The 72,089-nt window shown below is 42.3% G+C and overlaps 1 protein-coding gene and 1 long non-coding RNA gene across 11 annotated transcripts; both read left to right on the forward strand.

The window, feature by feature from the left end:
- The first annotated feature begins 6,243 nt into the window (after nt 1–6,243).
- On the forward strand, nt 6,244–53,516 carry SNX19 (sorting nexin 19). Of its 10 annotated transcripts, XR_002073017.2 has the most exons (13): nt 6,329–8,448; nt 10,187–10,325; nt 11,574–11,674; nt 11,791–11,910; nt 13,821–13,951; nt 15,201–15,297; nt 16,026–16,206; nt 18,709–18,838; nt 41,607–41,791; nt 42,895–42,982; nt 43,897–44,035; nt 48,454–48,539; nt 53,371–53,516. XR_002073017.2 is itself a non-coding variant. In XM_019421430.2 (12 exons), exons 1-11 carry the CDS (start codon nt 6,751–6,753, stop codon nt 44,027–44,029), a joined length of 3,003 nt encoding a protein of 1,000 aa, XP_019276975.2. In that variant the 5' UTR covers nt 6,329–6,750; the 3' UTR covers nt 44,030–44,035; nt 53,371–53,516. The 10 variants fall into 10 exon arrangements, 8 of the variants coding, with proteins under 8 accessions (XP_019276979.1, XP_019276975.2, XP_019276976.2 ...); XM_019421430.2 differs by lacking the exon at nt 48,454–48,539; XM_019421431.2 differs by lacking the exon at nt 48,454–48,539 and having other exon boundaries at nt 53,376–53,516.
- Nucleotides 53,517–61,100: 7,584 nt separating this feature from the next.
- Nucleotides 61,101–66,251, forward strand: LOC109250391 (uncharacterized). The gene is made up of 2 exons (XR_002073016.2): nt 61,101–65,110; nt 65,412–66,251. It is a non-coding gene; the product is annotated as an uncharacterized LOC109250391 (long non-coding RNA).
- The last annotated feature ends 5,838 nt before the right edge of the window (nt 66,252–72,089 follow it).

The following is a 72,089-nucleotide window of genomic DNA, read 5'->3' on the forward strand; positions in this document are numbered from 1 at the left end:
TTCCTGGTACATACACATTTATTAATGGAAATTTCATTCATAAGTGTAAGTTTCCTTTATACAGGGGAAAAATTAAACTTTATTTGAAGCTTTTTTTTTTCCTTTAGCTCAAAATAATCCATATGCCAAAGTGACATATTTTGGGAACTTCTGAACTTCTGCAATAGATTTTTTCACTTATAAAAATTCCATTTGGCTATTTTTAAAAAATCTATATGGTCATATTGTATTATCTGTAATTGCTAGGTCATATTTATGTTTCATTCCTTTGGAGTTCATACACAGATAAGTATCAGTTAATTTCCATTTCTACAGCCCTGTTCGTCTAAATTTGATCTGTTTATTATTTCTTCTGATTGTCACTCAAGGTGGCTTGCCTTCTCATATACCTGATGACTTTGGATTTAGAATTCATATTCAGTCTATATTAAATGTGATTAATTTGGGGGGTTTAAAATGAGTATATTTTCTTCCAGAAAGGATTTTCATCTTTGTCCTCCAGAAGCTAGGGAGCACCACTGGCCTGGAATCTCTTCAAGTTCCCCTCAAGGATTGTGGGTAAGGCAGGAGTCAGGGGCTGAGTTTTACCTCCTTCTGCTGATACAAGGCTCAGAACCTGGATTACAGTCCTGCTGAGGACATCTGTCCTTACGGCCACCCCGCCCACTACTCCTAGTTCTGGCTTCATTTCAGAGTTCATTTTCTGTTCTTTTGTTTTGGGAGAGGGACAGGATAGCACAGCTTGAACTTATTACCTATTTGTTTCCTCTTATGGATCCATCAATTCACCAAAAAGTATTTGCATTTGGGATCTAGTTGTTCTGCAGTGGAAAAGCACTTAATATTATGTGCAGTCAGATGACATATTTAAGTCTGGGTCTCTTTGAATTGTAGTTCAATGTTATTTTCATTTTTGTATGCCTTGAAAGCAAATCCTGACAACTATTAAAACTATCATCCTTCTTTTCAGTATCCTGATCATCAAATTGTGACCATCCAGATAAGCCACAGACAAAAAGGAGCTCTTATGAGCTGAATTGTGTGTCTCCAGAATTCATATGTTGAAGTCTTAGCCCCCAATACACCTCATAATGTGACTGTATTTAGAAATAAAGCCTTGTGGTAGTTAGTTTTACATGTCACTTCGACTGACCATGGGATGCCACATTAAACATTATTTCTGCATGTGTCAGTGAGGGTGTTTCTGGAAAAGATTAACATATCAATCAGTGGACATAGTAGATTGCCTTTTCAAATAAGAGTGGTCATCAACCAATCCATTGAGGGTCTGAATAGTACCAGAGGTGGAGGAAGAAGACATTCACCATTTTTACTGCCTCACAGATAGAGTTAGGACATATCATCTCATCTTCTCCAGCCTTTAGACTGGGATTTACATCATCAACTCCCCTGGTTCTCAAGCCTTTAGACTTGTACTGAATAATACCTGGATATCCAGGTTGCCAATGGCAGATCATGGGACTTCTCAGCCTCACTGGCAGGAGCCAGGTCCTCGTAACGAATCTACGTGTGTGTGTGTACGTGTGTGTGTGTGTGTGTGTGTGTGTGTGTGTGTGTGTGTACACATATATACTTGTTCTGTTTCTCTGGAGATCCAGACTTAGACTAAGAACTTAGTCTAACTAAGACTAACTAACTTAAACTAACAGACTTAGACTAGCTAAGAACGGACTAAGTTCTCCTGACAAAGAGAACTTTAAAACAGTGAGTAAAATAAAATGAAATTATATAGGTGAGCCCTAATTCAAATGAGTGGTGTATTTATTTTTATTTATTTTTGAGAGACAGAGACAGAGCATGAGTAAGGGAGGGGCAGAGAGAGAGGGAGACATGAATCTGAAGCAGGCTCCAGACTTCAAGCTGTCAGCACAGAGCCAGACATGGGGCTCAAACCCATGAACAGTGAGATCATGACCTGGTCTGAAGTCAGACACTTAACCAACTGAGGCACCCAGGCTCCCCTGAGTGGTGTCTTTAAAAAGGAGAGAGAGAGGTACCAGCGAGGCACACACACACAAAGGAAAGACCATGTGTAGACACAGTAAGAAGGTAGACATCTGCAAGCCAATGAGAGAGGCTTCAGGAGAAACCAACCCCGCCAACATCTTAACCTTGGACTTTCAGCCTCCAGAACTGTGAGAAAATGAATTTCTATTATTTAACCCATCCAATTTGTGATATTTTATTATAACAGTTCTAGCAAATACAGGAGCTTACTCGGTGTTCCTCATGTTTTCCTTACTCCTGGAATGACTTGTTCTTCTTGTCTTCATGAGAAATTTAACCCATCTTTCAAGGCTAACACAAATGTCACTTCTTCTATGAAACTTTCCCTAATTCTCTGTGTTCCAGTATTTTGACATATTTCTTTGATAGCACTCTTAACATTGTGTCAATGCCTGTATCTTGTAAAAGATTGTGAATTATTTAAGAAGAGCAGCCACACAAAGTCCATCTTTGAATTCCCAATACCTAGCTTAATGCTAATGAATGGATACATGAAAGGAAGAATGAAGGAGTAAAGGAGATAGAATTTCCCGTTAAGATGCCATTCTCCCTTCTGCCCTCTGGTGGCTATTTATTCTCCAATGCTACATCTGAGACAGCTCTTTGTAACTTCTTCCAGATAACTTGTTTTCCACTTTATGAAAAACTCCCTCCTCCTATTTTGATATTACCATACACCACTCTTCTCATTACATCACCCATAATGGGATGACCAGAGGGTCATCCTCCTCATTTTTGTACCAAACCCCCAGTCCTCGCTACCCTAACATCAGTACCTTCCAATGCCATGTAGATCATCCTTCTCAAAAACAGTTTCAAAATTTCTTCCTCAGAAGAAAATTTCTTCTTTATCCTACTTCAGAATCTCATTAATTGGATACACCCAGACTTTATCATCACAAATATTTTCACCTCTGGATATTTTGGCTCTGTAAATTAAATAATGACCCCCCCCCAAAGATGTCCACATCCTAATCCCTAGAATCTGTGACTGTGTTACCTTTTATAGCAAAAGAGATTTGCAGATGTGATTAAGTTAAGAATCTTGAGATCAGAAGATAACGTTAGATTATCTGAGAGGGCTCAATACAATCACAAAGATCCTTATAAGAAACACTTAGAAGGGTTAGAGTGAGGGGAGAAGTGACAACAGAGGCAGAACTCAATGTAATGTGAGGTCATGAGCAACAGAAGGCAGGCAACCTCTAGAATCTGGAAAGGGCAAGAAAACAGATTCTCCCCTAGAGCCTCCATAAGGAACACAGCCCTGCCAGCTGAGTTTAGATTTTTGACTTTCAGAACTTTCAGAGAAAAACACTTACATTGCTGTAACCACTAAGTTTATGGAAACTTGATAGAGTAGCAATGGAAACTAACACAGGCTCCAACAAACCAATCTCTAACCACAAGCTTTGGTTCTTCTGGCTCACTCAGTCTCTTTCAATACAACTAACCCTATCTCATAATTGATGATCTCTCTCCTGGCTTCATTTCCTTCCTTAGACACATAGACATGATGATTTTAAGTTTTAACAACTCTCTTTTCAAGACCTCAAGGTCCTAACCCGAGTTAGGTCCTCAGTCCCTCTTTATTCTTTACATGAACTTCAATACCTCCTTCTGTTTCTCACAGCAATAATTCCAAACCAAATCACTTGCCCCATCACTACTTCTCTCTTTAGTAAGTTACCTTGACTTCCATTTTTCAGAGAAAATTGAGGTGTGGCATGAGCTGCTTTCAGCATGCCCCCTTGGTGCAGCCCCCCTTGTTCTCATTGTCAATGCCTATTTCTCTCTGCTGTCTCTGCCTAACAGAATTTCCCTCTCTCTTCCGCTTGCTCTCTCTATCCTACACTCACCTAAAATAATTTATTTACTTCTTTTTCTTTTTCCAACATTTTTCCAACTTTCTATGAAGACTTTATTGGCACCACCCAATTCCCCAGTTGACCACCCTTCCTTCGTGTTCCCATTTTATTGTACATACCTCTACTGCAACTATCATACCACACACGATAATATTTTGTTGCATTTATTTATGTGTCTTTCTTCTATAATTAGACTAAGAATCCCTTGAGGTGAATCACTATGTCTTATTTGTCTTGTTATCTCCAACAATCTAGCACTTTGCCTACAATGTTTTAAGAAATAGTAAGAAGGAAAGGAAGACCCTACTGAGATGGTGAGTGATGTGGCCAAACAGCCAGCCTCCTCCCACCACATATACACAGCATCACTACCACCAAACATCAGTTCTGCCTCTCACCTCCTCCCTGTGATTAATCTGTTTGGAGACTAAGGCTGGCCCCAGATCTCTAGGCAGAAACTCATTCCAGTCAAAATGACAAGTGGACTGGCACGTTCATCTGAGAGTCCTGTTTCATCAAATCCATTTCAGAATCAGGAAGGCACTCTTGGCTACCTCCATGCTCCAGACCATCTGGTCAGGTGGCACAGCGCCCACTTACAAGGTCAGTTTCTTACTACCCTGAACACTCCAGATTATGCTGCAGAGTAAACTTTCTCTCTGAACTGTCATTTAAAACTCTTCAAGATCACATTAGTTTCTTCCTCATCCACTTCTTTTAGTTCTTGGCTAAGTGGCAAGGATATTTCTCCAGAGCATCATTGTGATCTTTTAAGGACAATGAAGTGGTCTGGGTGGATAAAGGCAGCAGCACCCGCTTCTTATCTTCCTTTTCTGTGGGAAGAAGGGCAGCAGAGAAGTAGTCTGTGCCATGGAAATACTGAACCACATTCTAGGATCTCAGGGATGTGCTCAGTCTGCTTTGTGGACATTCTGATATTAAATCAAATATTTGCATTAGAATTGATAGGCATTAACTACGATGGTTCCTTTTGTTTTCAAAAGAAATCTTTGTCCGAACAATAGAAATGAGAGAAGCTACAATACATTTTCTTCTTGTTGGCACAAATTTTGGTTGGAGTTTGCCTGATGATTCCTCTAAGCATCTGGGAACTAATGCTATAATGATGAAGGCTGCTAACACCATTGAGAAACCTGAAGATGAACAATCATAAATAGCACTATACAAATGATATACATCCTGTGTAAAAATAAAAAGGATAGCCACATTGCAGGCAGAGCTCCTAGGGACCAAGACGGTGAAGAAAGCTAGCTTCTAATGACACTGGCACAAACATTCTTACACATGGTCAGTACTACTGTTAGGTATTCAATCTTGTAGGTAATTTGGTCTGTGTAGATAACTGAAGGCAAATTTACTAAAACAAAACAACCAAACATAGAGCACATTTCAAAACAAATATATTTGATGATTGTCTCTAACTTCATCTCTACTTCTGCCTTCTTTTCTCATATATTTGGGGAAGAAAGGGGAAGAAGACATGGAGTGGGTAGAAACAAACTCACCCGCTTGAAGATTCAACATAAAGGCTACTTTCTCTGTGAGCTTTCCCTTACACCACTGCAACCCACAGTGATCTGTCCTTCCCCTGAACACCGATAAGATTTTGCATTTTACTATACACTATACTGACTTGTGTTGTTATCCATCATGATCCAAGAACTTGTCGTCTCCCCCATTAGCCACAAGGTTCTTGAGGACAAGGACTGCTTCTATTCCTCCACAGTACCCATTCACAGTGATTAACTATAGCAGATGCTCAAAGTGTCTAATAGCTTGGGTAATGCCACCAGCAAATAACTCCCAAATCACAAATAGGATTTTGTAACACAGTATATGAAATTTAAGGAATAAATCCATCCCTTAATAATGTTTTATGCCTTGTGTTCTGCAATTGCTCAGAACAAGGTAGGTGAGCTGTGTATTGGGGATTCGAGGGGGGGCTCTGGGGGGAAGCAGGGTAAATGTTGAAATGTATCATGACAACGAAAACATTTCCATATGGGATTGAAACAAACTGGGTTACTGAGACTTTGCCTAAGCAGGAAGAGATGTCAGCGAACTTTATTTAATAATTAAACCTAGAAGTCTCAGTCCTTCGGCGGGGAAGGGGGGGGGGGGCGGTTCTGCCTGCAAGGCCGCTGTGCGTTCCACGAGTCTTTGGTCACACCCTTGAACACTGGCTCTGCAAGCAGTTTGGGAAACCGGTGTCCGCAGGTGCTGTCACGGCCGTTCCTCACCACCAGGGGGCGATGCGCAGCGCAGCGCCGCGCCTAGGGGTGCGCTAACGCTCTCCCAGCATGCCCTGTTCCGCCGACGTCGACCCGGAAGCTGTCGCCGGCGGCCGCCGGCCGGCAGCCGTGACAGAAGTCGCGCTGCGGAGCGCAGTCGTCCGGGACCCCAAACCGGCGGAGGGTCTCTCCGAGGGCGGCGGCGAAGACACCGTTGAGTCCCTCGAACATCGGGGCTCGGTCTGGGCGCGCCCTCCAGCGGTATATGACCCGGTGCCCGGCGTCTGTAAGTGTCAGGTGAGGGCCGCTGAAGGCCCTGCCCCGCCCTCCCCAGGCTGCGCGGAGGCTCCCCGACCCCGCATTATGAAGGCAGCCGAGTCTTTGAGAGCAGCTTCTCCGCTGGAAGGGGCTGGAGCGAGGGGGAGAAGCAGAGCCGCCTCTGTCGCTTTGCATTGCCTCTAGGACGTGGAGGGCCCAGAGCCCCGCCGGGTCCTGAATAGCACTCCACATAACCTCGTCTCCGTACACAATTAATGCCCCATTCCCTAACTCAGGTGAGATAAGAGAGCGGTTGTCTGGGTAGCCACCTGCCCCTTTCAGCCATGAAGGCAGAGACAGTGTCCTCGTTGCAAGAGACTCCAGCTGAGTCCAGCTGGAGCCTCAGTAACCTGCTGAGTAGCCGGAAGCTGATGACTGTGGGGATCGTGCTCGGCTGGCTCATGGTCATCCACTTTCTGGTCAATGTGTGGCTTCTCTGCCTTCTGTCTGCATTGCTAGCGGTGCTGGGAGGATGGCTGGGCTCAAACGCCATTGTGGGGGCTTCAGGTCGACTGCATCTGGAACGCTTCATCCCAGTGGCCACCTGTCCTCCCAACCCTGAGGCAGAGAGGCAATTGGAACAGGAGATCAACCGCACCATCCAGATGATTATTCGGGACTTTGTGTCTTCCTGGTATCGCTCAGTGAGCCAGGAGCCAGCCTTTGAGGAAGAAATGGAGGCCGCCATGAGAGGCTTGGTCCAGGAGCTCCGGAGGAGGATGGGCATGGTGGACAGTCATGCTCTTGTTCAGAGGGTTCTGACTCTGTGCGGTTGTCACCTGCAGAGCTATATTCAGGCAAAGGAGGCCACAGCTGAGAAGCAGAGTGGTACAGTCGAGCCCTCCCAGCTCTGGGAGGCTTACTGCCGAGCTACTGCCCCACATCCTGCTGTACAGAGCCCCAGCACTGAGGTCACCTATACACGTGGCATTGTAAATTTGTTACTGCAAGGACTCGTGCCAAAGCCCCACTTGGAGACCCGGACCGGGCGCCATGTTGTGGTGGAACTCATTACTTGCAATGTAATCTTACCACTAATCAGCAAGCTTTCAGATCCCGACTGGATCCACCTTGTACTTGTGGGCATCTTTTCCAAGGCCAGAAATAATCCTACAGGAGTGGTTAAACCAACCTCCGCAGCCAGTGCTCTGGAAAAGCCCTCAGTGCCCACATCTCTGCCTCTGATTGTTGAGGTACAGAGTCTGCCAGAAGTGAGAGCCCCGTCTCCAGCAGCAGCACCAGTGCTACTAAACTGTAGCGAGCCAGAGGGGCCTTCCCACCACTCGCCAGAAGTTGAAGAAGGCCATGAAGCAATAGAGGGAGAATTGGGTGGAATGCCAGAAGAAAGAAAAGTAGGAAACAACTCATCTCATTTCCTACAGCCAGATATTCGAGGCCCTTTGTTCTTATGTGAAGAGCTGGAGTCTCCATTGTCTGAACTGAGTAAAGAAACCATCATGCTCATGACCCCAGGCAACTTCCTCTCTGACAGGATCCAGGATGCCCTGTGTGCCCTAGAGGGTCGCCAGTCTCTGGAGTCTAAGAATGTTGAGGCATCTGAAGGAATCGAAGGAGCAGAGGCTGAGGAGGGTCCAGGAACAGAAACAGAGGCAGGCCTGCTGGTCTCCATGCTAACTTCCTGCCCAGAGATCCACATTGACACAGCAGACAAGGAAGTAGAGCAAGGAGATGTCACCTCTCTTACAGCTTTGCTGACAGATCCGGAGAGGACCTGCCCCCCACGACCCTCATGCTTAGAGAAGGATCTCACCAATGGCGTGAGCTCCTTAGATCCTAGTCTCCCACAGGTTCTGTTGTCCTCCTCTCCAACCGGTCCTGTCAGCTCAGCCACCTTCAGCTTTGAGCCCCTGAGCAGTCCAGACGGCCCAGTTGTTATCCAGAACCTTCGTATCACTGGTACCATTACTGCTCGAGAGCACAGTGGCACTGGATTCCACCCATACACACTCTACACGGTGAAGGTAACAGGATTAGAATTTGGTCACCCCCACTGGGCTGGGAATGGGTTTAGAAAGCAGAGTCAGCGAAGCTAGGAATCTAAGGGAGAGAGGGTACTCTTCACTTATGTTTAATTGAACAGGAATCTATATGTGAATGGTCTGAAGATCATTTGTAAAGCAGAGTTGGCCTCTGTTTTGTACCCATGCAGACAATCCTAGAATCTCAGGATTCTTAGGATACTGAGGGTCATATTTTTCAGTGGTTCCCAATGTATAGAGTTTTGTCTAGAAATTCTCTTTCTACTGTTCATTTCTTTCTTTCCTTTTTTAATTACTAGTATTTTTTGTACTTTGTTTAGGAAGGAAGTTTATTTACCTATATACATCTCAGAAGGTAGCAAGTTCCTCATTCCTAGAGATGTTTAAGCACAGAAGTAGGAACTACTTGGCAAAGATGATATGAAGGGGTTCATGTATCAGATGGGTTCAGTTATAGCAGAGTCTCCCTTTAACTGGCTGTAGGATAGGCTGCTTCCAGATTACCTGAAGAGGGTATTTTTGGAAATTCTCATTCCAAATCTATCAGAATCTGAATATTTAAAAAGCAGCCCAAGTGATTTTTGACGTGCAGCCAGGTTTGGGAATGTATGAGTATTGACTAGTGTCCCTCATGGAGAAAAATCCACAAAAAACATCCTAATTCGCAGGTGTTCCAAGTTTGAGAGCCCCACCCTGAATTCCATCTGTCTCATAGCTAGGCCTTCTCAGTGCTAGTGTGAGGGACTACTACTTTGCTCATGTCAGTTCATAATGAATAGTTCTCTCTGGCTCTAGAGAATTTTAAAATAGCTTTAAGTCCCACCAACAAAGAGATCGTTTCTTCCATCACTTGCCTCACACTATAATACCTCCTCCAAATAATAATGGTAACCTACTCCTAATGACAAGTGCATACATAGTTCTTCCACATAATTTCATTATATCTTAACTACTCTGTCAAAAAGTCTACCCTGTACTAAGTCACAGCTTCTATGCTGTTCAGGGTGTTCACTCTGGGGGAACATCCAGTACAAGTTGTCTTTTCCCACATACTGGCCCTCCACGCATATTAAGACAGCAAACCTTGACCCCTTACGACATCTCCAGTCTTCATGTGACTTCCAATCATACAGATGATATGTACTTAGGAAAACAAATTTCACTTGAGCTCCAAGAATAATAATTAATCTGCCCAAAGCAAAATAAAAACACATGGTTCTTTAATGCATTCCAGGCAAACAAATGATTTTATTCATCAGCTGTTCTGGATTATTTGTTCTTCTCCCAACTAACATAAATAATCACTGGTTGAGTATAATAGCAAATGGTTATCCTCTTATAACGTCCAAACCCATTATTTAGGAGTGAAAGAGGCAGTGTCACTTTTATTGCTGTTTTATCTTCTGTTTTATACTCTGAGATTTGAAAATTAATTAGCCAATTTTATAAGTCAAAGTGTTTGCAGGAGGGAGTTTTGAGATGGAAGAAGAGAATGGAGAACAGCAAAACTCTTCTTTTTCTGGGGCACATGTGTTAGGAAATGCATCTCATTCCTTAATTCAGCTGCCCTGGGAATTTGAGTTACTCATTACAACTCAGGGCAGCAATCAGCTCTAATAGGTTCAGAAACAATAGGAACATCTTTCTCCCTCTACCCCTACTCTGCTCTTACTCTGTGGCCAATGAGCTGCTGCACTAAACAAATTTGTTCATTCAACAGTATGAGACAGCTCTGGACGGTGAGAACAGCAGTGGCCTGCAGCAGCTGGCCTACCACACTGTGAATCGCCGCTACCGCGAGTTCCTCAATCTGCAGACACGTCTGGAGGAGAAATCAGATCTACGGAAGTTCATCAAAAGTCAGAGTTTCCCCAGGCTGGACTGCCTGCTTGCTTTACATATCTAGCCACCTGATCTGAGAGGCTAGAGGCCTACTAGTTTGTGAGGAGGGATGGTGGAGGAGAACACAGCATCAAGGAGCCTGTGCTTCCCCCATTTGTTTTCAGATGCTTTTTAGTGCAGGATGGCACTGATCACATTGTTTCTGAGGAATTTCTTTGCCACTGAATGCTCTGTTCTGGGGCCTATCTAGTTTAAGCTTAAGAAGCTTTCACATTTGCTCCTGTGTCTGTGAGGTAGCATGAGGCATTAAATTAACTTTTCCAGAGGCATCGATGGATTGCTCTTAAATATTAAAATAGTATCCAGAAATGTTTGCCATCCTTCAAAAATCAGGCTTTTGTGTCTGTGTTGTTTGACACCCATAAGGCGTAGGAACAGTACAAAAAGATAATAAAATTTAAATCTAAATAAAAGCTGGTAAGCAGCTACTTTGTTTAAAAAAAAAAAAATTACTGATGATCACCCAAATAAAGTTTAGGCATAAGTTATGGATTTCAGTTATGTATTTTCTTTCTTAATAACAATAGCTACTACTGAGTTAAACTTGAAAATATATTCCAGTTTCTCTTCTGAGTACTTTACATATATTAGCTCATTTAATTCTAACAGCTTATGGAACAGATATTATCATTATACAGAAAAAAAAAGTCAAAGGAAGATTAAACAACTTGCCTTAGGTCATTCTCACAGTAGGGACTGGAGCAAAACTTTAAACTTGCAGAAGAAAGGGACGTCTGGGTGGCTCAGTCGGTTAAGCATCCGACTTCAGCTCAGGTCATGATCTCGCAGTTTGAGTTCAAGACCTGCGTTGGGCTCTGTGCTGACAGCTCAGAGCCTGGAGCCTGCTTCAGATTCTGTGTCTCCTCTCTCTGCCCCTCCCCTGCTTGCACTCTGTCTCTCTCTCCTCTCTAAATAAACATTTAAAAAACTAAAATAAATAAACTTGAAAAAAATTTAACTTGGGCAACTGGAGTTCAGAGCCTTCATCTATAACCATTGTAGTGTATGGCCTCATATACCTTAGTACGAGAGTAGATTGTAAGTATTATTTCCTTAAGATATATTTGGAACTCCTGAAATTAAAAAAATCCTAGGAATGTATTCAGTAGTTCTGTTTTCCTTACATATATGATATGTTTTATATGGAATACCTCAGTAAGTGTTAAGTGAATGAGTTTGTGTTTTTGTTTTTTGTTTTTTTTAAGACGTAAAGGGTCCTAAAAAGCTCTTTCCAGATCTTCCATTTGGAAACATGGATAGTGACAGAGTAGAAGCCCGTAAGAGCCTCCTGGAATCCTTTCTAAAGGTCAGTATCCTTCTGTTTTGGTTGTGCTCTCATTCTGATTACCAGATACCCAAGCCAAGCTGGAGAGACCTGGGGACAGGAATTTCTCTTTGAAGTCTTTCTTGTGTCTTTTGCAGCAACTCTGTGCCATTCCAGAGATCGCTAACAGTGAGGAGATACAGGAGTTCCTTGCTCTGAACACAGATGCTCGTATTGCCTTTGTCAAGAAACCATTCATGGTGTCCAGAATAGACAAGGTACCTGCAGGGCCACTGTGCTCAGCTTTAGTGTCCCATCAGAGCATAGGCAGGGACCAAAAAATAAAGGAGATTGGGGATGGGGAGAGACAGCAGAAAGGAGTCAGTAGAACGTGGACTAGAATTTTCAAGACCTCTTGCAAATATTGCTTGGATCATCACCTTCCTGAATTACAGTAAGCAACTATGAGGATACACTCACCCTGACACTATACATGTACACATATCTCCTGGGGGATATTATGACATTGTTATTCTAGTGGAAGGAGGTAAGGATAGATCTGTACCTCCATAAATAGGTGAGGTCAGAAAAGTCTTTTCTGGAGGAGATCATTCTTGGTATTGGTCACTCAAGTAAAAGAGCCCCAAGACCACACACTCAGCTGGACTTAGACTGGTGTGGTGATTCTCTGCTAGGGAACAGAGAGTGGAGAGAATTGTACTTTCAAGAGGGGATCTCAGAGCCTTTGGAGATGGTAGGAGAAGGATATTTCTGTAGTACATTATATCCTATAAATAGTGGTTACCAGCTGATTTTAGAGTCCCCAGGGCACAAGTCTGAGACTTATGTTTATCAAAAGATGGGATATGTTTTAAAAGGTTAGAAAACACTGACTCATTAGCAGAAGGTGGGGCATCACTCTAGACTTAAGAGGATAAAATGTTAAAGTGGAATTTCATGTGGTAGAAATTAGGAGAAATTCACTGCTGTGAGGAAAAACCTGCAAACTGGAAAGGGATGAATGAGGTAGAATCCCCAAAGTTCCATGCAGATGTGTCCATCCACACAGATGTGTTCACTCACTGACTCACCATCCAGTTACTGCTTGCCTCCTCAAAGCCATGAATAGTATTAGCTGCTGGTGACACAACAATGACAAAGCAGATAAAGACCCTCCCCAGAGATCTACAATTTTGTGAGCCTTGAGAGCAAGGTGCCATTATCTATTCATACTGTCCTCTGTGTTCTTTCCTTGGTTTGTTATGCCCTATGCTTTACTGTAGTCTTAGCCACTCCAGCCTTGTCTCAGCTGTGCTAGCTGTGCTCCTTATAGAGGATGAACACAGGCATGAATTCAGGAAGGCATGACACTACTCTTAGCCAGCAGTGTTAATTAGCAAGGAGCACCAAAGGAAAAGTAAAGATTTCTTTTCATTTCTTGAGTATTGTAGGGTTTCATTTGTTTGTGCATTTTCCTTTTTAGCAAATATCTATATGCCATTTTCCCATTCTGAGAAATACAGACAACTCTTACTCTTCAGTGAGGATTGCTTTATTTGGTCTTTATGACCAAATATTTGGTGTTTATGAGTAGAAAAGTTGATATCAACTCAAGATTCCTTAATTTTGACATGAGTGATTTTTGTTATTCTTTCTGTAAAGAAGAGAAATTGTTTGAATTAACTGGAAAAACCAGTTCTTTACTCTGTGAATTACTCTGAGCATGTTAATATGTATGCTACCAGACTGCATTTCTTATTTGATAATCTTTACTCTTTCTTTTTTCCATATATCCCTGCCTATGTTACTTCCATTTATTTACATCTTGGTGAAAGTATTATTGATTTACAAACTAAAAATTATTCCTTTATATACAAGGAAAGAAATTGAGAAATGAAAAGTATTTCACCAGCCTGTAGAACTCTCAAGGTTTTTATTTATCTCATTGTTTGTTTTGACTTATTTTCCCATGGTATTGTTTGTCTTAACTCTGTGAGGAAGAAGATTTTTATGGCCATAGAGAAAAGGGAGAATAGTTGACAGTAAATCTGCCTGATACCTGACTGTGCTGATGAGTAAGACTCCACTAGCTAGCCTAGCTATCTGCGCATCCTAATTGCATAAAGCAGCGTGAGACAACTGCTCATTTGGTGGTTCCTGTCTGACCCTGCACCTCTGACCCCTGCAGATGGTGGTGAGTGCTATCGTGGACACCTTGAAGACAGCATTTCCTCGCTCTGAACCCCAGAGTCCCACAGAAGAGCTGAGTGAGGCCGAGACAGAAAGCAAGCCCCAGACAGAAGGCAAGAAGACTAGCAAGTGAGAAACCCTTCAGTTATCCAGGGACCCTTTCCAGTTCTCAAGTTGATTGCCGGTCTTCAGCCAAATCCCATCTCCACTTTCAATCCCTAGGAGAGAGGAGATGGGTAACACATACCAGTTATTATACAAAACCAGGCTCCACCAACCTAAAGGAGCCTAAGATCCAGCATAGGCATCCCTGATGAATGTTTGTCTCGCCATAGGATCCCAGGACTTAAACTGATCAGGAATTTTTAATTAGAAGGAAAACTCTAGAATAGAGATAGTGTCCTTTTCTATTTTCCTGTAAAATTGAGATGTTTCTTTTCTATGAAGAATTAAGGCTGATAACTGATCTCTGTTTGCCATCGTTTCTGCAACTCTTAGCTCCAAAGATGCATATACTAGCAATAAACAGGAAGGGGCCAGCTATTGTTTCCTGCACTAGGGTCCCAAATATACCCTTTCAAAGCCAACATGTGGAAGGGAATGGCACCACTCTTAACCTTTAGTGCAAATTTCATATCTGTATCTGGGCCATTATGAAGAGACAGAGAGAAAGACTGAGAGAGAGAGAGAGAGATAAGGTGTGTTTATGTGTGTGTTGGAGTGGGGAGAGGGAAGGATAGAGTTTGTATGTTTATGTCTGTACGTCTGACTGTCTTTGTGTATATGTGGGCATGTACCAGCAATAACACTCATAATTTTTAGCCTTTTTTTTTTTTTTTTTTTTTTTTACCGAGCCCGTATTTTGAAAGGTGACCATGATATCTGTGCTTATAAGATCCTTGAAACATTGAGGTTAGCACTTGTGGTCCCTCCCCTGGTTTTATTTGGAATACAAGGAGAATAAATGGATGTGCAAATAGGGCACCAACAGTAACAACTAAAGCCTTGGTTTATTCCACACGTCTCTTTAATCTTTGACAAATTTTTAATGAGAATATAGTATATGCTAGCCATTCTTCTAGCTTATGGGAATACAGCCATGATAGACTGGTCCCTGTTTTACATTAGCAAAAGCCCTTTCACAAATGCGTTGTGCACATAGCTTAGTGCAGTGGTTGCACTATGTATTGAGAATTGCCTGACTGTCTGTCACTTGGGGAATTTCAGGGCCAGGTCTCTCCTGGCAACTCTGACCACAGTAAGATCCCTAGAATAAGTATGAGTGTTCTTGTTTTAAGGTATTAATACTTGTCAGTCCTTCATATAGGAATCAAAATCATGCATTACATTCTGTTTCTGCTCGTTGTGTCAATACCAGGTCCAGGCTGAGGTTCTCATCCAGTAAGATTGCTCCAGCACTGAATATAACTGAAGCACCTGAGAAGATTCTCTATTGTTTCCAGGAAGGCAGTGTGGTAAGATAACCAGATGACTCCTGGAATTAATCACTGGGAGGTTGACCCTGCAGTTATAGACAATTGAGACATTCTCTAAAGTTAGGAGGGATGTAGGTGCCTTGCTGAAGGACCTAACCAGCATCTGTGTCTCTAACTTTTATTCTTTTTTTTTTTAAGTTTTTTTTTTTAATGTTTATTTCTTTTTGAGACAGAGAGAGACAGAGTGTGAGCTGGGGAAGGGGCAAAGAGAGAGGGAGACACAGAATCTGAAGCAGGCTCCAGGCTCTGAGCACAGAGCCTGATGCAGGGCTTGAACTCATGAACCGCGAGATCATGACCTGAGCTGAAGTCGGACGCTTAACCAACTGAGCCACCCGGGCACCCCTCTAACTTTTATTCTAAAAGTATTTTCTCTGGGTAGTTTGTAATTCCTACTGGCTCTGGGTCAGCAGTTTGACTTCTCAAGCACCATGGGTTTGGAATAAAAGGTGGCAGAATGAGAAGGAAAGCCAGTTCCTGGAAAAGAATAGATGACCCAAATGTGTTTGCAGCAAGTGCAAATACAAAGGCATTGTTTGACTTGCAGTTTTGGTAGAAGCTAAAGACTTTCCTGAGGTAGTCACAGAGTCATTTGGGTTCTGTACTCATGATACTTTTGCAGAGAAGGAACAGGGAAACTCAAGTGCCACAGTTGCTCTCGTATATTCCTCATACTTTATGTGATGTGCCACTGGCTCTTTCCTCAGGAGTCAGAGATCCTATCCATGTCTGGGATGGAGTCCTTTATTGAAAAACAGACAAAGTTACTAGAAATGCAGCCAGCAGAAGTCCCAGAAAAAGACCGTGAACAAATCCCCAAAGGTTGTGTGGATGGTTACTTGTCAGATCCAGCCGTGCCAGCCCAAGACCTCAGCACCAGTGATCCGGGTAAGCGACAGGGTCCCTGCTCCTACAGAGAAGGGAGCCATGGTATAATATACTTGGGACTTGTGACAGTTGGGATTTGTCCATTTAATTTCTCTTCTGTTTAGCTAAGCAAACCATGTGTTAAAAACCAGTGCTTGAGGTGCTCTGCCGAGCCTGGCATACAAAGAAGAATCCGACACAGTCCCCAGAGCTGAGTCAAACAGGGGAACAGGGCACAAAAACAGGGAGCTCTGATCCAGCAAGATGAGATCCATGCTTATCATATCATTATCTTATGTATGTTATTTATGGCATGCTTTGGCATCTTTGGACTACTCCCTTTATCTGCAAAACTTCCTTCCTTCATGTCTGTGGTCCCCCTCTCCTGGTTTTCTTTCTGCCTCTCATGTAGTTAGTCTCTTAGTGCCATTTGTTGGTTCTCTTACTAGCCTTCCAGAGCTTTATTTTTGGCTCTCTATTCTTACTCTGCATGGTCCCCCTGAGTGATCTCATTTGTACTATTGATTTCAAATCTAACACATGTGCTGATGATGCCTAAATGTTGGATGTTGTCTTTCCACTTGCCTACTAGAAATCTTCACTTAGATATAGCACAGGGCAGCTGAAGTGCAACCTGTGTGAAATGGAATTCTTCCTCTCCCTGGAGCTTTTCCTTCTGTTTTATTTACTGCCATGGCAAGTGATACCACCCAGTGCCCCACCATAGAGCAGGAAAGAAGAGGTGAGGATAGGGCAGGTTTGCTTCCTAGAAAAAGTGCAGATGTTTTCTACATGGGCAAAAATGGGAGCCCAGAATATTAGTATGTTTGCTGAGCTACAATTTATAAAAAAGGTTTTCAGTTCCACCAAGACAAAGTTTCCCACAAAGTCTCTTCAAGAAGAGATCACAAAATCTTTAGTTCAGAAGGAAAAAAAAAAACAAAAAAGCCTATTTCAACATTGTTTCTTGGATGCCCATGAATAGTCACTTGACCTCACTCTATGGGACCTCTGCTTAACCGTGAGGAAGAAAAAATGAAATTTACAACCCCACCTCTTCACACATGTCTCACTGGGTAAGTAAATAAAGTGTTATAATGGCAAAAGCATCAGAACTGTAAGAAAGATGAAATGGGTAAAACAGTATAAACAACCAAAATCAAGGCTGTAAATTTTCAGCATCATAACTCTAAAGATACAGTTTATGCCTGAGCTTTTCTTTTAGCCTTAAGAAACTCAAAATTCTCACATGAGAGGAAATTCACCATTTTGTTCCAGAGGACTTGGTGCCTTGTTTTCCTTTTTCTTATATTTTCTGCTATGACTAACTGTCACCACATGGTGGCAGCTCTAGGTAAACACTAAATCTGAGAAAATAGAATTGAGAAGGGTGACAGATGCTCAGAATGATGCTGTTTCCCAAGGACCTAAATATCCTGTCTTTGAGCAAATGACTGGAAAGTAAACATACAAGTTCTAATTTCCCCTTGAAATGCAGTGCAAGAAAAAATATATATATTGGGTGGGATTAAGAAAAAAGTAGAATTCAGTTCTAACAGATTCATCTAAATCTGAAGTCATTAATGTTCTAAAGAACCCTTTAGGGAGAAGAGCTTGGGCAAACTGGCCCAGACAATACCTATTTGTCCTAGACCAACAAAATTATTGTTGATGATTAATTGTAATATTAATCACAGCAATAGCATCAGATTGCTGAGATTCATTCATTCATTCATTCATTCATTCATATATTCCTAGGGATGTCTCTTGGGAGGCAAATCACAGATGACATGGGACCCCTGAACAGGGTTAGAGAACAGATGCTTCCATCCATGAAATACATCTGTTCAAGAGACTTCAGCTTAGCACGGATGTAAACTCATTTGTGGTCCGCTTTCCAGTCTTTGAAATAGGAAAGAAATCAATAATTGTCATGGCCTATTTTACCAAAGGTATAGTGCTCTTTCTAGAACTGCATGTTATCTCAGAACCAAACTGAAGCCTCCTGGATCCCAACCCAACAGCTCTGTGTAATGGAGACGCTTTCAAAGCAACTTGTTTACAGGAGAATGAATCCTAAATCTTTCCCCAGATCTGCTGCCCACAACATTTCCATGATGCTTTGTGGAGGCCAGTGGAATATAAGGATGGAAGAGACTGGGCCTTGCCAATTCCAGTTAGTCACTAGTTGGGAGCAATTACTTGGAACAGAATGTATTCAGCTCCCTGGAGAGAATACAGAAGAAACAGAAGCTAGGTGGGAAAAATATTTATATGCAAAATCTTTTAGAAAGGCAAACAATATTTACTGAGTGACTGAGGAACATAAACAAAAGAATTATAAAGAAATACAGAGCCTATCACTGAACTTCTTAGATATAAAGTAAACATCTCTTGATTTGAGTAAAGAAGACTTACAGAAATACAAGATGATTGATATAAAGGTGAAGATCCAGTTCATTGAAATATGTTCCACCTGAATGGGTCTCTTCTCAGTTACTTTTGATGCCTTTCATTCCCCAGGAACAGAGACAGAGCTAGCTGACACAGCCCTGGATCTGCTCCTCTTGCTGCTAATGGAACAGTGGAGATGGCTGTGTACAGAAAACATGCAAAAAGTTCTTCGTCTTGTCTTTGGGACCCTAATTCAGAGGTAAGACTGCAGAGTTCTCTATCGTATTAGAGTCTCAAGTTGGACAGGGCTTGGGTGTGAATTCTGAATTCTGCACTGGAGAGGGAAAGTGTCGAGTCCAGGAAACCTGTGGCCATAACGGAAGACAGAGACTCTGTTGCAGGGGTACAGGGATGAAGACTGCCTGAAGTGTACCAAAAGGCTTGTATTAATCACCTCATTGTCTAAAGAGTGAATGGGTCTGCTTCTATAGGACTTCTGGCATAATCCACCGAGTTACAGACATTGCCTGTGATCTTAAAATACTTCAGCTCTTACTACTGGGGGATCCATTCTCCACCCAGTTAAACCCCAAGCCCTACACTGTTCACCTTGTTACAGTGAACATTTCACTGACAGTATGTATTCACTGTGATGATAAATAATGAGAAAGACAAGGCGAAAACAGATCAGTGCTCTGAAAATAGAGATTGTTTTCTCCAAAAGGTGTGTAAATAGTCAACAACTGAGCAAGTACTTCCACAGGATGGTAAGGAATAGAAGTATACTTGGACTTAAAATGTGGATTGTGATCCCAACACCACTTATATCTCTTAAAAGATCTGTGAAAAGATGTATTCTGTGGAACTTTTTGTGGTATCCTCTCCCACCTTCCCCCAGAACTGAGGAGCCCTCTTGTCTACCCTTAGAGTTGTGATCATAATACTGATCACACAGCGTATTAGAGAAATAATGTTCTTTCCCTAAACTAGTGGTCCTCAAGTGAGGGCCAGTTTTCTCCCAGGGGTAGTTGGCAATATCAGGAGACATTTTGAGTTGTCACAACTGGGAAGGGAGATAGGAGACTATTTAATCTAGTGGGTAGAGGCCAGGGATGCTATTACACTACACAGGACAGCACTCTCCCCACTCCCAATGCCCCAAACAACACTGAATCATCCTACCCAAAATAACAGTAGTGCAGAGGTTAAGAAACCATGTTCTAGACTACCAGTTCTTTAGGGAGTACACCTGACTTTATATCCCCAGCAACTTACACAGGACCCAGGACATAGAAGATGCTCACTAAATGCCAAATCAAAGATAAACATTTCCTTTCTCATCACCTTCATACTTGAAAGCAGAGTCTGTCTGTGTTGTTTTCAGTCACTTGTGGATGTTGTTAATTGAGCCTTTGTTTCTCTTCTTCCTCTGTTAAGCTTTCCCTTGCTGATCTTCCAAAATCTTCCAAAATGCTGATCTTTCAAAAAATTGGAAGATCCTAAAACTAGCTAGTATGTGATAATTGATTACCCTCGTCCTTGAAAGCATTTACATGACAAATTGGTTTCAAAACACAAGAAAGTGTTCAAAGATAAGGATTCATATATGAAAAAGGTAGGAAGAAGTTTACCTGAAGTGTAAATAACTCAGAATATTAAAGGGCTTGAGCCAGTACCAGATAAGGAGAGAGAAATATATTTGGCGATTACAGGCTGATCACTGAAAAAGTAGTATTTTACATAGTCAGGGTTCTTAGAGATCTAAACCAGGGAGATTAAATACAAGGGAATTTCAAACTTGAGAATTCTAAGCCAGATTGCATTTACCTCAGTGGGCAATGATTATAAATTCTCTCAGGATAGGGAAGAGAGAAGAGTAAAGTGGAGTGGATGGGATGTGCAGAAGTAAATATATTGTGCCCTCTGATCTGAGCAGTTTCTGGGTTTGACTGGTAGACAGTTGTCCAAGCTGTTTGTAGCATTCATCCACTTCACCTTGAAATACTCTTACCTGTCTATCTAGCTGGGAAATTGTTTTGGTCTTACTCCTTAATTCACCAGGCTGATCAGTAGTGAACAAAACAGATAGTCTCTACTTTTCATATTTTGTACAGTTTAATGGGGGTTAGAACAGAGGGCCTTATCCACGATCACAAAGCTAATGCATGGTGGAGCCAGAAATCAAATCCAGAAATTCCAAAGCCCAAGTTCTTATCCACACAATATACTACTACCCTGCTATGATTAATTTCTCTGAGCTTTGGTTTCCTTATCTGGAAAATAGGAATAACAATAGTGTCAATCTCAGGTGCGTAGAAGGTATCCAGTAGATGTTAGGTCTTAATTATTTGCACTTCAGAAAAAGGAAAGGATAAAAAAAAATTCTTTCTCTTTCTAATTCCTCCAGCTGGTGACCCCAGATTTGTTCTACTTTTACGTCTTCAGGTTGCTCTACCCTATACCCATCTCCTGTAGCAACTGCTATCCCCACTGTGCCTGTGTCTCTGAGTTTTGCAGAATAGAGCTCCTAAACAATAAAGGCTTTGTAAGGGGTTTCTAGGTGACTTTGTGCCAATGGGTTCCTTTGTTAAAGTAACAACTAGAGTATTCCCATGTCTGACATCATGAAGCAGACCACCCAGGTATCTTTCCAGCACAGACAAGTGTAGGTTAAGTACAGAATTCAGTAGTATTTTCCAGGTGCTCCTGGTTACATGGGTGGGGAGAGCTGCTAGACTCAAGTAATGCCTTCATGAGAAGAACTTTGAATCAGGCTTGCTCACCTTTTCGTCCCCAGCCCTTGACACTTCTACTAGAACTACACCTCTAGTTAGCTGGATAGATAGCTATCTGGTGAATGAGTATGAGCAAAACCCACATGGAGCTCACACCATAAACAAAATCAGGGAGAGGGCTTACAACTAAATTTCCCTTGACATTCCTTTAACTTTTTCTGTTTTAATGGAGTGGCATCTCTGTTTGTTAAAGGAGGGAAATTCTGGATGTCTTTAGTGAATTTGAATGAAGCCAAGATGAATCTTGTGCAAGAACAGAATTTTGTGGCTAGTTACTTCTGGAAAACTCTTTGTAACTGTGGTCTGTTATCTTTGTTCATCAAAGATTTTTCCAGGCGATGATATTTTGTCCTTATTCACTTGTCTCATATCCCTTCCTATCAAAAAGTTCCCACTTCTATCAAATGTTATTGTTAGGTCCATTTTGTTTTGTGTTAGCTACAGTGGAAATGGGAACATAGCCAGTTGACACCCTTCACACCCTAAGTCTCCACAGACTAGAATTAAGAGTTTCATCCTTCCCTGTTCAAGGCCTTTCATCCTTCCCTAGAAATCATTCCCATCTTTTAAATGATGCACATGGCCCCCTTCTCAAATAGCTGGTGCTGGGTTCACAGTGTTCTTGAAGCGTTTTAAAGGGAGTCAAGGAGTACCTGGGGGGCTGTCAGTTAAGCGTCCGACTTTGGCTCAGGTCATGATCTCATGGTCATGGGTTCGAACCCTGCATCAGGCTCTGTGCTGACAGCTCAGAGCCTGGAGCCTGCTTTGGATTCTGTGTCTCCCCACTCTCTCTCACTCTCTGCCCCTCCCCCATTCATGCTCTGTCTCTCAAGAATGAATAAATGTTTAAATAAATACATACATACATACATACATACATACATAAATAAAATAAAAGATGGGAGTCAAGAGGCAACCATGGATATCTGGGGAAAGAATTACAATTCCCCTTCCAGAAGTTCAAAGTATCTGTGGTCTTACACCAGCAAGTTCCCCTGTGCATGGTAGACAGGGAATAGACAGGGCTTACTTCAGGACTCAAAGTGTAGATACTTTGTAGATAACAATGTAGATAACACAATGTAGATAACATTGTTACCTTCAGCGTATTTAGTGCCCAGCAAACCTTTGTTGAGAGTTTACTTTGTGCAGACACTATACTGAACACACAAGCGCATTATATCATTTAATCCCCTCAAAGCCCTGTAGAACAGCTATGATCCCCGTTTCAAAGATGAGGAAGCTAAGGCTTACAAAGAAGTGTGGTTACTTAATCCAGATCACAGAGCTAATAAGTATACCACAGGCAGAATCTGAACCCATGTTTGTCTAATTTTCAGCTTAATGACTTTATCTTTTCTGATCAGTTTTGTTCTGGGATTTGAAGGGATTAAAAACCAACAAAATTATTTTGCCTCAGAGTAGTCTACGTTCCCCAAGAGGAAATTTTCAGTCATTTTGTAAAATCCAAACCACATTTCCCTATATGCACATTCTCATGTAACACAAAGGGCCCTGCAGCATCCTAATCCTAAGGTCATCCCATGTTACATGTCCCCTGAACGGCTTACGCTTCTTTTTATTTTTAAGATGCGGTTTATACAGTGCTACATTCTTGGGCTTTATTTGCTTTGGTAAGCAAATAAGTTGGAATTTGATATCCCCCCCAAAGCTACAGCACCTCCCCCACCTCCCCACCACTCCACATACCTTTGTTACTATTACAAGAGGTACAGTGTGGTCCCTGCCTGCTTCAGTGTTGGCCTCTCTGAGACTGTCCCCAGGAAGCACCATGGCTGTTCAGTCTCTGAAACCATAAGTATCTGAGCTGTATCCTTTTGCAGCATACTTGGGCTGTCTTTAGTTCTGCACTTTAAAGGTAGTTGGTATTGATGGCACTGATAGCTATTGCCACTTCTCTAGTCATCGTGAACACACTGCAGTTCAGGCATCAGGGACAGAACTGCCATCTAGATTTACATTCATTACCTTAAAATGTCATAATTTTCCAGCCACCAGCATTATCATCTCTAAGAAAATAAGTTAGCTTCTGCTTTCAACTTTGTTTACTCCCCTTGCTCCCTTAAAAGATCTATATACGTAACTGCCTTGGATGCCAAGGACTCCTGCCAAATCATGAACAGTCACTCCCTCAGTCTCTCTCTAGCCTGCAAAAAAAAAAAAAAAGGAGAGTAAATTCAACCTCATGACCCCTCCTTCTAAGCCAGGGTTGGAAGAGTTCTGGTCTGAGCCAGGCTTCATAAATCTCCCTTGATTGTTGATGTTGTTGATGGTGTGGAGAGAGTGGGGGAAGGGAGCTAAAGAGAAGTTAGATGCCCAAAAAAGGCATTGTTAAGTCAAAGGGAAGTCTTGCACGCATGCGCGCCTGACCTCGTATGTCAGCTTCCGTGCTGGGAACATCCAATTATGTAAGAAGGAGCACTCCTTGTTTGGAATTAGAGACAAAGGGAGGGGAAGAGGAGTGGGGGTAGCAGTCTAAGCCAAGAAGTGAATCCAGCTTGTGCAGACTGCTCATGTCCGAAAACAGAAGAAACTTAACAGTATCCCTGCATGCATCAGAATCAGGGTTAAGAAATTGGACAAGTACTCAGATATGACTAGGCTGGAGGGAAAGAGGAGAGATGTACTGTGCTCCATTGATGGTAGAAGGTTTGGGGCAGGAAGACCCAGCCAAGGTAAGGGGTGAGATTATTATGGAGTCCTGATGTAGAGCAAAGGAATGAGAAGAAGCTGGACTGGTTCCCTGCTTGGATGCCCAGAGCAGTGATCTGATAAAAATATGAGGCAGGCTAGCAGTAGAGTACACGAATGCCACGTCTCGTGGCTCTGCCCTCCCCATGGCCCCGAAGATGGCATCAGACTCTGTGTCAAAAGGGCAGCAGACACATTCTTGGCATCTACATCAGGATTTCTTAAAGAGTGAGTGAGTGAATGTGTTTGTGTGTGTATGTTGAGGGGCACGTGGGAATGGAATAGTGTGGTAAAAAGAGTAGGGAAAAAGGAAGAAGGTTCTGTGATCTGTGGGCAAAGAGACTAGTTAAGCATGTTAAGTCAGGAATTATATGGAGATGAAGAAGAAAAGAAAGAATGTGTCAGGTTTAAGGAGTCCAACAAGCAGTGCACTTGAAAATTAAATGGATGAAAAAATTAAATGGCAGGCACTGGACTTTATGCCAGGCCATGGACTCATTTTCTTAGAAAAGCAATATCTATAGATTATCTCCAGGGAAAATCAGAAGGTGTATGGGGAGAGAGTAGGGGAGCATTGGAGAGGCTGTGCTGCCAGGCAAGAATGTGCATTTTCCAGAAAGAGAATTATGAATGGCTGACCGTGTACTCTTTTGCCTCCACTAATTCTCTTAGGTCACTCCAGAGTCTTAGGTGCTCTCTAAGAGGAATCTATTCAAGGGCCTCTTTCTCGGTGGGCATGTCTAGGTAGCAGATGGATAAAGGGTCTTTCTGACATTGGTTATGTCTTAAGGGGGGAACATCAGGCCTGCCACCAAAGGGTACAAGTAAGTACAACAGGAAAGGAGCTAACATTTGTTAAATACTAACTATACCAGGTAAGCAGCCATGTACTTCAGGTACTAATGTGCAGTGCAGTTCTGTGAAATAGACATATATTTACACATTTTACAAGTGAGGAAAATGATATTTGGGTTAAATAACCTTCCAGAATTATAGAGCTAGTAAGTATCACACCCAGGATTCCACTTCAGTCATCCTGGCCTCAAAGCCTATGAAATTGCTGCTGCTCCATACTGCCTCCCAACTCTGCAAGCTTCCTCACCAAGGCGTGACCACTAGAATTGACCTTGCAAGTTCCTATGCCTTATTTCCATCTAATCTCTCTTGCTTTCCATCTGACTAGACTGAGGGACACATGCACATGATGGTAGTATATAAATTCATTTCCATCTGCATATTTCTGATTTTATTTTTAAAACACTCCTGGATCAGAGATTGCATAGTTTCCCTTAGGGTCCCTGTTCTACATCCTATTCCCAGTCAGAAAAAGATTTTCAGAGTTAAGATTCAGAGTTTCTCAAGAAACGCAAATTACAGCTTTCTCCTTTGCTCCATAAACTTCTCTTTTGATTCAGCTTTGGTGCCTTGTGGTTTCTTACACTTGATCTCTTTCTACACACAATTTCTGTAGAAAATAGCATACTTTTGTAAGAGCCCCAGATATAAAATTATCTCAGACTAAGTCTTCAAATTTTCCTATCAGATTATTTTCTGGCCCTCTCATTATTGACTCAGGCAGTTTTTAGAGTTGCTGAAAATAATTTTTTGCACTGATGGCTTTGGATTAGGTTGTATTGTGCTTCCTTGGGGAAAAGGAACATCGTTTGTCTTACGCTTCTTCCACTAGACCTTGACAAAGGTCTCAACTTCTATAGATTGTGCCAGGATGGGCCACAGCAGTCTCTCCTATTATGAGTGGCCTCCCTGTCAGATTTCTTAGGTGCCACTTACCCTACACCCATCTTAGGATAAAGACTTCATGCCTTTTCTATTATATACCGACAGTTTCTACTTGAATACCCCTTTAAAGTTGTAACAGATAGGTGGTACCTGACTGGCTATGTGCCTATGCCTGTGGGTTTTTGCACTTCTGTATATAAATTCTCATACACTGAAACACAGAGGCAGAATTGATCATCGCATCAGTTATGAATAAAACAGTATCATGAGGTATTTCAACCTCAAAACCTTCTTTCAAGGCACATTACTTGTATCTCTTGTCCATCTATAACTACAAATTGGAACCCAGGGCACCTGGGTGGCTCAGTTGGTTAAGCGTCCAACTTCAGCTCAGGTCACGATCTCACGGTTTGTGAGTTCAAGCCCCACATCAGGCTCTGTGCTGATAGCTCAGATCCTGGAGCCTGCTCCAGATTCTGTGTCTCCCTCTCTCTCTGCCCCTCCCCCACTCCTGTTCATTGTCTCTCTCTCCCTGTCTCTCTCTCTCTCTCTCTCTCTCTCTCTCTCAAAAATAAATCAACATTTAAAAAAAATTAAAAAAACAAATACGAACCCAAGACAGTTTTGAAGGACAGTTTCAGACTGTCTGTATCCTGAGAGTGGGGACTCTGTCTTATTCATCATTCTGTCATAAGCACCTAGCTATATATGTGGAAAGCACTTAACAAATTTATGTCAAATGAACATCTTCTTACCACTAGTGAGAATTGCAGGGATTCCTCAGTAGTGCTAGGGGACAAGAAACACAAACGTGAACTGAGCCTCTGTTATATCCCTCCCCCACAGCTCTAAGTGAGCAACTTGAATTCCCATAGCCATGGTTGAGCCTGAAAAGAGGGTTTTCCTTTGGGCCTTTCAGGCCTTCTCCTATCCTAGTGGCACTCTCCTTTCCGAAAGAACATAGTGCCCTCTCTGTCCTGGGCCTCCCACTGTAAGACCCATACAGGCTTGACCTCTCTGGAAGCGTCTCCTGCTGTTGTACCTTCTCAGCCCCTTTCCTTCCACACAGGGAAGTAAGAATATGTGCTTTGAAGTCAGAAAGATCTGAATTCAAATCCTACTACTTTGTGTCTTACTGTCTGTGTGACTTAGACAAGTCACATAACCTCCCTCTGCCTCAGTTACTCTCCAAATGGAAATAAGAGTTCCTAACTCATGAAGTTAGTTGGAGAATAAGAGATGATAATGAAAGCCTCTTGATGTGAGCCTGGCACAGGGCAGCATCACCCATGACTTCTCACCCATCTTTATAAGGTCCATGTTCCATTTCCTTGGGGATTTTGACTTGCTGGGGCAGTAACATATCTGAGGTAGAGAATATGTTTACCTTTCAACATCTTTCTGGAGAGGTCTTTCTACTGTGCTTGCTTTGTGATCTGCAGGGCCTCTTTCTTCATATGATCTATCTATGCACTCCATGCTACCTTACATACTTAAAGTCTCCCCCAGTCATATCCAGAGCAGAACCTCAGAGTTTCTTCAGAACCAGGGGACTGCCCTGTAATGTAGATGCTCCTAACTCTCTTCACTTGCTTTCTAGGAAACTAACTTTATGTTCTTGTTATGGTGACCTCTTTACAAATAATTTTTGAAAAGTCTAAGATTTGATACTTCTGTGCTAGCCCTTCAGATCTGATGTGTGACTGTTTCTACTTTAAGGTCCTTTCAGCCTAAGAGAAGAAATAACCCATATGAAACAATTAGAAATATTGAATAATGTGAGGCCAAATGACACTGGATATAGACTGTAAACATAGTACAAAACAAATTAGGATTCTTGGAGCTAAAGGCTTTATAAAGGAAAGTAAGTGTTTAAAGCTGTATGTGAGATGGGTGTCAGTTAGGTTTAGCATAAAGAATAGTACAGACACTGAACATTTTAAGGAGAAGAGGGGCATTATTTCTACTTTAAATAAAAAGTAAACTTTAAACGTATTTTGAATATCTTCATTCAGTCCCTCTCTGAGAGAGACAGAGACAGATACAGAGGAAGTGTTTGGGTGAGAGAATCTTCATGGGCACAGAAGACAGAAAGATCATTTTGACAAAAACATCTTGGAAAGCCCAGCAAGAAGCTGAGGGAATTAGAGCAGGAATTCTCCCTCTAGGCACCAGGTGGCACTGCAAGTTAAATTGTGCCCATTTGCCTTCTTTGAGGGAGGGTTTATTTTGCAACTACAGGTCCTTGTCTTGGTGGTGATAGGAACAGAAACCATTCCCTGCCTTGCTCCATGATTCAGAAGCTACTTATCTGCCCTCTACTCTGGGCCACTGACTTTTAGATGAGCCCATTTCTTTTATCTTTCACCCTCTCCCCTCTCTCTGATCGGTCTTCAGTGTACACTTGCTTCTCTGAGCAGTATGTACTGCCAGAAGTTGCCCGTTTGAGTGCATGCCACCCCTCAAGGATTCAGTGCTGGAGCTGATTCATCAAGAACAGTTTTAACTCAGAAACCCAGAGTAAACCAGACAGCCTACAGTGATTAAACCAGCTGGACATCTGAAGTTGAAAAAATCTGTTGCTACTCTCTATAAGCTAGTTGGTCCTATACTCAAGGCCTTTTAAGATATCAGAATCCTAGATATATATGTCACTAAGGTAGACATTGTCAATGCTAGATTGCACTGATATTGGGAATCTTATAAACCTCTTAAATGATCAAGGGTATTTCGTTTTGCTTTCAGCCATGGATGGAGATCATTTGTCTCTTTCCTGTTGACTTGGTATTGGAACACAGCCATATGTTAACACTTCAGGTTTGATCTTTACCTCTGTCTTTAGACAGAGACTTCACCAAGTGCCCTGTGGAGGAATAGACCTGTATGGTACTAGAGTAGGGAGGTAGTAGGGGTGACCCGGTGGGAAATACACCTTAGTCTAGTGCTGTAATTATGGCACCGGAGATTTTCTTTGGGGGAATTTAGCCCTTCCTCAGTAAATATATAATCTCTATAACATGGTATGCTTGGTATGGAAATGCAGCTTCAAGGTAAGCCCCTTGACCACCTCCTCCTCTCTCCCCCTTGTTTTCTAACCACAAGTGGTGCCCCCAAAATCCCTACTATGTGGACATCTGGAGTCACCACAGCTCTATTCCATATCCTTAGGATCAGAATGGATAACCTTCTATTTGGAAAGGTTTTAAAATTCAGCCTATAGACAAGAAACTGAAAACAACTACCTTTGGGTTACTCTTCTACCCCTTGTTCTTTTTAGCCTTTTCCAGCTTCCTCCACCCATTTTCACAGTATAATTTGGAACCCTACTATGTCTACTTATTTAAACCCAATCCCTAATTCTCTTCCAGATCATGGCTAAGCATACTTTAACCTGAGATCTAGTAGAAGTTGGGAGCCAGTCGCATCATGTAGAGCACACACTTACCACTTTTCCATCCTTCAGTTCTCCCTCCTTCTTCCTCTCCGATAGTGGTGGGCTTTGCTCAGAGCAGAACCTGGGCATCCTTCTGTGAGGTAAACTCAACCAGGAACAACAGGGGTTTAGCTGTCAAGACAACAGTGAAATTCCTGCCTTCTGCCCTCCTTTGTGCCCTTGCCTTTCTTTCCAGGGCTCCAGTTCTAAGCATTCCTCTCCGTCTCCCTGTCCTTTCCCCTCCATAGACTCAGTATTCTTCTGAATGGGTGCCCATTTTAATCAGTCTTCCCTTTCCCTGCCTTCCTGCCTTACGTGCTGAGAAAGAAAGGCTCAGCTGCCTGGTGACTGAGAATGACCCAAGCTTGCTGTTCACATGGGAGTGAGGAAAGAAGGAAAGAGAGATTTTGGATCCTGCAGTCCAGCCCTTGCAGTGAAAGTTGCATTGTTTAGTATTATTGAGGTCTTGCTTTAGGAAGGATTCCAAAATATAATCTTCAAATTACCCATAAGCCCCTGTGGTTTCTCTCCAATCTTCTTAAACACACAGGACAAAAGTGGTTCACTGTTCTAATATTTATATCCCTAAGCCTGCCAGGAGGAGAGTCAGTTTGCAAAAGAAAAACTAAGGCATGAAATGCAAAGCTCACTCAGGACTTTACCATCATTAACTTTGTGAAGAAGGTAAGGCAAGAATTAGCCCATTTTATTAAGAAGGAAGCCAGAACTCTGGTCATTCAAGTGGTCAAGGCAGGTTCAAAACTGTGGCTGTCTAGTGTTATTTCCAGTCATTATAGCACACTGCTTGTGTGAAGCCTTTGTAGCTATGGCCACTGAATGTGTCTTTTCCATAGAAGAGTATGAGCTAGTTTATACTCAGTATTGCCTTGAAAACTGTGGTGACGGGAATCTCTTGGGCTTGGAGAAAAGACATGGACTGTTCTAGAGACGCTAAGGAGGCTGCTGGTTGTGAGGCAGATGTTCTGCTGCTGCTTTTACATGGATCAAACAAAGAGCACAGGCAATTGTCCAAGAAGCATGACTTTGATTTTGCCTAGCCTTAGAATCTATCAGCTGTGACTTTTCAGGGCTGGATTATGGTGCATTAGCAACATTATATGCGGCTGAGAAAAGTTGATGGGAAGGTCTTCAGAGGTTTACTAGATTTGTGTAACCAACTTTCAAACTGGAATCCTAAGGGTGTCACAATCCTCAAATCTAGAACAAATTTCTAGAGCTCTCCCTTTGCAATTAGTCTCATTTATCCTATGAACACAGAACCCCTCAAGTGTCTTCCTCTCATTCTGTATTTGTTAGAAAGGTAACCTGACCCTTGCTTTTGGTCACTTTTTACCCAGACGTTCTGCTATTTTCTTCTTCTTACTAGTTTCAAATAATGGGCTGCAATCAGTTTGATGCTGCTCCATCCATCAGGGGCAGTTCCCAAAATACAAGTGTGACTCACAGTCCTCTTAACCCCTTTGCTTTTGTTTGACTTTCAGTTTCTTCCATCCTCTGGGCCTATTTGCCAGGAAAAGTGACAAAACATAGACTGCTGGCAGGTGTCTCTCTTCTCTAGGCTTTATAGAGTGTGCCACATACGAAGCATGGCTGACCCAGTCCCTTCCTTCTACCTCTCTTGCCTTCCAGGGGAATACATAACCAGAGGTGAATTGCATGGATTATTCATGTTTTTTTTGTTTGTTTTTGTTTTTGAGAGAGAGCACACAAGCAGGGGAGGCACAGGGGGAGAGAGAGAGAAAGAAAGAGAAGGAGGGAGAGAATCTTAAGCAGGCTCCATGCCCAGCACAGATCTTGACACGGGGCTTATCTTGCAACCATGAAATCATGACCTGAGCCAAAATCAAGAATCAGACACTTAATTGACTAAGCCACCCAGGCGCCCCTCATGATGAACTCTTAATTCTAGCTCAGCTGACTTACTACCTGGGATACTTACAACATTTACCCTATACCTGGTGTGTTGGAACACAGTTTAATTTTAATGTTAACCTAAATAAAAGATTATTAGGAAAATAAATCTGCCTAATATTTATGTAAATACATATAAAATGCCAAATACAAAGGATTTCTAGATTGTCCACAATTTTTTTAATCTCTTACTGTCTTCTTCCATAAGCATGAATAATGAGGAGCTTACTGTTCTTTTCTACTCTTACTATTCTTTTCCTGCTTTAAGTTTTGGGATATTTGCCTTTTCCAAAGCTTATTTTGAGCAGTGTGCCATGCTTTTAGACCATTGTCCCATAGAGAGCATTAATTCCCTTAGTAACTAACATTTATTGATTACCCTCTGTGCTAGACACTTCATTAAGTGATCAAAATACAAAAAAGACCCCAAATTCCTACCCTACAAAATTTAATATCCAGTTGGAGGTGCAATATTATAAATTAGGAATTAGAGTACAAAGTTAGGACTTTAACAAGGACCCTGTAGGTGATTAAGAGAAGTGATAAAGTAATGAACAATGAGAGGCCCAGAGCAGGCTCACAGGAGGATGGCTTCTGAGGCAGGATTGAAACGAGTAGGGAAATGGAGAGCAGACACTGGAGAACAGAGCAGTAAACAGCCTGGTGTATTTATGGTACTCGAAGAAGTCAGGTATGATTAGGAATATATGACGTGCAACGAGAGTGGCCAGATTACATTGAAGAGTCTGATGGGTGCCAATTCATACAGAGCCTTGTGAGCCATTCAGAGAACGTCAAGTTTGTCCCCCATTTGTGGGGAAGCTTCTTACAAAATGTAAACAGGTGATGACATGATTGACTTTGTAACTTAGAAAAATCACCTAAATAGCGCTGCAGAGGATCAGTTGAAGGAGGCAAAGTTAGCACCAGGGAGACAAATTAGGAAAGGGTTGTACTGACAGCAATGAAAGGTGATGAGGAATTGTGATAGAGATGGGAAAGGTTGAAGAATTCGTGAGATGGAGGAGGTAGGATCACCTAGATTTACTAATTGTTTAAATCCTTGGTGTTGCAGGGTCTATGTGGATTCAGAACAGGGAAAAGGAGAAAGAATAACTCTGTTTTCCAGTGTGTAGATTGAGAAGCATGACTGATAGGACAGTATGACATCTTTCCATACAGCACATCTGACTTGTGCTTTAAAAAGTCTGCGGCTGCTCATTAAATCAATAGATTTTTATCTCCTTTTGTGTAAAAATAAGTGATGATATATGAGGAAACATGGACTATATCCCTAGTCATTTTGAGATTTTTAATAGAATACTTAGAGACCCAAGAGCCCAGATTATATTTTCGTCTTTTCTTCTGTCTATAAGTTCTTTTGTCTTTGGAAGACAAAGGGAAATGTGGAATGTATAGCTGGTACAAAGGGAAGATTTTCAAATTTTCTGTTCTTTGGCAAATGATACTCACATGGTGGACTCCTGACTATCAAATAGAGCATAACTCAAGGATAATAGAATGTACATGGCAGGAGACCTGTCAATTCAGTGAAGAGCAAGAAGGTAAAAACAAAATTGTTTAGATAAAGCTAACACTGGATATGAGAACAGACAGAGAATGAGATAAAGAATATTACTGTTTTATATGCCATAATAATGAGTTAACTCAAAAATTTAACACTCAAAGTTACCATGAGAATCGTGGAATAAAATTGATTCAGTATTTGATGGCTTGTTGTATGACTGGCACTATTATAGTAAATGCTGAGGAAGATATCAAAATGAATTCAGTAAGATCCCTTTCCGCAGAACCTTACAGTCTATTCTTTTGGCACCTACAAGAAGCTCAACCAATTTGTGTGGAATAAATGGAATAAACAAACTAAACACAGAATTCCAGTGAGGAAAGAAAAGAATCAAAATCAGATGAAACCAGCTTCGTTAACTGAGATCAGATTCTAGAAGTATGCATATATTTAAAAAGGGGGCAGAAGGGAGGACACACACTGAGTAATGCAAAATAGTAGCAATAGAACTAATAAGAATGTGTCCAGTAAGCTTAAACTCGGAGTTGAATTTGTGGATAAATGTTAGGGGTAAAGGCTTTAAAAAACAACAACAGGAAAAACAAGAAAAGCAAAGAAAGTAAGTTAAATTGTTTGAAACAGATGCTGTAGTATTCACTGGCTACCTTGAGAAAGCATTTATTCATCTGTTCAACAGTAAATTGGCCTGCTGTATGCTAAGCTGTTTAATTTCTGTTTGTTTGTTATTTTTTTCTTGTCAAGGAAAATGGTTTGACAAGAATTGGACAGACATGATTAAACTAGAAGACTAAAATAGAAATGCAGATAAAAGAGCACTTAACCTATTTTGAAGCTCCCATACCTGACCCAGATGAATTATATTCTGTGGAACTGAACATTTGTATTTATCATTGAAGACCTAAGTTCATTAAGAAAATTGGCATATAGGATGTGGTGGGTTGGAGGTGGACAAATATGTTGCCTTTTAAAAAATGGATACAGGTCATTAACCCTGATATTTACCTCTAGAAATTTCTGAAGCAGATTATTAAATAGATGTTTTGTGAACATGCTTGGAGGGAGAAATGGCGAGCCCCAGAAACCAGTATGCGTTCAGTGGGAACATGCCCTGCCTTATTAGCATAGTTTCTGTCTTTCTTTAGCAGGATTATTAAACCATTAAAATGCATTGGTTAGTAAATTGTAGGTGGATTTCCACAAGCTTTGGCCATATTCTTATAATATCCATGTGGAAAAAACGGGCATATGTGGCCTGAACTATAGTACTTTCAAGTGATTCACAGCTAGTTGAGTTTCTCTAGCCCAAGATATCTAACAAACTGACGGCCTCCTGGAGGGAAATTTTTAGTGATAGAGCATTTTTCTTGTTCTTATCCTGCTCAATTTTTTCATCAGTAAATTTGCAAGTAATTGTAATCTTAGAGGTATAATTAATACTCTGGATGACAAAAATCCAGTTTCAAAAGGTTAGAATAATAGGTCAAAACCAACAAGGTGTATTTAATAGAAATAAATGTTATAAATTAGAATTTAGATTTTAGATTCAAAAATTGCACAAGTACAGAAGGGCAAGACTAGGCTTAACAGAGAAGCATGTGATTTTTTGTTAAAGTACATATGTGGAACTAGGGTCCTAGTTGACTACAAAACTCAGTATGAGTTAGTGCTTTGATGTGTGTGCCCAAAAAGCCAACACAGTCTTTGTATTAATAGAAGTATAGTATATGGATCAAGGAAGGCACTAATCCTCTGCATTCTTTCATTCTTTGCTGGTCAGGGCACATCTGGAGGTTGTGTTTTGTTCTGGGTACTCCATTTTAAGAGAGAATAGAAAGCGGCACACACCCAGAGGTTGGAACCAGGATGAGGAATCGTTCATTTCTCTCCTCCATTCTTTAGACCTTTGTTGAGTGTATTCTGTGTGCTCAACTTTGAGGTTATCAGAATCGTGGATATATAACTTGTAACAGAGACTTAGGGGAGAAATAGCAGTTGAGTTTAAAAATACAAAGTGTTTGTTCAGGAACTCTGCCCATTTTTAATTGGATTACTTAGGTTTTTTTGGTGTAGAGCTGTGTAAGTTCTTTATGTACTTTGGATATTAACCCCTTATTGGATATATCACTTGCAAATATCTTCTCTTATTCAGTGTTGTTTGTCATTTTGTTGATGGTTTCCTTCACTGTGTGCAAAGGCCTTTTTTATTTTGGTGTATTACTGATAGTTTAATTTTGCTTTTATTTCCCTTGCCTGAGGAGACATATCTAGAAAAATGTTTCCATGACCAATGTCAGAGAAGTGACTGCCTGTGTTTTTTTCTAGGGTTTTATGGTTTCAAGTCTCACATGTAAGTCTTTGAAACATTTTGAAAGAGATATGACCTGGTAACTTTAAAATTCCTGTTTTTAACTCCAGAGGGTAGAAGCAAGAACAATGACCAGAAGTTACAACGAGGCAGTTTTTGGTTGCCAATATTTAAGAAGCATCTCTAATAAATTGCAGTTATCCTTTTCAGGAATTAAGCAACTTCCCCAAAGTCACATTCCTAATTGGTGGCAGAGCTAAGATGAAAGCCCAGCTTTCTGGATTCACGGACCAGAACCCTTGGGCTCTGCCATGATGTTACACAGGAGATTTCTACTCTGGGAGGAGGTGAGGTAGGGATTTCCTGTTTCCTTCCAGCTATGAAGTTGTATGTTCTTATTATAAACCTTTTGCTATGCAGTAGTCCTTTTTCGTTCTCTGTTTTCATGTGTGAATTGGTTAGATTATTGGAATAGATCACCTCCAAGGTTAAACAGATGATTTCTTTAATTTCCTTCCTTGATTCAAAATGCTTCAGTTTGTAATGCATAATAGTCTTATAACTGTAACTTGTTCATTTCTAATCAAAAACAAAAACTGTGGCTAGATACAGAAGTGTGGAACTCAGGATTCTCAAATCGTGGTGTTTAGGCCATATGTAGTCTTCCCTTGAAACACGTGTTTTAAAGATGTGGATCCATTATTTAAAACATGAAAGCAAAAATCAAAGAAGAAATTGTGTAGACTCCATGGCCATTTTAGATTTCACAATAGTCACTGGAAAAAAGAAACAGGAGTTTCTGGCCCTCAAAGTTCATTTCCTCCCCATTCTTCTTCCAACACAGAGCAGGAAAAGATGGTGACCTAGATACACAGTCAGAGAGCAACAATGCTGAACTTTCTCAGACACAACTGAGTAACCTGGGTCTGGCCAGTTCTAGGACCAAGAAGGCTAGTGAGAGCTGACACGGAGGAACTGTCTGTAAACAAAAGAAGGGGCAATGGCAGGAAGGCAGAGGCCTGGGAAAGGAATCAGAGGGAAGAGAAGTGTTACTTTTATCAGGTGTGATACTGGCAAAAATAACTTGTTTAATGGGAAATGCCCTGGATCCACACCATCACCCTCAAGATCTCCTTTCTCTGCACTCTGTACGTTGGGGCTACTGAGTTAATGAGCAAATACTCATAGGACTGTGGGTACAGAACACAATGTTCATGGTTTATGCCATTGTAAACATTTTACAGGGTACTTGGGGGATGGGTGGAGGGTGGGGAGTGTTTCCAGGAGGCTAAAAATGTAGCTTGGGCTTTTTCCCCCATTTCTTGGAACTCCTCATTCCTTATACTATATCAATGTTTTTCTAACTATTTTTAAACTTCAACCCACAGTAAAAAATGTATTTTACAACAGGACCCACTGTGAACACAACACATGCATGCACACACATCAGTAGGTCCATGTGTGAAACAAAAGAGTCCTAAAGCAGGAAATACACTTCTATGTATTCTAAGCTGTTTCTACTTAGATGTTTTTAAATGTTGTCACAAACCAGAGTTGAGTACATGGCCACCTCTAATGCTATTCAGAATTTGAGAAATACCGTGCCACAGCCACCAGAGTTGAAATGACTTTGGAAGTAGCCTGACACATGACAGCCAAGACCCTAGGTCTAAGTCAGTGATTCCCAACTGGGGAAGATTTTGTCCCTCAGAGGAGATGTGGCAATGTCTGGAAATGTTTGTGATTGTCTCACAAGAGGTATCTGGGAGGGCAGAAATGCTTCTAAGTGTTTGATAATGCACAGGACAGCCCTTCACAACAAGGATTTAGCCTAAAATGTCAGTAGTGCCAGAGTTGGAAAACCTGGCTCTGAAGGTAATTGAAATGAGGTGACACTTCTAATCTACTATAGATCTTTTACAACGGCAGAAGCTTTAACCTGATCTTCTTTTACTCTTTTACTTTGAAGTGTATTTGGTACATTAAGGAGTTGGAGTATAATCACCCTTGGATTGTCTACAGAGGTAGCCCAGTTGAAAAAAGGATGAGAGGAATGATTCTGCTGTATCTTTCATTTAGGCTATACCAAGCATTTTTTGTTAGAATATTGTTACTGCTGTTAAGAATATTTTCTCTTTTTTTAATGTTTGTTTATTTTTGAGAGGCAGAGAGAGAGAACACAAGCCAGGGAGAGGCAGAGAGAGAGAGGGAGACAGAGAATCCAAAGCAGGCTCTGAGCTGTCAACGCAGAGCCCAAATCGGGGCTTGCACTCACAAACCATGAGATCGTGATTGGAGCTGAAGTCGGACACTTAACCAACTGAGCCACCAGGCACCCCAAGAATATTTTCTATGTTATGATTTCACTCTCCTTCTCCCCCTGTCCTCCCCATTAGGCTCACTTACCCACGGCCCCTCCTCACTCAGCCATAGAAGCTCTTAGCAGAGAAGAGAAGGGAATTTGGCTAATTAGATTAGACATGGTCCCTTAAGCTTTCTCCCCTTACTTGTGAGAGTTGATTCTGTTGTTTTGATGGGAAATGACCTTGTGCTAACCTTGAGGTGCTGTCTTAAGCCCTAGTATTAAACTGTCTCCTTTTTAGCCACTGCTCCATTCCTCTATCTGTAGCTATTTCAGACCAGGTTCTTGTGAACACGGATAGACTTGCACTCCCAGTGTAATGAAAAGCCCTAATCTCCACATCCTCCCTCCTTCCGTGTCTGGCATCAGAGAAGCTCATGAATATCTCAGTGTCAATCTGTTGTTGCTTCTTTCTCACTTTATTGGCTATTTCTGGGCCCACTAGTAAGGCTGCCATGTGCTCTGAATCATTCAGAGATGGCCTCATAGAGCAGACCTGGTTTGGCTTTTTTTCTTCTTCTTCTTATTGGGGAAAAGGTAGGATGGTAGGAGGAGATATCTCTAAACCAAATAACAGAACTGGAATAGTAGTAGAAAATAAAACCAATGCTATTTGTGGATGTTCGCTACCATATTTATTTTAGCATATTTACCTCATGCATCTTGAATTACATAAACAATAACATTTGTATTTAGTAAATGAATTCTTATAAATAATTTATAATAAATAGACTGAGAGATATGTGTTTGTGTCCACCTTGAAACTTCAGATTTCTGTTAGCATAATAGTAAGTGGTACCAGCAGATTCCAGAAACTGATACTGGAAAAGCTCCTGTGGTACCTTGGACTTCAGACACATGCATTCCATTCCTTTTGCTTCAAGAGAACTACCGGGATACAGATTTCTTTTTAACTTTCCCACTTGTAAGTTAGGAATAGAAAGACAGCATGTGGAATAGAGAGATGAAGGGAACTAATAAGCTAAGGCATTAGTCTCTCTTTTAATTTTCCAGTGCTTAATCTCTTCACCTTCTCTAGCCCGGTTTCAGAGTGAACAGACCAATATGAAGGGAATCAGTAAGACTAGATAAAGCACTGTGGTGGTATGTGTGGAGCTCTACTCTGGAGAAGGATGATAGAATAAGAGGAAGGGAAAAGGGGGATGGAAAGGGGAGAAGAGATCATTGGATGAAGAAACCCCTGCCTTCTTTGTTGTCATCAGTTGTTGGTTCTGTGCTAGGTGTTAGGCAAGGTAAATAATACAGAATCCCTGAATCTGGTCATTTACAACTTAAGAAAGGCATTTTGTGTAATAATAAAGCATGCCTTAGAAATTGTTCTAAAGCTCACAGATTTTTTCTGTTCTGTCTGAGGCGCAGGGCAATTTGGGTGGTGGTAGTAGTCGGCACTGGTCATTTTCTTGGTTTTGGCTTTATGATTTTTTTTCCTTCTACCTTGGGATGCTCATCATTCACAATAAGATACCATATCTCAGGAGTTCTGTGAGCACGAAAGGTTTTGCTGCCCTGCCTCTTTTCCATGGGCTGTCTGGGGCTAGAAAATGAAACATGGCTAACCCTAGATGTCCAGGAGAAAGCCTGTTTTCTTAGAGGAAGAGAGGTAGGAGGAACCTGGGCAAGAGGAGAATCTTGAAAAGGGTGAATGTTTAAATCTGCGTGGTACAAGTGTGTGTGGTTGGTGTCTTTTACCTTCAGGGTATGAAGAAGCCTGAGGGTAAGAGAAACCACAGCACCTTGCAGGTAGAAGCCACTTTGTACATTACATTCCTCTTTTTAGACATGCAGTTTGTTTCGTTTCCACCAATTTGTACAAGTCCTATACTTTCTCATATTCCTTACATTCCTGGGAATAACTTGTTGATCACTTCTGTGCCTCAGGGTTTATAGTGGTTGACAGTTTCTTTATCAGCAGTTGACATTTACTTGGAGACCTTAGTTCTCTTTGTCAGTTCCACTTAGCTCCCACAACTTGAGTTGACTCACTGACTCATCCTCATCATCAAGGGCCTTATTTTTACTTTTCCCTACTTTGTTTCTCCTTCCCAACATTCCCATTTAGGGTTCGATAAGTTGTAGTTCTATAGATTTGCATACATTTATACACTCATATTTTGCCATGTGCCAAAATTTGTTTTGCACCCAGCTGGTATGCTTGAGTCACGAAGTCAACAATGGAAGAGAACAAAAAGGACATCCTTGCCATAATGCAGTGGTGCAAGGGCCTGTTCCTATCAGGTGAATTAAGGTTAATTCAAAACAATCAGACTCCTATATTGTAAGACGTGCCCAGAAGATGACCGAGGTCCCCAGATTTACTGTTCAGTATTCTGCTCTAAGAAGGGTTGAGCAGATGCTGAGACAGATACCTTTGAAGAGTGGAGTCACAGGCATCACTGGCCCCAGAGAACAAGAATAAGGGTACACTGGCTTATGTGCAAATGGGAATGAGAAGCTGAGCTAGAACTAATTCCAGGCAAAGGTTTCTGGTTTAAGATTCTCCTGGCTTTTTTGGAGGACTTCAAGATTTTGGTTTTCACTCCAATGAAACCAGTTGCTCAGATGAGACCCTAGTGCACATCATTCACCTTAGCAGAAGTCACACAAGTATTTGTGGCCTGAGGTGAAGAACGAGAGTTGGGTCACTTGATTCCCTGCAGATAATCTGATCAGGCCATTGCATACACCTCCCTTTGCTGACCCTTTTCTATAAACAGGAACAGAAATTCTTGCTACTGGATCCCTTTCATCAGGCGTCTTAGGCTCGCTGAATGAAAAGCCCTATAAAAAGGAGATGCAGCCCTAATAATATCAAATACGATCGTGATGGCTATTTTGGGCAAGAGCAGCTTTGTGCCGCTCTTGATCTCCATCGGTGTCTGCCATTCCTGCCCTGCCATTACCTTTCAGACTTCCTATTCTTAGAATCATTTGTGAGCCCTCGGCTTGGGGGATTGCAGCCCCCAAGGCTGGAATGCCTAGCTTGAGTGGAATGCAGACTGTCTGGCAGAGTGGAGGTTAAATAAAGTTTGCCTTGGCAGCCCCCTCTGCTCTTGGATGGGCGACAAGTAACTCGGGTATAGGAGCAATGGCATGAGCTGCCATGTGGTGCAGGACCAAATAGAGTAGAAGTGGTTGATGGTCCATCCGTTATAATCATAGCCTTGTCAGGCTCAGCCCTGCTCCATACTGAGGAGACTTGGCAGGCTTGACCCTCAGCTAGTAACCATATTGCTCTGAAGAAATGCAGGAACAAATAAAGAATAAGGGTGAAATGACTGCAGGAGCTGCAGATTTAGTAAGTTTGCCCCCTCAGAGTTATTGCCTCATTTTTGAATGTGAGATAAAGGGGGAAATTTTCATTGTAATAAGAACTATCGCTAGTCAATCAGCAGGCCTTTCTTGAGCACCAGGGCACTGCGGGAAACTTTTTAAAAGTATAAGACATATAGAAATCTTGTGGTGCTTATACTTTAGTTGGAAAAGTAAAGCTGTAAGCACATGAGAAAATAATTTATATTCTAGAGTAAATTATTAGTTCCAAATCTATACTGTAGAACTAAGTGCTGAAGGAAGTGTAAGAGGAAAGAGAACACTTCTAGCTGGAATGGTCAAGCAGAATTTTGTGGAGGAGGTGGGGCTAAGCAGGTCTTGCTAGGATGGCAGACTTGTACTGGAAAGAAGAGGGCCTTGTCAGTGAGCAGACTGTTACAAGCAAAAGATGGATGTAGGACACTCTTAGAACAGCTCATGGGTCCATGAAGAGCCTGGATGTGCCACACCCTGGATGTGGACAGGGTGGCAAAGGAGAGGGATTTATCTAAAATCACCAAACCCTTAGCTGGAAAGGCAGCATGTGCACCTTGCTGAGAAATGACAGAACTTCCCACTAGAAGACAGTTGGAAAGCTCCAGCCCTGCCAGATACTGGGGCCCTCCTAGTGCTCTGTTCTGTGCAACCTCTAATACAACATGCAGTTCCTATCGGACACACAGTAAATAACAGTATTATTACTATTACTCATCTTCAAAGTCTGTGGTGCCGAGTTATTAAATTGGCTGGGTTTCATTTGTGAGAGTTGCCACTGCCTTCACTTTGCTCTGTGCTGATTGCTCACATGATTCACACCTTTCTGCAGTTCTTCCTTCAGATTTATCTGACCATTCTCTCTTCCACCACAGGTGGCTGGAGGTACAAGTGGCTAATCTAACATGTCCACAACGCTGGGTGCAGTACCTCCGACTTCTTCAGGAGTCCATCTGGCCTGGTGGGGTTTTGCCTAAGTATCCACGGCCTGTAAGGACCCAGGAGCAGAAAGTGGCTGCTGAAAAACAGGCTTTGCAGAGCCTGATGGGAATCCTGCCAGGTAATTGGATGATGAAATAAGTTATACTGATGATTAGTCCTTTCTCATCTGGCTTTGCCACCATTACCCCACACCCCTTCCCATTTTTAAAAGGGCTTAAATGTGATTAGACTGTTGACCCACCATTTCTCAGGCCAACAGGAAAATGATCGGGGCCGCAATTCTTTTATCCCTCATTCAAGTGATGCTGAGGGAATAGAAGGAATCACTGAGACCACACCGTAAATAGTAGGTGAGAATCCTGCAGATACTTGAGATAATAACAGCTCTTCCTACACCACAGAGGCAGGTCTCAGAACTATTCCCACCAGATGAAGATCTCAGGTTCTCTGCCAATTCATGGTTTTTGGACCAGGGAAGAAAATGATATGTGCCATAGAAGCTTGGCCTTGATAAATTGGGGTCATTGAATAAAGTACCTGGTTATTAGCAGTAGATAAAAACAAACTCTGGAGAGGACTTTTTTTCCTTTACTTTCTATAGACTTTTAGAAGGCAGGAAAGGCAATTTGTTGCCTGTCGCTGTGCTATGGTAACCAGGGTACAGTAGTAAACTCTTAACTCTTAAAACAATTTTATATACTCTTATTAACCTCTGCTCTCCACCCTAAACTGTTACATCAGAAGTACCTGAACTTTAGGGGTGCCTGGGTGGCTCAGTAGTTTGAGTGTCTGCCTGTTGATATCGGCACAGGTTATGATCCCAGGGTCGTGGGATCAAGCCCCACATCGGGCTCCATGCTGAGAGTGGAGCCTGCTTAAGATTCTCTCTCTCTCTCTCTCTCTCTCTCTCTCTCTCTCTCTCTCTCTCTCTGCCCCTCCCCTACTCATGCATATGCTCTATCTCTCTCTCTCTCTCTTAAAAGAAAAAAAAAATCCTGCACTTTAATGACTGGTTACAGAATTATTTCTTGAGGCCCATTCTTATTTAAACACTTGAGAAACATTTCTCTTAGCTTTTCCCTGTTTTAGTTTGACTATGTAGTTCAGAAGTTTGCCAGAAATACCTCCTTGAATAAAGATGGCAGATATCATGAGATAATCTCCTTAGAATCTAAGGCTTCCACGGTAGCACTGAAACCACATCTGCTTTTTCCTCTTCAGATATTGTAGTAGAAATCCTGGGGGTGAACAAATGCCAGCTGAGCTGGAGTCTAGTCTTGGAGTCACTACAGCAACCCGTCATCAACAGGTAGGCTGAAGACGTATGTATACTCAGCATCACCACAGCTGAAGCCATCTCTGGTCTCAGAGGTGTCCACGATTTCTAAGTGTGCAACCCACATTGAGAAGAATAGAACTGCAGTCTTTGTTTGCCCTGGGCCCTGACTGCAGGGTGTGATGTCCAGATCCACACATACTAAGAAAAACCTACACTGACAGCTTCATATGTCACTGACAGGTCATATAATTTCCAGCTCTACATTCAAGGCTGCACAGCAAAGCTGAATAGTATTACAATCAGGAATTGTCTTTGCTTAATATGAAGTAGACAAGATAATAAGGTTTGGCTCTGATAAAGGGACCAGAAATATTGGGTGAATACTCCTGGAATAATCCAGAAGAGGTAGGTATTTCCCTGGCTGGTGCCTTGGGATATAGTGCTTCTGAAAAGTATTTAGGACTTCCAGTCCTTTCTCAAACCCTGTCCCAAAGCAGACTGCATCGATTAACTGTCACTACTTAAGGGCCCTGGCTTTTGCTTCATTGTCTGTAAGGTCACCCATAGATCTATGATGATTAATTATGAGAAACAGCCATAGTCAGAAGCTCTGAAAATTCTTAGTAAGTTGATATCACAAAGATTTTCCCTACTTCACAGTTTTTCAGAGTAGTACTGATCTGCTAATGCAGCTATATAAATAAATGTGGAGTTTCCTAAAATCTAGTCTCAAGTTCTATTTCTACCTCTCTTGCGGTCATAACCTTTATTCGCAAACTTTTATTTCATGGCGGAGGCTTCATCAAGCTATTGAAATTTAGAGTTCACTAAGGATATCAGTAATGGGCAAGGAGGGGAAGGGAGAATAAATGTCATAAACAGGGATCTGGTGTCTGTTGACCGAGCCAGACCCTCCTCTAAGTTGTTTTGTCCATTTGTTTCAGGCATTTGATTTACTGCCTTTGGGACATCATCCTGGAATTCTTGGATCTCAGTGCCTCTGTTGAGGAGTCTACCATAACCACCTCTGCCTCAGATACCCCAGGCAACCCCAGGAGAATGGGTGTCTCCCCTTAGCCATAGGTTATTTGCTCATTCTTTGAAGGCTAGGAAAGGAGAGTTGTTCTCCCACCCCATGACCAGTCAGGAAACCTGTGCTCTCTGAAACTGGGCTGTAACTCAGAAGGGGCACAGTTCTTCCCTAGCTCTACTCCATTTGTAGCAGGTGATGGGAGAAATATGTACCAATCGCATGCGTATCCATTCCCATACCTTTTTTTGTAATGTTTGGATTGTTACTAGTGGAAAAGGAATCCGTGAGGTAGAAGAATGAGCCCCTTTTGCCTCCTCTTTGCCCTCCTTCCTAAGGTTGTTTGACAGGAGCCTGGCCCTGTATATACATGTTCCTAATCCATTAACACAAGTTGAGATAGACCAAGAGAAAACTGGTAACCAGATTTCTTGGAGGAGTAGACAATCTTCTAGAGCTCTCTGTTCCCACTAAGAAACTGAAAATTCATTCAGGTCCACCCTTGAAAGCCAGATCCTCTGAGTTCTATCTAGTTTCTCAACAATTCCAGAAGAAGGAGGGAAAACATTTCTCAAGGGACTTTTTGCTGATGGGCTATTTCCCAACACATCAGTCCTAGGGAGGATATCGTTGAAGGCTGCTTCCATGGGTGGCTACACTTTTCCTGTTCAGAAGACTTCAAAGTGGACTGCTAAAGCTTCTGGGTAGATCCACCCCACCCTCCACACCCTTTCCTGAAAGGAGTTGCATCAGATTTTATTTATTAGCTTTCCTCCTAACCCCTCTCCAAGAACAGTTGAGTTTTGGTCTTTGTGAACTTCTCTCTGTCTTCCTTCAGCAGAATCATATGGCAAGTTGCTTAGTCAGCCCAGTGCTTCCAAAGGGAAGGGAAAGGCTTGTTCCTGCTCTGTGCCTGGGAATGTGCCCAAAGAGGAGGGAACCCAGGGGAAGTACAGGGCTTCTCTTTTCACAGGTAGGGGACTTTTTCACAGGCAGGGGACTTTTAACTTGAACCGATAATATTAGCAAACCTGTAATGGATTGATTACCACAAAATGCTTTAAACAGGAAGTACTGTTCTTAAGATTATAATTAGTCTTTAGGAACACTTGAAGATGGAGGCAAAGGTACTATATCAGACACTAGTGTCTTAGAAGAATGGAACAATTAGGAGAAACTGTTGGTAGGAAAGAGGCAGACAGAAAGTCACAAGGGAAGTACTATACATTAAATTCATGTGAGTAGCTGACAGGGTTTAAGACCTTTGCCCCCCCTCATCCCTTTAGCTTTGCACTTGCCTATTAGTGCCCTGCTGTCACTGAATTATGGATCCTCCCATTTAGAAGGGGATCTTGGGGTAAGACAGCAAGGAGATGGATCTAGAACAAGTGTCAGGTTCCCTTAGACTCTGAAGTAGATGATGTACACAAAATTAAAGTGGTTTATGGGAGAAAGTTGTGTAATCTTTTACTTTTTTTTTTTTTTTTTTAAATACCCCTTGGGAGGCTTTTACCTATAAAATGTGTTCTGCTGTAATCAGAAGGCTTTAGTTAGGCTATTATTGCCTAAGGACAGGGAGATGAATGAGATCATGTCTCATGGCACCTTCTAGCCTTAAAATTTGATTGTTACAGCGACTTTATGGCTCCGAAACTTCTTTCACCCTGGACACTCACAGGCAGAAAGAATTCGGCATTTCTAGCTTTAGTAATTACGTATTTGCAGGATTACAGGGGTTCCAGTCTCCCATATTGAAGTGGATCCTTCACCTTTTTCAACTATGGGGCCGGATGCTCTTTGGGATAGGTACAGGTGGCCAGCTCATTTCTGCTACCCTTCTCTCTTCATACTTTACCCTCACAGGTACTTAGCCACCTATACTGCTTTGAATCTGTGCTACTAGTTCTGGCTCAGATGTCATACAAAGCCAGTCCATAAGCTGACACACCATAAAATCCTTGTGGCTATAACATCTAAGGAATCTTTTGACACTGCCATTGTATTTCATTTTACGTAAGAGATCCCATCCCTGTTTTCTATGTCCCAAAATATGAGTTGTCTTCAGATCCTCCTGCCCAGAAGGGAAATAATGGATATCACCAAGGAAATAAATAATCAAAGCCCATCTGATCTTGAAATAACCTGTCAAGTTTGGGTAGAAGGGACAGACTGCAAGGGAGATCAGCATTTGGGAGAGAGCCACAGGTATCAGGAAAAGATGCTGTTGGCTGAATGATAAAAGGCAATGAAAAATTGGGTCTGCACTAACCCAGAACATTCCTGAATTTTCTTTTGCCCTACCCAGCACATTCATTTCCAGTTGCTCCTAATACCCAACAGCAGTTGTTAGGTTCTGGGTGGAGTAAAATATGTATAAACATGGTCCGTGGCTATATGAGTCAGGATGCTTTGGACTGAAAGGAAACTAATAGGAAAATTTATTTTCTTCCATAAGATCAGTACCTGAGTAGGTAAGTACCACAGTAGGTAAGATTGATGGATTCAGCAACTCTGACCCCATAATGGGCCCAGAATATTCGCATCTTTCTTTTCTGCCATCATAAACATGTTTTTTCTGTTCTCAGACTGCCTACCTTCAGGGTTGCTGCAGTTTGGGGCATCACATTCATACATAAAATGTGAAAGAACAGGGGCACCTCTTCCATCTTTTCTTTTCTTTTCTTTTCTTTTCTTTTCGTTTCTTTTTTTAACATTTACTTATTTTTGAGAGAGCACAAGTCGAGGAGGGGCAGAGAGAGAAGGAGACACGATCCCAAGCAGGCTCCAGGCTCTGAGCTGTCAGCACAGAGCTTGACCAGGGCTCAAACTCACAAACTGTGAGATCATGAGCTGAGCCAAGGTTGGATGCTCAATTGTCTGAGCCACCCAGGCGCCCCCATGTTTTCTTTTAAAGAATGAAGAAACCTTTTCCTAGAAGTCCTTCAAGAATGCTCATGACTCACTGGTCAGAACTGTTCACCCTGAGCCAATCCACTGTCACTGAAAATGGCATTACCTGGTTGGCTTGCAATAGTATTTACCCCACCAGAGAGGAGATCACCCCCCAGGAAAGTTAATACCTAAAAAAACCATTAGATGTTAGCAAGGAAGAAACAGAGAATGTGTGTTAATAGTATTCTATCATCTGTTACAACATCAACAAACCCCCATGGCCCTAAAAATATATGGTACCAGGTAAGAGAGAATATTTGCTGAAGGCACCACTTGGAGCACTTCATCTACATTAACTTATTCAACCTTGTAAAGTAGGTTCTGTCATATGTCCCCATTTTATAGATGAGGAACACAAGGCACAGAGAGATTGTGAGTTGCCCAGTCACTTGCAAGGAAATGGCAGAGCCTAGATACAGATTTTGCCAGTCTACCCTCAACCCTACATGCATAACCATTACACTAGTCTATGTTTCTTCTTACAAAGCAAAATAAGACCAGGTTCTCACTTTTAAGGAGCTTACAATCTAGTAAAGAAGTGTGCAAACTTTTCGGTAAAGGAGCAGAGAATGAATACAGGCTTTGTGGCCATATGGTGGTCTCTTTTGCAACTACTGAGCTCTTCCATTGTAACACAAAAGCAGCCATAGACAATACATACAGAAATGACTGTGGCTATGTTCCAACAAAACTTTATTTACAAAAACAGGTAGCTGACCGGATGTGGCCCATGAGTCATTTGCAGACCTCCTGTCTAATGAGTTAGAACAGTGCTTATCAAACTTCAATGTCCGTGTGATTCAGCTGGGATCTTGTTAAAGAATATGCTGCATTTTTAACAAGCTCCCCAATGTATGCCATTGAGAATGTGGATCTTCTACCACATGCTGAGTATCAAGGGATTAGAACATGGGCAACTCTTCATCGAGTGTGATTAATCCACTACTAAATATTTAGGAAGGGCACTTAATTGAGAGTGGAGGACCAAGGAAAGCCTGAGATAATAATATCTGAATTGACTCCTGAAAGATTCATGAGAATTAGCCAGTGAAAACATGGGGAAGGTGTCCAGATGGAGGGAACAATGTGTGCAAAGGCAGTCATCACAGGAAGACAAATACCATATGATCCTGTGTATCCAAGGTACCTAGAGTGGTCAGCCTCACAGAAACAGTAGAAATGTGGTTGTCAGGGACTAGAGAGGAGGATGGGGAGTGTGTAATGGGTACGGAGTTTTAGTGTTACAAAATGAAAAAGTCCTGGAGATCTGTTTTACAACAGTATCAATCGATGTGACGCTACTGAGCTGTACACTGAAAGTGGGTAAGATGGTAAATTTTACATTATGTGTGTTTTACTACAATCAAGAAATTTAAAATTAAAGCCATGGAGAGCTACAAGTGGCACAGCAGAGTGGGAGCGCAGGCTGCGGGGAGGGGGGTGGAGAGAGGGGGTGCTGGGAGAGGGCCTGTCTAGTGTGACATGCTCAGGAACCTGGTGCTGTTCTCCCTCTACACAGTGGGGAATTGTTGAGGAATCTTCCAGAGGAGTATTTCTCATCAAAATTAACAGTTCCTGTTTACGGGACACATGGTGGTATAAAAGGTAAACAGCCTTTCTTAGTCCTGCCCCTTGGATTTGACCCCTGTCTCCGTCACCTTCTGACCCTCCTTAATTTCTTCGAGTCTGTTCCTACTCTTTCTTACATATAAGGTGGCTTCAGGATCTATAGAGTATAATGAGCTGAAGTGACAACAGCCTGACTGAAACCTAGCTCTGTCACTTAATCAGCTGTGAAGATGTGGTCAGGTAACTTAGCTTCACTGAGACTTAAATTTCTCTCTCAGAAAAAGGGACAGATACAACCATTTTGAGAAGTGAATTGTAAGAACAAGCTTTATAAAACACAAGAGCTATGCCATAGAAACATCAGTGGTATTATTATCCTGCTGTCCTGCTGTCTGAGGGACAGTTGGGAGATGCCTTGATTCACATACCATGGAGCCACACTGTCCTCTAGCAAGCCTCAGTTCCCCAGCCCTCTAAGAACCTGCTGTTTATCTCGGTCTTCTTTGCACTGGGGCAATATGTGTTTTCCCAGGAGGAGGAAAGGAAGGTTAGCCAACCCTGCTGGATGCAAATGGGAATGGGAACCAACCAGGGGCAGGAGTGGTTAATTGGGGAGCAAAGGAAACCATGATGCTTTTGTAGTTAAAGGCCTAACTGGGCAAGCTCTTCCATCACTTGGCATCTCCATTTCCTTTCCACTGAGAGTGCCAGAAATAACAGGGCAGTAGTTGCTTTCACTGCCTTTGTGGACAAGAGAATGAAACCATTGCAGGGGGAATTTCTGCTAACTAACAAACCCCCGCCATTCTGTGGTGTAAAGGATGAGAAATGCTACACACAGCAGTGTTTCTCAGAAGAGAGCCAGTGAGAGGAGACTACCCCAAATACTACTTCCATAGCCTAAGACTTGTCCAGTATTTATTACACAAAGACATCACTGGCCTGTTTAAAAAAGAAAGAAAAAAACAAAAATGTGTCGAGCAAGTGAAAATCATCATAGCTGTTTTCCTGTAGTGACCTAACAGCAACAGGGTTGGAAGCCGGGGCAATGCTGATTTGGCGGAGGAAATGCGGGCACTGACAGCCACCTTGGCAGATACACTGTGCTATTCTCAGACTTGCCGAGCCTTCTTGCCGCCTCCCTACATCTCTCACCTGTCTCTGGTCTGAGAATGCACTTGAACTCTGCTTTCTTGGAAATGAAAAGAAGCATGCAGCTGTATCCAGAGAACTCCTGTCTGATGTCTGTTCCACATGACAAAATCTGTTTTCTCTCCACATCTTGACTCTTCAAACCTTACCTACAAGTGCTTCTGTAGAAGTCACTAGCACACTGTTTCTGGGATGTGGAAGTTTGGGAAGGAAAAAAATAATATCAGTATCAGGATCCAAACTTAGAACTAACATTTCTTTAAGTGACAATTATCTACTCGTTTTAACTCAAAATAGACCTCCTTGTTACCAGAATTTGTTTAGGAACTGCAAGCTAATTGTAGCATTAGGGTGTTGTAATGATTAAGAAGGTAAGTCTGTGTCAGATATCTAAATTCCTACTTTGGCTTTTTTTCCCCCCTTCCCCTTATGTTCCGTATGACTGTTGCAGCCTATTATTATGAGCAATGGAGAGCTATAGCTATAATTGTACTTTCAGACACTTGCATTCATCAATGAGGGCAAAGGCCAACCAAGATTAACCCACAAGTCTGTGATTGCAAAGAAAGGCTCTAGTATGTCTGCAGAAGCTGTGACTTCTCTGTTCTGGGTTGCCTTGGATTTAGGCATCTTCAAGCTCAGGTGATTGGCCCTTTTGCCTGTGCACCATTGTTGGAGAATCATCCTGCCCCAGTAGCATCAGAAAGATTAGCAAAGATTTAGCAAAATGTCTGCATTTCATATCTTGCCTTTAGGGAGGATTGACCTTATTAAGAAAAAAAAAAAAACTTAAAAAGTCCTTCTGGAGTTTACATTCTTTACCAATACTAACATGGAGTCCAAATTCAAACTAATGGCAAGCCAGTTCCTTTCCAGCTTCCTGTACTTGTGGCAAAAGTTTGCCTCCTATCATCTGTAAACACAAATGATTCAAGAATACTGAGGGTACCTTTCATTAAGGCTTCATATGGCTCTGGGAGAGTCACGTGGGCTTGGTTGGCAATAGGACTTCTGCTGGGAGAGAGAATGTATTATGGAGATGGTTTCGCAGAAGGTTGGATGAGATGGCTTCCCAGAAATCTAGGGGCCTGCATCCTGTTCTCTCCAGCTTCTGTCCTTTGGCCCCTGTTCTTTCATCCAGCTGTGCACAGGTGGGCACCCTCTGTCAAGGCCAATTCAAGTTTCACCTTCTCCAAGGAGCTTTATCTGATTGTGCCAATCAAAATTCTCTCTCCTTCTGAGTTACTTACACTTCTCAATGTGATCAAGGTCAATGTGCATTTTATGGGGTCCTCAGTAAGAGATGAATTCTTCAAGGGCAAGAAACATATATCCATTTTATTCCCATTATATCCCTATGCTTCAGCCTCCCCATAGGTAGTGCATAATAGATACAAAATAATAAAGACTGAGGCTTATTTAACTAAAGAAGATTATGCTTGTAATACTTTTAGAAGGTAAAATATGTTAATAAATTAAAGAGTTTACTGGGCACAGAGATGTGAGAGAGGGACAAGGGGGAAGCACATTTTCATTTTTCTGACCTTATATCTTTATTCAATAGCAAATATAAAATGAAAGAAGTTGGTTTTTATATTTCCCATGCCAAAATCCACACAGTTTTATAACAGTACTGTTTGCAGTCTATGTGGACCATAAGGTGCTAAAACTGTAAGCTTTTTAAAGAAAATTAGTCCTGATTTGAAGATATTTTTAAAATCCTCCAGTCACAAAAGTACAAAACATACCCTGTCTACTTTCTAGTCCCCACCTTCACCTACTGGATCAGAAAGCAAAACAAACAATCACAGGAAATATTCTCAACTCTTTCCTGCCCCAGACACAAATTTGTAAGAAAGCAATTACCATGAGGAGAACGATTGGTTTGCTACCTGACTGCTCTAAGATAATCTTGGAAATCCTTTGGTCCCAGATTTAAAATTCTTTACTTCAGACCTTTTCTAACAGCATATCTAAGCCATGTCTAAGATCCTACAAGGAAAACTCTTCAAAGACAAAGTAATAACCTTGAAGAAAAGAAAGGATAGCATAAATTCCTCCTCGTTCTTACAGGTGTTTGCTATCTTCCCCACCACATTTCCTGCTGCAACTATTTGCCCAAACACAACAGATCAAAACTAGGCAGCTGCCATAGGAATGAAAACTAACGAATCTAAGACACCTGGATTAATGGCAGGACAACATGTTGGCCCTGAGGGGATAAAATCACCTGCTGTTTTGGGGGCCCCAGAAAGGGCCTCCAGGCCATGATTTGAAAGAGGGCAACAGCAGGTAAAGGAGCACAGGAGGAAGAAGTTCAGTCTGAGAATTAAAACAATGATGTATTTCATGAAAAGAAGGAAACTCTAGACAATATAGCGCTTGGGTCATATATTATCTTAGACTAGGTCTGCATAAAAAGGATCCCATCTGCTATGGAATGAAGTCCATTCTGGTGCCAGTTAACATTTGCACAACACATGATGTGGAATAGTCTCTGGAGCCAAGATTGGTTCTGTATCCACCCAGGGGCAGGTTGGTCACTCTCCAGTGTAAACCTTCTTGGGATTAACCACTTATTCCAGTGTTGTGCACTGCATAATTAATACCAGATCAGTTCCAGACAGCTTTGTACATCCTGCATATGGATGAAGACCCAAAAAAAAATTTTGGTGATCTGTTTGGATGAGATAGAGAAAGGTGTTGTTCTAATGTTTGAAGCAGAAGTCATCCCCATGTACAGGGGTTTACCTTGCACAGATGGGGGCTCGTGGGTGGCATGTGACATTTACCAGGAAGGAGCTTGTCTGGACAAGTAAGAGGGGTGATAAGTGTGCATGTGTGGATACAGAAGTAACATCTGAGGCATTAATGCTTGAAGAGCAGGGCTATGCACCTCCTTTTAGCAATCTGGAGAGGACTGAGGCAAGAGCTTGTGTTTCAGCAAGGTTTTGGATATGGAAGAATGCCCACTGTTGGGGTGGAATGACCTGAGTTATAAGATTAGAGTTTCTGTGGATTTTTCCCATGTAATAGAAATTTTTTTTCTTCTAGTTTCGTTCATAGCAGGCAGCATTGGACCAATAGTTTGCCTAAGCCTACTTCTTCTCTATATTATTTCTGAAACCCTTTTCTTAAACACTAAAGTAAATAACAAGAAAAAACAAGAAACCTTTTCAAAAAACTTCATATTTGTCATTTCTCTTTATTGTGTGTGCAGCTTCAAAGCTGCTTTTCCTCATGTTTAATTTTTTTTCCTATGTCAGCTTACCAATCTTCATGGGTTTGACTTGGCTGCCCCACTAGTCCAGTTGTCTTTTTGATAAATTAACATGGACAGCAACTTAAGGTTCCATGGAAATCTTAAACATGATATTTCTTATACTTGACTCACAGTCGATATTCTAGGAGGAAGATTGCCCTACTGTCCCCTCCTGTGAAATCAGAATAACCACCAATCCTGAAATTAAACATTTTGATAAATTCTTTCCATGTCCCAAGCTGTTCGTACAATGTTATGGACTAAATGTTTGTGTCTTCCCAAAATTCGTATGTTGAAGCCCTAGTCCCCAATGTGATGGTATTAGGAGGTGGAGCCTTTGGGAAGTAATTAGATTTAGATCAGGTAATGAGGGTGGTGCCCCATGATGGGATTAGTGCCCTTACATGAAGAAGAAAAGACAACACAGTTTTCTCTTTCCTCATGCACATGAAGAACAGGTCATGTGAGCACATAGTGAGAAGATGGGACACCTGCAAACCAAGAGCAGAGGCTTTAGAAGGAAACCCACCTGTGGGCACCTTGATCTTGGACTTCCAGCCTCCAGAACCGTGAGAAATAAATTGCTATTGTTCAAGTCACCCAGTGTGTGGTATTTTCTTATGGCAGCTCGAGCTAAGATACACAACTAAACAGTTTAGTCATGTAAATCTCTTACCCTGATTTTAAGTCCAGATTCTGAGACTCAGAGAATTTAGGGACTTTCTGAGCCCTCCATGGAAAATCTGGTGTAAAAACTGTTCAGGCACTAAAAAATATAAAAACTGCCTCTGAGTATATTGCTAAAGCTCTCCTCTCCCTCAAATTACCTCTATGAGCTTTCCCTCCTGGAGAAACTCTGAAAACTAGTGACTAAGTGCTCAGATGGGAAGGAGGATAGGTGAAAGGCAAAACACTATTGCTAATTGCTTCTGTTGTTCATAGTACTATATGCCTTTTACCTACCCACACTGATAAGCAATATTTAATAAGCTCCTTTTCAAAAAATAAAATGTAATTAAAAGTTTATCTTAAGTTGGCTGGACTCAGCACAACTTGCTTGAAACATACCCAGCTAGCTTCATTGAGAAGCACCTAAAATGTCCATTCTAACCTGTGCCTTATCAGATGGCTGCCTGTCTTCCTAACTGAGCTGTAAACCCCTTGAAGCTGATTGTCATGTTTATTACAGTCTCTCCAGCATTAAGCATTACACCATGGCACCTCCCTATTTTCTCCTTATGCTGTCATCTCATAGATTCTCAGAAAGCTTGTCAAGTTCCTCTGTCCTTTCCACATAAGCTTGTGACAGACTTTGCCTGTACGCAGTTGCTTGATCCATAAATGAACTTGGCAGCCTTCTTGTGTCAATGGGTAACAGTTTTCTTTCCTTCTGGTAGTCTTGGGATCCTTATTGCCATCTGGCAATTTTCTTTCCATCTTCCTACACACAAAATAGAGCAAAACCCACTTGACTAACCCAAGTTCCATGTAAGCAAAGGTGGGGCCCTTGGCCTGTGTCTGGCCCCGACCTCCCCTCTGCCATCAAAGTATACCAACTTCTCAGTTTGATACCAGAGAGGGTATCTTGTGTGAATTTTGTAGTGGCAGCAGGCTTCATCTGAACCTTGGGGACTCCTGTGGGCCTGTTGCCATGGTAACCAGCCACCACCTGACTCTAACACTCTTTAAGACTGTCTGATCTGAGGTGGAAATGTCCCAAGAAGCAGACCCCACACTGACAGCTCTTAAACACATGACCCATCTCATAAGCACATAGCCAGCTGGAACTTCTCGGTTGCTGGGGCGAAGGAGCCTCTTTATCACCACAGGAGGAATCAGATGAATTCTGGGCTCAAAAAAGTGTTTTGCTTTTTTCCCCCCTAACAGACATACTCTCCAATCCCCAACCTAGCTTGTGGTGAAAGGGCTTCCCCCCTTTCTTATTACATTATGCGTTGTTCAAAATGCTGAGCAAAAGTGGGAGGGAGCAATAACACTAAAGGATTTGAAGTATCTTCCTGTCTGTGGGGGAAGTCTCTGCCCTCAGTGTGGGAAAAGAGAAGGCAGAGAAGGAGGGGAGCAGAAAGTCAGCCTCCTGGGATGCATTGTTGTAATTGATTGTTTCAGCTCACAGGAACACACAGCACCATAAATGGGAGCAGATTTCAATCTTAAAGGGCAGTACTCCTTCACACAGGAAAACAGGTGATTAATAGTATCCATGAGGCCCATATAGATGGTGCCTGTTCAACTCTTCAGGCATGTAAAGGCAGAGAAAGAAACATTCCAAAGATTAGCTTTAAAAAATGACCACTTCATTCTTTGGAATTGTCACAAGGGCATGATATGGACCTTGAACAAATTCCCAATCACCCCAAACTCAGGCAAAGAGAAGCAACAAAATGGGAAGGAACATATTTGGGCATTGAAAGAGCTGGCTTCTAGTCATGGTCACAGTGATCTTGGACAAATCTCTTTACTTTCCTGGACTGATGTTTCTTTCCTCCATACAGAAAGGTTGGACTGGATAATAGGTAAGACCCTGTTCAGCTCTGCAACATCCATTAGACAGCAAAGGCTGTCTTCCAGTTTGAGACCAGTTTCTGGAACAGTGATGATGCTTTCTAAATGGTTTGTCATGAAAATGAATGAATGATTATATTTCATCTTGACTTTTATCTCAATAGAGATTTTCTTTCACTTCATTTGGGTCTCAATTTGAGGAAGGAAGAAAGGAAGGAAGGAAGGAAGGAAGGAAGGAAGGAAGGAAGGAAGGAAGAAGGAAGGAATGAAGAAGGAAGGGAGGGAGGAAGGAAGGAAGGAAGGAAGGAAGGAAGGAAGGAAGAAAGAAGGAAGGAAGAAGGAAGGAAGGAGGGAGGGAGGGATGAAGGAAGGAAGGAAGGAAAGAAGGAAGGAGGGAAGGGAGAAAGGAAGGAAGGAAGGAAGGAAGGAAGGAAGGAAGAAGGAAGGAAGGAAGGAAGAAGGAAGGAAGGAAGAAGGAAGGAAGAAGGAAGGAAGGAAGAAGGAAGGAGGGAGGGAGGAAGGAAGGAAGGAAGGAAGGAAGGAAGGAAGGAAGGAAGGAAGCTTTGACATACTCTTTCTGAGAGGAATGTCTTGCCTTTCTCTGGGCCCTAGGATACAAAGTTCCAATCCTACATTTTCCATCTTTAAGCCTGCCAAAATTAAATTGTTTAAGAATACTGTACAGATTTAAGGAAAAACTACATCCCCAAATTTTCAAGGAATCCAAAGACCTATTCATCTCCAATCAACCTTTCTTAGGATCATCAAAGTACACCATTTCGTTTTTCATTTTCCAGATTATTTTCTGTGAACCATCTCATTTTATCTTCTCATTATTCCTTTGAGGGATGTAATACTTGACACATATATAGGACTTTCTAAATCACAAAGTATTTCATATACAATATCTTATTTAGATCTTGAAAATCACTTTTTAAGATACTTTGGGAAGTTATTGGCATCCCCATTTTACTGAAAAGGAAGCTGAAATACACAGAGTTTGTCTCTTGCCCAAGATTCTGCCCATATTTTCAGGAGGCAAAAGAACCAGGATTAAGAAAATGGCTTTGCTAGTAGACATCCAGGTGAGAATCCTAGCTCTGCCACTGATTAGCTCTGTGTCTGTAGGTAAATTATTTAAAATCTTCATGCCTCAGTTTCCTCATCTATTAAATTGGAATAATAATGGTACTTTCATCACAGAAACTGGATGGGGGAAGGGACTAAATGAATTAATGCATTTAGATGCTTAGAAGAACTTCTAGCACACAAAGCATCTTAATTGTTTGTCATCATTGGCAAAACCAAGACTAGAACTTGGGTCTTCCACCTTTTAGCTCACTGATGTTTCTGCTGCCCTACACCAATATTATCCTTATTATACAGAAGAAAACCTAAAGCTGACAACGTTTAAGTGCAAATCTCATCCAGAGCCTCTCTTAAACAGAGAGGTCTAGAACCAATGTCTCCTGGACTCTGTTTAGTCCTTCCACCATTAAACCACGCTGCCCTCCACTGCTTTATGTTTTTAAAAGTTATAAACCAACCACTCTCATGCAATACTACTGACAGCCTGAAGGCAGACTCTCCCACTCCTCTGGGGAAAGGATCTTCTACCTTCAGTCTTAAGAGATCAAAGGGTTGCAGAATGTTCACTACAATGGGAGCATGCTCACTACTACCTCTAGGCCGTTTCTGGGATAGTCTCTCTTCTTTCCCTTCCAACTGTAGTTATCATCAGCACCAGATGATTCAATATTTGACCATTTTTGGCTTTCTGAGAAAAAGTATTGTTTTTTCATATTTTCATTATATACTCCTTTGAGAGTGCAGACTATGTTGCGTGCAGGCTTGTATTCTCTGTTGCACATGGCAAAATGCTCAGTCAATAGCAGGTACATAAACAGATCTTGATTCATGAATTGATTGTTTGATGGACTGATAGTGTACCCTTCCAGTGGTTGGCAATTGCCCTTACCTCTTTGTTGCAAATTCAGGATGATCAGAGAATTGCCTGGATGGCATTTAATACCACAGTGACTGAGCAAGGGTTTTCTGTGGAGGGAGGAGCAGGGGCTGGGGAGGGGAGAGAGTTCCCCTTTGCTCTCACCTGGGCTGGCTTCCACAAAGCCTCAGAACCAGGCCCATGCCACTGTCTGACTGCACATTTTGTATATGGAAGACACAGACCTGAACCAGGGCTTGCCCTCTTGTCCACAGTCTGGACCCCTCATAGCACACCCAGACCAGACGTGACCTTGCTCTACAGTTAAAAACAAGTGAAAGTCATCTGCCAGGGTCACTTGGCACCAAAGTCCTGTGACAGAAGGGGCTCCACTTAAAGGGCAGCACAAATCCAGGGCATTAAAATAACCTGAATGGTGTCATTTTCTGATCAAATGCCTTTCCCTGTCGGGTTTGTGATTTTCGAGCCTGAGAATGTCCCCTCAAGGCTCAGGTTTCTCTGCTGTCACACTGGTCTCAGGCCTGGAATGTGAGTACTGGCCGTGGAGGTCTGATGTAGCTATGTCACAATCCCAAAATGGAGAGACATTATCTCATAGACAGTGGCAGCAGGCAGGCACCAGTTTGCTGCTGGCAGGCATGGTCAGAATCTGGCCCCGTGAGTATTTCTCACCCACGGTTCTCAGTGGACACACAATTTGAGGTCCAAGATGCCAATCTATGCACTAGAAAATTAGGGTCTTGCAAAGCTTCTCATCCAGGAGTAAACCCAGGAAAACATAAGCTGAGGTACAGAGAGGCTCATTTTTGTTATAAGTCCTGTTGGTTTGCAGGAGGGTGATCCCTGGTGGAGAGGCCCTGCAGTACCTGAAAGGCTTGGTCAGAATGCAGAGAGCAGCAATTCGCTAGGTGAAAGGGTACTCAAGGCAGGGCTAAGCTGCCATCCTTACTTCCCTGGGCCTGCGAGGGCAGGATTGCTGACCACAGGGCAGGTGGGGCTTGGTGGCCTATGAGGTAACCATCCCTTTCAGCACTTGGAGGGGATGAGGCCCCAACGGGAAACCATTTCCCCTCTCATAGAGTAATAAAGGCCATCAGAGTCATAACTACTTTGATCGTGAACTATCTTTAGGGATGAAGAGAAACACCTTCCTACCCAGCCTTAGAAAGGGGGGGTCCTTTTCTCATTGGTAGCCTGTTCACCCACTTACTTCCTATGGCTCTGCTCTGCGACTTTTGTTACAACCAAGCCATTTTCCAAACCAGCCCTGCATGCTCCTGCCTCCTCCTGTCACTCATTCCTTCCTGGACTAAAGAGTCTTCCTCTTCTTAGTCCACCCTTTCTTCCAGGTGCACCCTTGATTGATTCCTCCTGCTGAGTGAGGCATCTGAGTGCTGCAGCCTCCAGTCTCTGGGGCTCCTTCAGAACCAGTGTCTATTCCTTTCACACGACCCTTGGCACACACCAGCTTCCCAGTTCCTTACCATCATGCACGAGGGTTAGAGCATGTTTGTTGGAAGGCCCTTCAGCACAGAGGCTGTGTTTTATCTCTCAGAATTTCCCATGCCTAGCAGAGGGCTCACAGCATTGACTCTTAAGAATGTATGACCTCTCCAATGGCTTCCCATCACACTTAGCAACAAAACCTAACATAGAAGCCAGCAATATAGCCTCATGTCCTAATTTCCCCATTTCTTTACCTTCCTCCAACACATTGGGCATGCTAGCATCAGGCCTTTGCACTTGCTCTTCCTTCTGCCTGGCATATCTTTCTCTGGACCTCCAGGTGGCCACCTCTCTCACTCCATTGTCTCTGCCCAAAGGCCACTTTCTCAGAGAGGACTTTCCTGGCCACCATGTCTAAAAGATAGCACTCCTCATCCCATATGCCTTGTCTTGCCTTATTCTTCATCACAGCACCTAATTACTGACTGACATCATATTAGTATAGTATAGTATAGTATAGTACATTACACTATGTATTTGTTTTTATTGTATGGTCCCCATAAGAATGAAAGTTCCATGAGGGCCAAGACCTGACTTTATTCACAGCTTGTTCTCAGTACCTACAGTGGTATCAGGAATATTGTAGGTATTCGATACTTGTTGACCAAATGGATGGGAAAAATGAATGAGCAAACATTTCCCTGAGAAGTGGGGACCATTCTGGACAATGATGTGACATGCGGTCTGCTGTGGGATAACATAAGGCTTCCTTTCAAAGAACCAAAAAGCATCAGAACTATAAAGGTACTTCAAAGGAGGTCAACTCTCAACTGTACAGAGTAAGAAACTGAGTCCCAGGGAGGGAAACATAAATGGCATAAGCACTTGAAAAGTTAAAATCTTTGACTTCTAATTGTTAACTCTTCCTAGAATGTGGCCTGATGTGACAACTCTTCTGAACGAATTCTGAGTTACCAATTTTCTACTGGTTTTGCACTTGAATAATTTTTATAGAATCAAAACAGTCAAGAGAATAAGACCAGTCGCATAAAATTTTACCTCTTCATGCTTCCGAGTGTTTTTAGAGACGTTACTGCAAAGGAAGCATCAACACTGATTTTGTCCAGTGTCCCTTCTGCAGTAGCCCAGTAGCCCAGTAGCCCAGATCTGGACAAATATTGAATGCTTTACATTGTTGCTTTATTCTTCCCAACCTTTGTGTGTTAGGCAGGACACTGCAGGACATCTTCTTTTGGAATGAAGAAGAAATCTAAGCATTTGCCCAAAGCTAAGCTGCAGCTGAGTTCCAGGTCTTCATCTGGCTTTCTCCTTCAGGCACCTGAGTAGTGCTGGTTCTAGGTCATTGAAAATGGACTGGAACCACTCATTGCCACTGGTGGGTGGTTCAGCTGACCATGAGTGTCAGTATTCATCAGACCACAGCCATTCTAGGTTTTCCTTTTCCTTTTTTTTTTTCTAATTCCCCGGAGGGTTCTAAGAAAATCCCATCCAGATCTCCTCTCCCAGGTGGCCCTCGAGGGTGGCTGCCCCCTTGCTCTTCTTGTAAGATTATGTTTGACAGCAATGAAAACCAACAGTTGAACAGCAATAATTTCTTGGCAGGACAGATTGGCATGAGACTTATCCCAAAACAAAATAAGCCTTTCAAGGAAGTGTATTTCAAGTTGGGCTCACGTTCCCAAGACACTGAGATTCTTACATGGCTGACACAGGAGCTGAAGCTGAGCCCCAGCCAGGGCCGTCAATGATTGTCAATAACACGACAGAACAGAGAGAAGACTCAGGGGCTGAGTATGTTCCTGAACAGTTCAAACAGGGGTAACTGGAAATGCTACGGAACTCATTCTCAGAAAAAGTTTTTTGCACTCTGGCCAGATTTTCTTAAATGGCCTTGTTAGTGATTTCAGTCTTGGAGGAGGGTGTGTGGGTCAGAGTAGCATCCACTTGCCTTCCTTCCACTTCTTTTCACTACCCATTCCTTCCCATCATTCTCCACAATTCTTTCCATGCCACCTACCACCATTTTCACTGCTGTATGTGCCACTTAGAGGAGCTCTCTAGACATTATGCCACAAGGGAGCCTGTCATGTTACCTATGAATGGCAACTTATATGCCTCTGGTTGTCTGCATCCTAAGTTGTTATAAGCCTTCCTCTCTAGGCTTGGTTACAATGCACAAGCTCACAGAATAATTCAAACATCAAAGGTGGAAGTATCCCCAGCGTGACCTGGGGATAACCAAGTTGCTTTTGCGCTGCATTCTCTCAAAGCCCACAAGAGGACGCCCAAGACCTCTCAAGTCCAGTTACGACAAGTGGCAGTGAGGCCAGGAGGTGGCGCTGTTGCCTTAACCATCAAGAAGGAAGCGGTTCCGGTTTAGGCGGGGCTGTGAATGTACTGGTTGGGGGACACATAGCACCCCTGCCGACTGCGAGTAATCCCTATGTGGGATGCTAGGCTGTCCCAGCCAAACATTGCTACCCGACCCTGAGAGGTAAAGCCAAGCTCTAGCCAGCCTGATTCAATGGAAAAACTCTAGGTGAGAAACCAGAATTCATGGGTTCTAGTTCCAGCTGCCATGCTATTTTGCTGGGAGAGCTTGAAGGAAATCACTTACTCTTTTTGCCCCAAAGGCTTCCTCGATGTTCCATGTGTTCTAACAACATAACTTAAGATTCAGGAGTGCCAAGTGGGCATAGGATTCAGGAATAAGAAAGACAAAGCTCATGTCCTGAACAAATTCATTGTCCGCAGGTTGGGGAAGGGTATAGGGAAGGACACATAATCAGAAAGTCACAGGTTGAGGAGGGAAGTGGAGGTCTGGAGGTGCACACAGATGCACATGCGGGGAGGACTTCACCAGCCTGATGGATCGGTGAAGGATTCCTGGTGATTCTAGACAGTATCAGAGCTGAATAGGACTCATGTTGGTAAAGATTTGGACGGGCAGAGGGGCAGCCAGGGCAAAGGCAGTGAGGCAGAAAATAGCCTAGTGGGTGAGTGGGGCTCTTGTGTAAGTGAGTAGTGTTAGGAAGTGGAGCTGGATGAAGACACAGACACCAGTCAGGTGGGGCTTGCAGATCCTGTCCAAATGTCCCTTTATAGGCTTTGTGGTCAAAATGCTCTGAAAAGGGAGCAATGCAAAGACCAATGGTGTCACTAATACATGTATTTATTACAGGTGCATAAATCTGTGCTCATTTGGAGATAAAGAAGATAAAGAACTACCAAGGGGGAAGGAGGGCCAGGGGAGACACAAGACCAATGTCCACCTTCTGCTGTGTTTTAGCTTGACCTGAAGTCACCACTAGCCACCATTGTTCTCTCTCTTTCCTCCCTGACCAAGAAGTAAAACAAACTCATTAGGACATGGACTTGTTAAGATCTAAAATTGAAGAACAGCCATATATTTATTTATCAAGACAAATATATACATTATTTATGCAAGATAATAAGTCACCAAAGTATAAAAGCACATATTGTCATTTATTTATCAAAACAAAGGTATGTGTTCATGTTTTACAAATGAGAAATAGGAGACCCAGGCCACATGACCCAAAAATGGTGGTGCTGGCACTCTATCTGGGCTTTCTGATCGTACTACATGCTCTCCACTTTTCACCAGCATGATTTACTCTGAGCACTTTGAGGACTGACCTCCTGGCTGGGGAAGGCAAGCCCAGCATCACTGGTACCCAGTTCATGCATTCACTCTGTGATCTGGAGGGCCTATAAAACAGGGGTTCTCACACAGGCTGCTGCATTCACAGAAAGCGATGTTGGATCTCTGGTTTTAGTATTTACTCTAAAACCCCCTGTTCTTCTCAAATGAGCACTAATTGGTCACCAGCACTGAAGGAGCATGCAGTGTGCCATGAGTTCTAGAGAATAAGAGAGATTTTCAAATGCACTGCTGTACAGGCATTATGGCTGGGTACAGGCAGTTAGGCTGGCTGTGCAGTGCTTTGTTGGTATCTGGGACGATGTTGCAGGGAGGGCCATCCATGAGTGTCTGTGACTTGATGTACCCTTAGTTAAAATGGCATTTTTCCCAGATGCTTAGTCTCCAAACAGAAAACAGCCTGAAATGTCATTTTTCAAAGTTTCTGCTACAAAAATTGTTGCCAGTATATTTGAAGTTTATGGAAAGAATGTTTTTAATCAACTAAGTGTACTGAAGTATGTAAAGTTCCGGGAAGGAATACAGCCCACCACTGAGGCAGAGAGAAGTGGAAGTCTAGCAACAACAAATGAAGGACCCCAGACTCAGCAACACTGGAAAGAAGTTACATCCAGTAAGAGGACTGTGATGGGGGCAGGACTGTAAAAAACAAAACAAAACAAAACAAAACAGCAAGCAATCTGTGAGAATGGAACAAATGACATGCAAAATAGTCCAAAGAATAACATGTAAATTAGCATCAGATTTCCAAAGAATCTTATAGTTGAGAGCCTAGAGAGACCATCTCTCCAGATAATGCTACTGAACCCCCACGGAAGGGAAGCAACTTGCCCTAATAGAAACAGCTAACTTCAAAGAGGGCTCACAGGGAGTGAGGCCCTGATTTCAATGCTCCATGTGAATTAACCCATTTAATTGTCCCAGAAAGGGCATGAAGTGTGAGGCTTCCCCCATATTGGCAGATGGGGCAACGGATGCTTAGGGAGGTTAAGGTACTTGCCCAGCTCATCTCATTAGTAAGAGGCAAAGCAGGGACCAAACCGGGGCAGTCTAGCTCCCAGCCCATCTTCACAAGCATATTGCTCCTGGAACCATTGCAAACCAGCAGCAGAGCCAAGACTAAAGCCCTGGTGCCCCAGTTTCCTATTCCTGTTCTTTCCACCATTCTGCTCTCTCCTTGGGCCCAGAAGGTTCTCCTCTCAGAGCCATGGCGCTTGCTGGTCCCAGCATCCTTGTCTGGAATGCTCTTCTCCTACATCTGCACAGAGTCTGCTCCCCGGATTCCTTTTCTGTCCACCCCAAATAAAATGGCAACACCTCCACTGTCCATAGCACTGGAACGTCAGATACCCCTTACTTCATTCATAGATGAAACATCTCGCCATCTACTTGCTGTATATTTACTCATTTTTATTGTTGTAGCTCAGTGTTTCCTACCAAATGCAAGCTCGTGAAGGTAGCATCCATGCTTTCTTCAATAACATGTCCCTGGTGCCTGGCGCCTCAAAGCAGGCAAAAAACATTTGATGAAAAAGTAAATGAATAAAATGAACAAATGACCAAATGGTAAGTAATTCCCAGGCCTGAAGCAAAGAACTCAGGTGCCCTGTGCCACACGGCAAATGTCACCCCTGGCTGCTTTACTCACGTGCTACCCAGGAAACCTGACTCCTTCTACCGTGAGTTCCTGGCAAGATTCATTTCTTGAATTGTAATATCATGTCTCTAAGAGTCTTCTATTAAACTGTAAGTACTTCTGGGGCACCTGGGTGGCTTAGGCAGTTAAGCGTCCGACTTTAGCTCAAGTCATGATGTCACAGTTCATGAGTTCAAGCCCTGTGTCGGGCTCTGTGCTGACAGCTCAGAGCCTGGAGCCTGCTTTGGATTCTGTGTCTCCCTCTCTCTTGCCCCTCCCCTGCTCACTTCTGTCTGTGTCTCAAAAATATATAAACATTAAAAAACATTTTTTTAAACTGTAGGTACTTCTGAAAGGGAGAACATCATACATGAATTAATTACTAGCCATTAACACTTTGGGATATACTAAAGTGATACATAAACATCATTTTATATATAACAGATCCAAACTAAAATACAGCTCGCATGGTTGGAGCATTCGGAACATGCCGGTCATAGTGCAAGGTACTTTACACATGGTACTAATTGCCAAATATTTCTGGCTCTCTGCCTTCCTGGCACTCGTGGGAATAGCACTTCCCAGGTCTTTTGTGGTGGGTAGCACCATGTGACTGGTTCCAAACAGACATAAATGGGCCTGTTACCCATTTACAGGGCTAATGAGAGACCCCTCAGAACTCTCTTTTCCTTTCAGCTCAGCTGCCTTCAATATGGGACCTGCCTTAGCCTGAATCCCTGAGTGATGTGATGAACACAGGACCTGCCCACCCCCACCCCCATCCCCAGTGTCTGTACAGTGATCTTCTGGGGTAATCTGTGCTATCATTTCTTTACAGGTAAAGAAGGGGCTGTGTGTTATTAAAGGATTTTCACAAGATTTCATGGCTGGCAAGTGATGGAGCCACAAAGGGAACCAGGTGTGTTTGATGCTAAAGCCCATAAGTTTCACCTACATTTACTCTCTCTCCCAAATCTTTATGGAATAAATAAGGAGAGAGAAATGAGAATAATACCATCTGTGGCCTGGAAAACAGAAGCTTCGTATGGCACTACAACTTTGGGGAGTCAAGAAGGCTGTGGGATCTTGAGGAAATGCTTATAAAAACTGGTGGTATTGGGGAAAAAACTCTATTGTGAATATTCTTTCTCCCTGTTCATATTTTTGCTTGTTGGAGAGGTAGAATCCATGATCTTGGGTTTGATTCTTTTCCATTGCAGATTCATTGGTGAGGAAGCCAGCACACGTACAGAGATGTCTCACAGTGCCCCGGCCCTGTGCTGAGGGCACCCTGATGACTCCAACACTCAAGCCCCTGTTTTCAAGGATCTGCCACTGCCCAGTCAATCCCCCTCTCCTTCCATTGTTCCTACAGGGAATGGTCACTACTGCTGAAGATAATTGCTCAACTGTTTGCGCTGAGAGTTAGGGAGGGTCAAATCTCCACTGCTCCATGTACTCTTTGTATCCTTTATACAAACTACATGGAAGTGATAGAAAATTCTGAAGGTCTGGATCACCTAAGAACAAAACTGGAATGCTTGGGAGGCAGGAGCCTCCTGCCCAAAATTTTTCACCCACTGCTAGCATGGTACCTAAATTTTCTACCATTAGAAATTTATTCCTTTGGGTTTAAAGCAGATTTCTCCTCTTGCCTAGAACTTGCCCAGACTATTGTATAAAATCTTCTTTTGTCATACGTCCAAATGACTACCCTAACAACTCCTAACAACTATCTCAACATTGAGATCTTGTAGAAATAGCCCAAGGAACCCGGCAACATAAGGAATGGCTGTACTTCCAGGTGCTAAATACTTCAATTTTGAGGATTAAAATGTTCCTTATGGCCTTCTCCTTTTAATTTCCCTTTTCCCAACAGAACTCAAGTAGAGGGTTTGTTGGTATTGTTTGTTTGCCACTGGTGTTGACGAGGGGCAGAATGCCATCTTCTCATGAGGACTAAATTGATGAGAATTCTCATTGTGCTGTACAGAACTCAAATTACCCACACCACTATCCATCACAAACTCTGTGGATTCCCGAAGTTTGGACTGAAATTGTGCTCTGAGAAGTATCTTTCTTTCCGGGAGTCAGGGGATGGTGGAGGGATGGGGACACCTTTACGGAGAGGGACAGCCATGGACTAACGGAAATGAGAAGATGTGGAAAATGTCATAGCCTGGGAAGAGAGGATTCTAGGAGGGTCAGGGGAAATACGGCATCAAAACTCAAAGGCACAGGTCTTAGGGATAAATATCCAGAAACTCACTTAAAAAAACAAGGAGGTATTATAATGACCCCAAGCAGAGAGGAAAGGCAACACAAGAATGTATTTGTAGACTTAACCATGACATAAAATTATATGATTTGAGGCCCAATTTGTTTTGAATGTCCCTGCTTTTCTTGATCTCTTTAGTTTATTATCCAAGACCACCTCGTGAAATACTTTGAACCCAGATTCAAGTTGAACATAAAACACAACTGAGTGTGGAAAAGAAAAACTGAACAAATGTCTAACCAGAGTGATATGTGAAGGTTCGGCTCACCTGGAAGCCTGCAGGACTTGGGGCGGCTGCAGGACCTGGGGGTCTGGGGCCGGAGATGAAAGAGAACTGGCCCTGGGTGGCCTGTGTGTGCCCAGCACTCTGCAGGGGAGCAGTTGTGTCCCAGAGGAATAGCAGCTTCCTGCTCTGTGTGTGTTTATCATGTGACACAAAAAATAGCAGAGGTTTGTTTTCTGTAGGTTTGCCAGAGACCCAAAGCTGATAGGGACTGATGGTTCACCAGATTGCATGTGACGTTTTACCATAAAGAGAGGAAGAACGGGGGTCACACAGACCTGGGCTTTGCCATTTATTTACTCCTCCATGACTGGAGGCCAGCCACCAAGGATGACAGAACCTCAGTTACCTACAAATAAGATGAGTACAGCCAGACCGCTCACACACACTTTCTATAGGCACATAAGTGAATGATATGAGTGAAGTGTCCAGCTCACAATGGACACTCACAAAATCCCTTTCCTTTCCTGGAGGGAGAACTGAAATTCACAAAGACACTGAATCATATGCTGATTACTGCACCCACTCAGACTACTGTCCCCTTACCTAGCTAATCTCCTTCTGGTCTCTCTGACTCTGGTCTTGGGTCAATCAGTCACTCAAAGCCAGAGTGCTTTTACTAAATCTTAAATCTCATTTCAAAACCCTTTTGAAACCCTTCAGTGGCTTCCTGTTCCCATATACTCACAGGGCTTTTGGAGGCTTCTCATGAATTTTTCCTACTTACTCTCCACCCTCACTGTTCACTGCCATGAACCCCCTCACTCAGCCTCCCCCAGGCCATGAGCACTCCAGCCCTTCTTTCCCTGCAGTGCATACAGGACCTGCATTTCTCCAAAAGCTCAGCTTTTGCACAATTTATCCCCTCTGCTAGATGATTCCCCACATCTATCTCCTTACAGGCCCTTTTTTTATTTGGATAACTTCTACCCACCCATCCGGGGCTCAGCTTAGATGTTACTTTCAGCTTTCTCCAATCCTCTTATGCTCTCTTCATTGCACTGTGTGCATACATCCAGGATGCTTATGCCAGGTCACATCTGCACCCATCAAGTAAGGAGGCCTCTTCTCCCTACCACCTTTCTCCCTGAAGGAGCCAGGAAGAGCAGGAAGGGTGAGTAGGCCAGTGGAGGGGGGGGTGGGGGGGTGGGGAGTAAGACAAAGAGGAGAAGCAGGTCTCTGTAGGCTTCACAGCCCCAAGCAGGCCTTGACAGGGTAAGGGAGAGTTTGGTAAAAGATTACACTGGACTTTTTAACATCAGAAAATGACCAGAACATTCTATGGGATCTTCAGAAATGAAGAAGGAATCAAGCAATTTAACACATGGGGCACCTGGGTGGCTCAGTCGGTTAAGTGTCTGACATGTCTGACTCCTGGTTTCGGCTCAGGTCGTGATCTCACGATTTCGTGGGTTTGAGCCCCATGTCGGGCTCTGTGCTGATTGTGTAGACCATACTTGGGATTCTCTGTCTCCCTCTCTCTCTGCTCCTCCCCCACTTGTGCTGTCTCTGTCTCTCCCAAAATAAATAAATAAACATTTTTAAAAAAGAATTTAACACAAAGAGGAGGAAAAATAAAGTTCTTTCTTGTTTGTATCCTACCAAGTACAGCCCCTCAGAAATACTTCTGTAAAGTGTGGTTACCTGAGAAGCTACAGAGGTCTGCACCTAGAAGGGCCTGGGCTTACCTTAATGCTCTGCTGCTACCATCTTGAAATTCTTAATAATTGGTAAAAAGGGGCCCCATGTTTTCATCTCGCACAGGCCCCACCAATCATGCAGCTAGGCCTGGTTACTACATAGCAAGGATTTAGCCATATTCTATGCTACCCCAAGGGGCACAATGGGACCAATCAGTGAGAGGTGGAGAGATACAGATTTAACTCAATATTGGGAAGAGTTTTGTTTGAACTTGTGGCTGCCCAAACTGGAATAGGCAGTACATTGGTAGAGCATCCGGTCACCAGAATCCTTACAACGGAAGGTCAGCTACTTGGCAGGAACATTGGAGACACAGTGCAAGCTCTGGACTCTGTGGCCTACACAATCCCTGCCAACACTGGGATTATGTAATTCTTTGATTAATATCCTTCAAGATGTCTGCTTTACCAGCTTCACCGAGAAATGAATTTACCAGTGCTGAGACCAGGTAAGTGTATCTTCAAGTCCAGCCTCTAACCCCTACATAGTTGGGAGTTTCACTGACTCCCCAGGTTTCTGTCCAAATTGTGAGTTGTTGTTTTCCTTTATGAGGACATTATTGCCATTACTCACTGTATTTCTGATCATTGTAAGTTGGATCCTACTATGGCTGGCACACTATGACTTCTTATTTCTAAGAAAAAGGCCTAAAAAGCCTCAGAAAGTGTTTTAGGCTTAAAGCCACTTTCATTAATCATCATTTTGACAATAAAGCATAAACAGACATGACAAATATTGATTAAGTTTAACATTAAAAATCTACAGGCATGTTTTGGTTATTGTTGTCATCGTCATTATTATTTATTCACTCCTTCATCGTTCACTCCTAATTTGTTTCAGAAGAAGAAAATAAATTCCATTTCTTCCTGGGATCTCCCAATTATAACTTCTCAAGCTAGAAAGTGCATCTTCTCTGCTCCACCTTTATAGAGCTAGTCTCGGAAGACACAACTTAAGGGTCAAAGCTCCACTACAAAGATTCACCATTGATGACAATTTGGGGCCAGGAACTGACAGGAAATGGGTACATTTGGTCATGCTTAGTAAACCCATTTCCTCACAAATTCACTTCTCCCTCATATTGGAAAACTTTGAGCTTCTTTCATACCATATTTTGGCCTTGACCTTTCTAGCACTTAGCCTCCCTACAATGAAGTCTATGTATCTCCATACCCTCAGTGCAGGCCCCCTAATTATAGCCATTCGTTAAACTGTCAGGAAGAAATCCTCAGTTCAATCACGTCTTTATCAGACTCTGGCTGCCGATGGGGTCAAGTTAGGCGTCAAGTCTGACCTGCTCAGAGCCCCTGTGATGTTCTGGTCTGCATGCTCACTGGGGCCTTTGTGAGGAGGCAGGCCAGACAGCCACCTGGTTGCCCCCAGCTAAGTTCCCTGTCCAACTGCATTGCCCAGACAGGGTGGAGCCAAGAGAAACAATGGGGCTGACTTATGTAGCACCTTCCCTTTGGCTCTGTCTTTGGGGAATTTTGTGCACAGGAGTTATACAGGGTTATCAAAGTCCTAAATTGTAAATGGAGACTTTACTGAATAGGGAGGAATCTGGTGTCAGGGGAAAATAAATTCTTCAGTTTGGATCTGCTCTCAGAGATTGTAGAATCATGGAATTTTATCACTGCCAAGGAACTCAGTGATCATCTGTCTAACCCTTTATTTTACAGATCAGTATAAATGTGGCCAAGGGACTTGGGTTTTACTTTTACTGCTGAGTATGGTTTTCTTGAATTTCAGGTGAGTAATATTTTAACATGAGCTGCATAACAATGAAAGAAATCCAGGTTGTTCATATGTCACCTCATATTATTTTCCAGTTTTTTCATGCAGATATGTTTTCTCTTTCATACCAAATTAGAAAACATTCCAAGGACAGGTTATTTCTTCCTCTGTTCCCCATAGAAATGTACTAGTGAAGAGAGTGCTTTGAAGTATTTGTTGGGGTGTCTGGGTGGCTCAGCCAGTTAAGCGTCCAACTCTGGTTCTGGTCATGATCTTGCAGTTTGTGGGTTCAAGCCCTGCATTGGGCTCTGTGCCAACAGCTCAGAGCCTGGAGCCTTCTTTGGATTCTGGGTACTCCCTCTCTTTCTGACCCTCCCCTCCTCCCAAAACTAAAAAATAATTTTCAATATTTTTAAAAAGTATTTGGTGAGAGTTAGTATATGTTCTTTACTCCTTTTTCTGTTTTGGTGTATTTCTGCATGTCTGTGTCTCCTTAGGTACATTATAAACACTATGTGCAAGTTAAAATAGAACCACCAAATTTTATAGCTAGTCCTACTATCCTATTTAAAAGGCGAGAACACTAAGATCCAGAGAAGTGAAGTTACTTGCACAAGATCACTTGATTAGTGTATGATTTAAACTCAGATCCACTTTCTGCTCATTCAAGTTACCTCCTTATTATAACAATATATCAATATTGAAGGTCACAAAAGAAACAAGACATCAGAACAGACAAGGGCAATCAGCCCTTAACTGATAACATTATCATTATTAGTAGTAATACTTTAAATATGTAGAGCTGTTGCAGTTTATAAAGATAAACATTAAGCAGTTTCTTATATATCCTTCAGTAACAAAAACCACAAACAAGTCTATGTCCCATATATGCATGTTTACTTACACAAGAGGAATTTTACTATACACATTGTTCTGCACTTTGTTTTTTATTTTTTTTATTTTTTTTCACTATATGATATTACTTAGCAATCTTTCTATATCAGCACATGGAGATCTACTTCATGCTTTTTAAAGGGCACTTATGGTTGGATAGACCATAACTTATTTAACCAGTCTCCTACTGATGGACAGTTAAGTTTTTTCCAGATTTAGGCGAAGAAATGTGCTTTTTTTTTTTTTTTTTTTTTTTTAAACAATCTCCCCTGGGGAGTTTTAAGTAACTAGCTTGACATCAGATCAGCATTTTGGAATCACCAATAGTCTTATACCTTATTTTAGCAGATGATAAAACTGAAGTCCAGAAAAGTTTGGGAGCTTCCACTATTAGGGGCAAAACCATAACTAGAGCCTGGTGTTCCTGCATCTTCTTTCACCATCCATCTATTCCACTGCATTTGGGCCATGTCAGGGCACCGGGCATGCTTAATTTGGCTGTTTGTAGAAATCAATGGCCACCACCCAATAGCTGGCCCAACAGAATCTTTGTTAAAAGAACTGATTCATCAAAAGATTCTCATCGTGGCTTAAATTTTACTAGCCCAAAGATCACTGAGTTAAACTTCCCATTTCAGTAGATGAACCAAAGTGCCTTGAATAAAGACGTAATTCAATAAAAACTTAATACTCTCATAAAATTGAATATTCTCTGGTTCCCCAATGAACTCCAAAACTTATTATATTTCTTCTGCAGATGATGTGAGATGGCTTGTTTTACCTAAACTAACCCCATTATGCCTTTAAAAATACGTTATTATTTAAATGTTTACATTTCTTTTATCCTGCAAATGTACAAAAAAGCAAACATAGTATTTCTGGGAGAGAAAATGCTGGTGGAGGAAATTATCACATGGGGAAGTTTAGGACATTCATTCAAGAATTAGGAACAAAAAGCAGATTGGAGTAGTGCATGTTTAACGCATGAGTGGTCCTGGGAAGTGGCTG

This window comes from Panthera pardus, unplaced genomic scaffold (genome assembly GCF_024362965.1).
Source record: "Panthera pardus isolate Hobbes unplaced genomic scaffold, ASM2436296v1 HiC_scaffold_12, whole genome shotgun sequence".
Lineage (NCBI taxonomy): Eukaryota > Metazoa > Chordata > Mammalia > Carnivora > Felidae > Panthera > Panthera pardus.

Coding starts and splice junctions, on each gene's coding strand:
- SNX19 (XM_019421430.2), top strand. CDS start 6,751: ATGAAGGCAGAGACAGTGTCCTCGTTGCAAGAGACTCCAGCTGAGTCC. Junction 11,675..11,790: donor TCCTGGAATCCTTTCTAAAG/GTCAGTATCCTT, acceptor TGTCTTTTGCAG/CAACTCTGTGCCATTCCAGA. Junction 15,298..16,025: donor GTTTCCAGGAAGGCAGTGTG/GTAAGATAACCA, acceptor CTCTTTCCTCAG/GAGTCAGAGATCCTATCCAT.